This window comes from Gossypium arboreum, chromosome 8, assembly GCF_025698485.1.
Source record: "Gossypium arboreum isolate Shixiya-1 chromosome 8, ASM2569848v2, whole genome shotgun sequence".
In the NCBI taxonomy this organism is placed as follows: domain Eukaryota; kingdom Viridiplantae; phylum Streptophyta; class Magnoliopsida; order Malvales; family Malvaceae; genus Gossypium; species Gossypium arboreum.
Genome location: NC_069077.1, coordinates 74,880,049 through 74,952,137, shown reverse-complemented (window position 1 = coordinate 74,952,137; position 72,089 = coordinate 74,880,049). Strand labels below are relative to the sequence as shown.

The 72,089-nt window shown below is 35.6% G+C and overlaps 1 protein-coding gene across 5 annotated transcripts; it reads right to left on the bottom strand.

The window, feature by feature from the left end:
• Window positions 1-43,913: 43,913 nt before the first annotated feature.
• LOC108462622 (probable protein phosphatase 2C 76) lies at window positions 43,914-50,582 on the bottom strand. Of its 5 annotated transcripts, none has more exons than XM_017762561.2 (10): window positions 50,172-50,582; window positions 50,012-50,046; window positions 48,739-48,949; window positions 47,858-47,985; window positions 46,191-46,289; window positions 45,814-45,972; window positions 45,329-45,415; window positions 45,105-45,196; window positions 44,593-44,667; window positions 43,914-44,270 (listed from the first exon to the last, which is right to left on the bottom strand). In XM_017762561.2, exons 3-10 carry the CDS (start codon window positions 48,837-48,839, stop codon window positions 44,112-44,114), a joined length of 900 nt encoding a protein of 299 aa, XP_017618050.1. In that variant the 5' UTR covers window positions 48,840-48,949; window positions 50,012-50,046; window positions 50,172-50,582; the 3' UTR covers window positions 43,914-44,111. The 5 variants fall into 5 exon arrangements, with proteins under 5 accessions (XP_017618050.1, XP_052874400.1, XP_052874401.1 ...); XM_053018440.1 differs by lacking the exon at window positions 50,012-50,046 and adding an exon at window positions 49,123-49,222; XM_053018441.1 differs by having other exon boundaries at window positions 50,012-50,286; window positions 50,406-50,582.
• Between the last annotated feature and the right edge of the window lie 21,507 nt (window positions 50,583-72,089).

Sequence of the window (72,089 nt, the reverse complement as noted above, 5' to 3'; positions counted from 1 at the left end):
TGTCGAATCTCTGTACAACGGACTCAATATCGATTGTTCATACACCAACCTATAAAAATCAATATTCATAATTAAAGCTGATAATCAACAAGGTAAATAAAAATATCTACTTAGCTACAAAAATTCAAAATATATCAGTATTGTTATTACACTAAAATAAAATAAAATTTAGAATATTATCTAGCTCATTCGTCTTTTGATTAATATTATTTTTATTAATCAATCTAACAAAAATTCGACCGTCGCAATCCTTGGCAACGACGCCAACAACTTGTCCGCATATAAACATGTTATCATTTATAGTATAAATATCACACCAAAAATATATAAAATTAAACCGGTAGCGTCTACAAGCGTACAGGTCAAATTGTAATATAGTAAAGTTTACAACGAAACACTGGTAACCATTCTAAGGATTGTACCAAAGGGATTGTAGATTGGAGAAATTAATGTTGAATCAATTACAAAAAATAATTACTAATCTAATCGAGTCACAAATTAGTAGTATTAATCCAAATAAAAATATTAATTAAATCAATTATATTAGTTAACCTAATGAACATTCTTATTCCTATTGTCGACAATGCGAGCCTCGGCCTATGATCAATTAAATCCCTAACTATCTAATTAAATAATTAATTATCCTAGATTGAATTATTTCTCACACTTAGCTAAGATTACCCTCCCAATTCATCTTCATTAAAGATTACCGCCTAAGTCACCCTTTCAGTCTCTTCCTAGGCATACGAATACTCTTCCGATCTCACCGCTCGACACAAGTTATACACGACAGGATACCCTTGTAACACCTCGTACCCGAGACCGTTGCCGGAGTCAGACACGAGGGGTTCACAGACTTAAATCACTTATTTGCACAGTCCATTTTAAATTTCCAGACGAGCTGGCTAACTGCATCACTGTCACCTTAAAAATCATATCTCGAGTTCCAAAACTCGAAAACCATTTCCGTAAATTTTTCCTGAAACTAGACTCATATGTTCATCAAAAAAATTTTTTCTAGAATTTTTGGTCAAGCCAATTAGTACAGTTTATTAGCTAAAGTCTCCCCTGTTTCAGGGTTCGACTACACTGACCTTTGCACATTACGACTAGGATATCTCCCTGTACAGGGATTCAATACTGATGCCGTTTGTTTCTATAGAAACTAAACTCGAAAAGGAATCTATACATATATAGCATGACTTATAATTATCTCTGGTTAATTTATAATGAATTTCCAAATTCGGAACAGGGAATCCAGAAACCGTTCTGGCTCTGTCTCACGAAAACTTAAATATCTCTTAACATACTGCTCATATGATCGTTTTGTTACTTTCCTATGAAAATAGATTCATCAAGGTTCGATTACATAATTTACTCACCATTTAATTCCATTCCTACTATTTTTAATGATTTTTCACATTCACGTCACTGCTGCTATCAGCATCTATTTTTAAGGTAGACTTTACCTATTACATAGTTTCCATGATTCAACTAGCCCTTTTTCATATATAGCACAAAATATGATCATGATTAACCATTCCAATGGCTAATCGTTCCCAAACATTTCCATACCTCTTAATGAACATCATACAAGACGATTATAATATTAAGCTCAAAGTGTATATATGCCATTTTCGCATGGCTATCCAAATTTATACAAAACCAAAGGGTCCATGACCAACAACAAAAGGGTAGTCCTATACATGCCATTTCAAAGTTCAACCAAAAGTGTACCAAAAGGGCTTTGATAGTGTGGGCGACTTGACTTCAATAATCCCGAGTCCGATAGCTACGAACCAAAATCTATAAACAGAGATTCAAAGAAACGAAGTAAGCATTAAATGCTTAGTAAGTTTTGAGCCATGAAATTAGACACAACTAAAGCGTAGCATTCATATGGCTAAACGGATAATTTCATATGCACAAATTCTCAATATCACACTTACTTCACATTACCAACCCTTATATTCATACACAAAAGATCAACTTAGCCAAAGGCGGTAGCTCATTTATCGATTGGCGAATACTAAGCTGTAAGGATCAACTAAATCAATGCATGTACGAGACATACCTCATTGTTGGGATTTTACGAGCATATTAATTGAAACTATTACAGCAAGGTCGCTCATTCCCAAGCCAAGTACCTTCGGATTTAACCGGATATAGCTACTCGCTCAATGCCTTGGGACATAGCCGGATATAGTAACTCGCACCAATGCCTTGGGACTTAGCCGGATATAGTAGCTTCGCACAAATGCCCTCGGGACTTAGCTCGGATGTAATAACTCGCACAAATGCCTTCGGGACTTAGCCCGGATGTAATAACTCACACAAATGCCTTCGGGACTTAGCCCGGTTATCATCCGAATATTCATGCACATATCAATAAATCATGACACATTTATATCTCATTTTCATAATTAGAGTTCAAACACAAGTCACGTATTAAGCACTCCCATTTTCGGCTCACTAGCCACATACAAACAGCATGGTTTAGTTTGCTTTATGACACGATCTCTATGCACATACGGCTACCCGTCATACGTATAGACTAATTAACTCATCATATAATTCAAGTAGAATCATCATATCACCGTATATTTGTTATGCTCATACATCATGACTTAATCAAATCATAAACTAAGTCTCATTGCTCGAAAACTTACCTCGGATGTTGTCGAACGATTTCGATGGCTATTCGACCACTTTTTCCTTCCCTTTATCGGATTTAGTTCCCTTTGCTCTTGAGCTTAATTTAACAAATAAATTGATTTAATCATTTGAGCATCAAAGAGGAACTCAAGGTACTTAGCCCATATATATACATTAGACATTAAAGTCACATACATGTGAAATCATGCATCAACTCAACATATTAACCCACACTCCCTTTTAGCCGATTGTCTAAACCAAGATAAAGGCATCAATATGCTTGCCTCTAACCGAATACATGCAACACTAATCTTCTCATGTGGCCGAGTATGCATGTATATGTTGAGGCCAATTATATACTTAATACCACCCATAAATGGCATACCAATACATCATGTGCAAACATATATATATATATATATATATATATGTGCAAGAGCCGAATCATAGGGTTGATTATAACCATTTCATATATTTTCATCATATACCCGAATTGTAACACCCCGAACACGAGACCGTCACCGGAGTCGAACACGAGGTGTTAACAGACTTCAAACCACTTATTAAAAATTTCCCAGACAAGCTGCCAATCTGCGTACTAGTCGTTTCAAAAATCATATCTTAAGTTCTGAAACTTGAAATCCAGCTCCGTAAACTTTCCCCGGAACTAGACTCCTATATCTATATGGTAGAATTTTTGTAGAATTTTTGGTTGGGCCAATTGGTACAGTTTATTAGTTAAAGTCACCCCTGTTTCAGGGTTTGACTACTCTGACCTTCATGCATTACGACTTAGATATTTCCCTTTACAGAGCTTCAATGCTTATGTCGATTGTTTCTAATGAAACTAGACTCAAAAGGGAATCTATACATATAAGGCATGACTTCTAATTGTCTCTGATTAATTTATGGTGAATTTCTAAAGTCGGAACAGGGGATCCAGAATTCGCTCTGGCCCTGTTTCACAAGAGTTTAATTATCTCCTAACATACAGCTCATATGGTCGTTTTGTTTCTTCCATATGAAAATAGACTCATCAAGCTTCGATTACATAATTTATTCCTTATTTAATTCCATTCCTACTATTTTTAGTGATTTTTTTCAATCTCACATCACTGCTGCTACCAGCATCTGTTACTAAAGCAAACTATGCCTATTTTGTGATTTTTCCTTAATCTAACTAATAATTCATCATACATATCATGAATTTAACACCGAGAATAATCAGCCATGACAACATTATCAAACCAATTTTACTAAGACTTATGACGAAGTATCATAGGACCAAAATTCAACTTAATATTTATGCCATTTTCGCATGGCTAAAGTTTACATACCAAAGTTCAACAAAACATAATAGCCTATACATGCCGAAATGTTCTCCTAGACCAACTAAGAAGAAGATACCCCAAAAAGTTGCAATCCGTGTGATGACTTAGATGACGGTCCGAGCACGCAAAAAGACGAGTCCAAGGAACCTAAAATAGGTGACAAGCAAACACCGAATGAGTATATAACTCAGTAAGTCATAAGCAATGCACTACCATCCATTAATAACATTATCACAAGAGGAAACAAAATGGAACGAGGCTAATTACTCCATCCAAACCGAACTATACCATAGTTCCTTAGACCTTTCGATTCAATCTCATACCAAGTTACACATTCACATTCCATATACTAATCAATAGGATATTTGAGGCATTTTTATACATCATTTTGTTTTCATTACAATCATAAAACTAAATGACCTTTGACTTATTCCACGATAATTCTTATGTACGTGACTTCAATTAAAATTGTCACATAGGTTCAAAACTTACCAAGCTCAACTCCAAATATAAACATAGCGCCTATTAGCCATGAACTCAAGGTACTTACCCGATCCGCTGTCCGTGATCAATTCAATAATGCCGCACACTCAGTGTCAATAGTGATTCAAAAGCATATAGTGAGTCCGCACACTTAGTGCTATATAATCAACTCGCACACTTAGTGCTATATAATCAAACTCGCACACTTAGTGCTGTACAAATTTTAAACCCACACACTTAGTGCCAATCTCATGATCATAAATGTTTATACCCGCACACTTAGTGCCAAAATCAACAACTCAATACATCTCACCTCTTTTCTTTTCATTCAATACTTTCATCACCACATACATACATGTATATAAATTTATCATTCCTTTCGGCATAATTACATAGACATTATGTCTATTTAAATCAATACAAAATATATGCTTAGTGACCTACCTTGTGTTGGGTAAAATAGTTCCAAGTCGGCTACTCGATGACCTTCGTCTTTCCCTTACTTGATTCTCCTCCTTTAACTCCTTGAGCTTAATCAATAAATCAACTAGTTTAACCATCTTGCTAAACATTCATAATTCAATTACACATGCATATGTATGTTTGTATATTCGGCAACCATCCTCACTAATTACCCATTTAGTCGATTATACACATAATTAAAGGTAACATCACGAACGGGCATACTTATGTATATTTATATATATATATATACACTTCCAAATGGGCATCACAATTAGATTTAACACCACCTTCATACTCAATTAGATGGCTGAATGTATGTATATATATACAATGTCAACTATAACATCTTTTAAACACCTAATTTCATCTCATGAACACTTAATCAAATTTTCCTAATCTAGCATATATTTTCACATCTATTTGTAACATCATGTAAATTCACATATAACTACATTTCTTAAGTTCTACATCTTAATGCCCATTATAGCCACTCCCATGGTCTAAATCTAACAATCGGCAACACCTACCTTTTCACTATGTTAGCCGAATACTCATTCTCTTCTTAGTCCTAAATTCGCACTTCCAACAAATTAGCTTAACAATTCCAACTTTCATGCTAACATCCCAAGCAACTTAACACATCCATATAACTAGCATGCTAATAGCATCAAGGTATCAACCAAAATTTTAGGCTCCTTAGCCAAATTCTAACTCTCCATCAACCCCAAATCCAACCATGAGATAGATAGAATTTAGACTCATCACCCAAAGGTTGTATATACTTCCAAAGATACCCTTGAACATACCTTAATCTAGAGGACCACCTTGGCGAATCTTCCTTCTTCCCTTCCTCTAGTTACGGCAATTGCAAAAGAAAGAAAGCATGAACACTCCTCTTCTTCTCAAGTCACGGCAATGGAGAGAGAGATGAGCATTTTTTTCTTTTTCCTTCTTTACTAACATTATTTTATTTCCAATAACCCAATTTCTTATTATAATATCTAATTAAACATATGTATTGCCCATCAACATTCCATCTTGGCTGGCCACTATAAAGAAATTGGGCAACTTGACATGCAAGTCCACCTTTGTGTTAACATGCACTAATAAGCCATTTAAAATTAGCCTATCATATTTCACTATGTCTCATATTGATCCCTATTTAATAATTTCTCATGCAATTGGCAAAATTAGAGAATGAAACTTCCACATACTCATGTACACACATAATAAGCATAGAATATAGCAATTATTCATTTTTATGACTCTGTTTTGTGGTCTCGAAACCACTTCCCGACTAGGGTCACACTAGGGCTGTCACACGAATGCACAAATACATTATAATAACTTCCAACTCAAATCATGTTACAAATTTATACTTCACAAGGATAAATCATTAACCAAATATAAACATATATCCGAATTCACATGTATATTTTATTTTTACATGAAGCATAGCCGAATCATTTTAACCATGAGTAACATAACAAGCATAAATCATACTTATGGATATACCATGGCGATTGCTTCATGAAGTTGCTAAAACCTACCTTTTCAAACTCTCACACACACTCTATCATCTTCATACCTCACCAACACAACATCAAACATCCACCAAGAAGACAACACCCATGGCGAGTATCATCTCCCTCACATAGCAAAGATTTAAACCATGGGCTAGTTAGAACTCAAGCTAACAACTAAAAACATGCATGAATCTCATGGCACAACATCAAACTTACCTTAACCTAGATACAAGTATGGCCGAACCTCTTCCTAATCCTCTTCCAAGACGAACATGAAGCAAGAGCTCCTTCCTTCTTCCTTAGAACTTTCGGCCAAAAGAAATGAAAAGGATGGACACTTTTTTTCTTTGTTTTCATCATATTCCTTTCATTATTTTATTACCATGCCCTTATTTTATTTTTCCTAACATACATCACTAACATAACATGTTTGTGACATGTTTCCACCCATAGCATGGCCGGCCACTATGCTTTAATTTGGCTAATTTGACATGCAAGGACAAGCACTTTCCCACATATATTAATAGGCCACTTTAACCCTTGCCTAGCATATTTCTAAATTGTCTCACATAAGTCCCTACTAATAAATTTCACATACACTGACCAAATTAAAGTATGGAACTATCACACAAGCATTTACGCACGTCATAAACACAGAATATAACCTTTAATTATTTATAAGACTCAGTTTCGTGGTCCCGAAACCACTTTCCGACTAGGGTCAATTTAGGGCTGTCACAACCCTTCTGATTTCACTTGTCTCAATATTCTATTAGGGGCGTCATGCCCCAATGTACTAAGTACCCTTGAACAAATAATCAATTTCAAATAAATAAACACTTAATGAATAAATTAGTTTATTAATCGAATCACGCGAGATATGAAATAAGCATAATAATCTATTCTAATATTTATGCAATGATTAATTGAAAGACAAATAAAAGAATAGAAGAATAAGAGATAGGAGAAAGATCATAAATATTTTTAAAACACAGTGTCGGAGAAATCTCCACTCGTGATCGTTTTCACATTGGAATAGAAAAGTTTCGACTACACGAACATGAAAATAAAATAAAAATAAATAGTAAAACTATCTTTCTAGGTCTACCCACAATTTCGGTGACCCTAAGGTTGCTTATATAGGCAACAACCTACTTGGTACCACTCAACTCAAGATACACTTAGGTACCAATGAATAAAATATTCTACTAAAATCTAGGGTGCAAATATGGAAATATCCTAAAAATGCCATCCAATAAAATCAACTTCATTTTGGCCCATCATCATTGTGTCGTCGTAATTTGGAAATGCTCCTTGTCACTAAGTCACCTCCATACAAGTCTCCCCATTTTCATCGCATTGTCGTGACGAGAGAAAGTTCCTAGGCACGATGTCAAATGTGTTATGGGCCTTTGGCACCCAATCATTTTTCATTCTATTCTAGGACTTGAATTGGCATCTTACACAACTAAATAGCTCATTAGTCACTCACAAGGCTTAAGTTGGCCTTAGGAGTCATCAAAATAGCAGAAAATGCATAAAAACACTTATTTTATTAACTTTTATTCCTAAGAAACTAATACAAAAATGTAATATTTAATAATAAAATGCCAAGAAAACAAACTCCTTAAGTGTGAAAATGATCTAAAATAACTACTACAAGTGATGTTAGGTCAATATTAGGGGATAAGGGGTCGTTGTTTTGGGAATGTCAATTCAATATAGCTAAGTTTTGCAATCCACAACTCTTGCAACTCCTTTCAAAGAACTTCCAATACACTATTTCATGTTGCTTCTCTTGTTGAAACATGTCAGGGAACATACTTTGTGTCTCTTGTAGCTCGTAGTTTAGATTACGATCATTTTCTTGGCGAATAAAAGAGGCCACTCTTTCTTATCGTTGTGCCTTCTCCTCTCTTGTGAACATTAAATATTATTTCATATTTCATTGCAACATCTCCTATTGTTGTTGATAATATTGCTACTACCTTTGTTGAGATTCTTGGGTCTACTTAAATCGCTCTTCCAAGTTTCAAAATTATTCTTGCAACTCTTGGGATTTTCTGAGAACCAACATTTTGATTCTAGTTTGTGTATGTTTGGTTCAAGTATTGATAGCTAGGATGGGTTTCAAAGTATCTTTGTTCATATGGGTATGGTGAGGCTTGTTGGTTGTAAGGATCATAGTAATTAGTACCTAACACCCGAGACTGTCGCTAGAGTCGAGCACAAGGAGTTACCAGACTTATCTTACTTGTTTAGGGCATAAAAAAAATTATTTAAAAATTAATTCGCTCTCATTCATCCAATGTGCACTTGGAATGGTTTGGGACCAAACCAGGAACATTAAAAATTTTCCAATTACTTACACAAATCAAAACAATTTATTTCACTATTCACTATAAAACTATTCATCTACATAACAGTCACTAAATTAATTATAACTCAATTTACGAAACTTGAAATTTAAATCTGTAAATTTTCCCTAAAGCTAGACTAATATATATTCTTACCATAATTTTTCCAGAATTTTTGGTTTGTCGTACATTTTATTCATTAAATATTCCCCTACTTTGCAGTTCAGCGGACCTGATGTCTCTTCACTAAAAATCAATTATCTCATTATACATAATTTGGTTAATGTTTCCGTTTGTTTCTAATGAAAATAAACTCAATAAGGAATTTAGATATATAAACTATAATGTATAATTATTTTTTTTAAATTTCTAGTGATTTTCCAAATTTGGAACAGGGGATCACGAAGTCACTCTGAACCAGTCTTACAAAAATATAAATATCTCAGAATATAGTCTTCCTTTCTTGATCTGTTTCTTTCCTATGAAAATAGACTCAATAAGCTTTAATTAAATATCTCATTCACCATTTCCATTTCTACAATTTTTAGTGATTTTTCAAATCCAAATCACTACTGATGTTTCCTAACTGTTCCATGGCCAACTCTTCCTCATTTATAATTTCTTTGCATCAAACCTCATTTAGGCATACATAATACCAAAACATGTTCTTATTTAGCTATATCATAAGCTAATCATTACCAAGTATTCACATATCATTCTTTACTCATATCATAAGGACATACACACAAAATAGCCAAGTCCTTATACATGCCATAACTTAAAGTATTTCTAGTCACAAAATACCGAGATAGCTCGTTGATAGTGTGAGGCGATCTCCGACGTCGTTACGATTTTTTGAGTTGGCTTTGCGATACTATAAAAAAGAGAGAAAAGAAAAGGAGTAAGCACAAATCTTAGTAAGTTTACATGTAAATAAATAACAATATTCTAAATGAATTATCAAGATAACCTGAACCTTTCGAACATGGACTTATCTTGCCTTCCCTTTGGTACACTCTTTAAATTTTTTTGTTGAACAACTTGGAATACTAAGGATACACGGTTACCTTTCCTTTTTAAACTTACCATTTCCATGTCTTGACATGGTCTTACATGGTATCCTTGCCTTATGAACTCACCATTGTCATGCCTTGGCATGGTCTTACATGGGATCTTTGCCTTATCGTAGTTTATCAATGTCATGTCTTGACATGCTCTTACATGATTTACTTGCCTTGTAAAACTTACCAATGCCATGTCTTGGCATGGTCTTACTTGGTACCCTTAAACCCTAATGTCATGACATTTGTATCCTACACATTCCTAAAGTTCAACCGGGACTTTTAAGTATTATTTCTCCATCAATTCTTTCTTGAATCATCAAGGAATAAATTTACAAAATAAATATGTAGATGCTGAAAAATAACATCATTAACTATAAAAAATAAAGCATTGCATTTATTTACCGCAAACTTAACTCGATACAAAATACGATCAAATATTTTGATTTAGTCCTCAACCTTTTCTTTCCTCGTTCTAACCCCGAATTTCATTCTTCTTGATCTATAATAGAAAATTTAACTTATTTAATATTCACATTTATCAAAACAATCCTTAACTCTAACTTTGGAAAAAATTACCATTTTGCCCCTAAACTTTTGCATATTTACACTTTTGCCCCAAGGCTCAGAAATGAAACTTTATCCCTAATTCTTATGTTTTATGGCATGCTAATCATTTATTTACCTACAAAAACATCAAATTCCCACTCTAACATGTACTTATGACCATTAGGTATTTTTACCAATTATTTCGTTTTACTCGTTTTCGATTAAAATCGCTTAGCTCAAGTCGTTTAACATAATTTAAAGCTTCATATTCTACCATAAAACATCAAAATAAACACATTTCACCTATGGGTATTTTTCCAAATATGAACCCTAGGTTAAATTATTGCTAGAATAAGCTAAATCAAGTTACTGGGACTTCAAAAACGTAAAGAACAATAAAAACGGCGTTGGAATCACTTACTATGAAGCTTGGAAGCTTGACAAAACCCTAGCTATGCAGAACCCTTGAAATTTTGGCCTAATGAAGAAGATGGGCACATTTTGCCATCTTTTTTCCTTTTTTAATCTTTTAATTACCAAATGACTAAAATACCCTTCATTAAAACTTTAGTTATTTTTATCTATGTATGTCCATTTTTGTCCATGAAAACCTAATTGTCTAATTACCATTTAAGGACCTGTACTTCAATTATACTTTTCAATTTAATCCTTTAGCATCTAAAACTCATATTTATCAACTTTTGCAGTTAAGCCCTAGTAGGTAAATTAAGCATGTTATCTATAAAATTTTCCATCGATACTCTAACACATGCATCTAATCACTCGGTAAATTATAAAAAATTAATCGGAATAAATTTTCTATCTCGAATTCATGGTTTCGCAACCACTGTTCCGTTTAGGCCCTATTTTGGGATGTTACAAAAGTTCTGGTTCATCTAAGTTTGGTTAGTGTTTTCGTATGTCCTGATTTTAGGTGGTGGCAAATAATGTGGCTTCAAAACCCCATTTTTGTAAACTAAGTCCTTAAGAATGAAATAAAAAGATTAAAAAAGTTAATATGAAAATATATTGAAGATCAGTTAAGTAACTTAATCAAGAAAATTGTTAATTAAAGCTTAGAAACTAAATTGTAAAAGTCAAATCGCTATTGAGTTTTAAATTAGAAAATGATTGAGGACCTAGTTATCAATTATTCAAATGGCCTAGATGGTTATTAAACCATTGTTTTTCATATTGATAGTGGAAGATGATGATAGCCATTAAATGGTTATAATTATGATTGATGAATAAATAAATGTTAAATTAAGTTAATTAATATAACTAATTAAGGTTAGTTAAATTTTAATTAAACTTTAATTAAAGTATATATATTAATGGATAGAAAGATGAAACATTTATCATATTCCTTCATTGTTGTCCACCAATAAAAAGAAAGAAGAAAACTTTAAACTATCAACCAAGCATTCAACCATTAATTTTCTTAAGGTAATCAACCTATTTTTTTAAATTTTTATAAATTTATGATCATGGGAATTTGATTTAGCTAGCCCATGTATTAATTGGTTCAATTAGTTTATGTTTAACAAGTTGTCATTAAAATTAATTTGATCATTTTGAGCTTAAATTGAAGACATTGGTAGTTAGTAAGCTTACTTAGAAAAAAAGTTAAACTTTTTAGATAACTTTGTAACAGTAGGGACTAAATTGAATAAATTGAAAGCTATCATGAAATTATGTTATAAATAGAAAGTATATAGTCCCTAGGGAATGAATGTGTTGGGGATAAACCTGGTTTAAGAAATGAACAAGTAAAATAATGAAGAAATTGAAAAGATCGAACACAAATATTTTACATGGAAAAACTCCTTCGAAAAGGATAAAAAAACCACGGGCAAAGATAATTTCACTAAAACAAAGAAAACGAATAGTACAAAAGATAAACATAAAACTAAACCCCAAAACCTGAAATAAGAACCCTCAAAACATAAACACAAAATTCTCTAAAAGCTTATAAAAGCTAATACCTAAATGTGTAATAGATTTTCTTTCTAGGGTAGAAAAAGGGCCTATTTATAGGCTAAATTTGTAGGTCAAATAATATTAAAATAACTTACACTAATCAGAGTTTAAGTAGGAAACCAATATTAAAATAACTACACTAATTAGAGTTTAAGTGGGAAACTAAAAATAGAGTTTAACTGGGAGAAGAAAAACCAAAAACTACAAGGCATAACTCCACAAATCTCCACCTTGACTTTTATTTTAACAACGAATTCTTTTTCAAAGCCTGCCACAAGCTTATCTCGAACTTTGCAAGATATTAAATAAGTCAAAGTTGTGCTTAGAAGCTGAAAGACTTCTAATCTTCAACTTGTGCACTACCAAATCAAAACTGACCTGAGTCTAATTTCCATGAACGTAGTGCCCTATCTTTTCAAAACATGTACCCAAAAGAGAACCTCTTTTATATGAAACGGTCAAACCTCTTTCCCTCTTATGACTAAGTTATCTTCACTTCAAACGAGTCAGCTTTGACTCTAGACGAGGGATGTCCTGTTTCACCGGTCACCGTTGATCTTTTTAGAACATAAAGATTGTCAATCTTTCCACCTTTCATAAAAGAGACAGCCTTATGAGATACCTTAATGCCGCTTGACTAGATGTTAATTTTACAACCCTTCGAGTCCAAATTTCCCAAGGAGATGAGATTTTTCTTTAAGTCGGGCATACGTCTAACATCTGGTAGTGTCTTGATTGTCCCATCATGCATCTTGATCTGAAATGTAACAACACTAGTTACTTTACTGGGTAAGTCATTCCCTAGGCACACAAATTCGCTTTCACCTGAATTGTATGTGGAGAACCAGTCCCTATTGGAACAATGTGGAAAGAAGGTCTAATAGTGTCTTAATTGTCCCATCATGCATCCTGATCTAAACAGTACCAACACCGATTACTTTACTGGGTAAGTCATTCCCTAGGCATACAAATCCACTTTCAAACTGAATTGTATGTGAAGAAACAGTCCCTGTTGGGACACATGTGGAAAGAACACCGTAAATCCAGGATCCACTCAGACATAAGCTCGGAACTTTCACTTTTTGACACTAACAAGAAATTATCACCCTTGTAATTGGCCAAATTAGCACCAGCTAAATCTTCCTCGTTGCTCTCAGTAGCCCTTTTACTTCGCAGATTGTAACAATATGCCTTGATGTGGCCTAACTTATAACACCCTAACCTGTATCCGTTGTCAGAACAGGGTTTCAGAGTATTACCAAAACTTTTAAAACATTTTACAAATAATTTATGTAAATTACGTTTCATTAACCGAGATCATTCAAAACATCCCTTAATTAGACCCTCGAGGCCCAATACGAGCATTAGAATCGAGTCAGGACTTACTCGGGAACTCTAAGAATTTTTCCTGACATTTCAAAAATTTTCCAAGCTACAAGACTCACACGCCTGTGTGGTCCAAGGGACATGCTCGTGTGACCGTGGGACATGCCCGTGCTACAAGCCGTGTTTGACCCGTGTAACTCTCTAACTTGTGCCCACGGCCATGCCACACGCCTGTGTCCTAGACCGTGTGGCTAATTAATTCATTTTGAAATTAGGTGCAGGTTTCACACGGCCCAGACACACGCCCATGTTCTAGGCTGTGTGGTACATACGACTGAGACACACACCCGTGTCTCTGCCCTTTTGTTCAATTCTGAGCATTCTATTTCTCCAAATTTAGGTGCAGGGGACGCACTTTCTAACTACACTCCCATGTGCCCGGCTGTGTGTCACACACGGTCTAGACACACGCCCATGTGTTTGCCCGTGTGGACAAAATAAAGTCATTTCTAGCTTTATTTCTCACCCAAATTCACGCCAATGGCCTGCACTTAAACTCACATCCATAAACCAACCAATTCAAACATTCAAATTTAGCAAATTCTATCATTCATATGGCACATCATTACATGCATACATGTTCACAATATTACCTTAGTTTAGACCCCATGTTGACATAATTTGATCAACTTCTCAACATTTTGAAACTACCATAGTATAACATTACAAGTATATTAAAACATGCCATTACTAGCCATTCCAATGGCTAGATTACAAGCATCATTTACATTTACATGACAATATGGCCAATATATCCTATACATTCCATTACAACCATAATTGATTTACCATATATACCGATATAGGTCGATGGACAGTGTGAGTTATCTCCACCGATCTTCCAATCCAACAAGCTTCCGATTTACTTTAAAACAGGGAAATAAAACTAAGTAAGCATAAAATGCTTAGTAAGTTCGTATAACATGGTACTTAACTTACCATTCATTCTATTTTGAGGTAACTATGTAAGGCATAATCAATCAATTTGACTCAAGCCTTACACACATTCTCATTGCTCTTGTTAGTCATATATTCCATAATATCATCAAACATATATGGGCTCAACAACCATCAAGTTTCCATGCACATATGCTTTTCACAACATGTATTCATTTAACATGTATAAATCATCTCTTTATATTACAAGTATAATTTCATAATAGTTCATTTCAAGTTTAGATCATTTCGTAACAAAACTTTACTCATATTACTCGAAATATCAAGGTCACTATTAGTACACTCAAGGTGTACAAATATTATTATCTCATGTTTTCATATATCATTTGTCAAGTATCATCATTTTCTTGTATTTCAGACAAATACGTGTAATAACTCATTTTATCATTCATATCTTCTCATGTCTGGAATTGTCACCCGTTGAATTTATTCAGAATATCAATAGATATGCAGGTAATACATTCGAGGTGTGCGAATCAAGATCCGTCAATTCATGTTCAATGGTACCCATAGGGTACTGTATCAGAGAGTACACTCTCGAGCCACACATGTATACGACAGGATTACCAGTCCAGGCTAAATTCTTTTTATGACATATGCTCTAAAAAGCTTGATCCGAATTACCCGTCCGGGCTAAATCCAATTCATAGCATATGCTCAAGAGGATTTATATCAGGATTACCCGTCTGGGCTAAATCCTTTCATAAATGAGGTCAATAGGATTACTCGTCTAAGCTAAATCCTATCAGCAACAAATGCAGGACCTCATTTATTTCGAGAAATCACATATCCATTGATATTCATTTATTCAATGAGATTTAACATTTTCAAGAATTCCCAGCATGTAACTATTTCATATATCTATAACATTCATATAATTTAAATGATCACATTCCACATTTGTTCCAAGCATAAAAGTAATATTTTTCTCTTTTATCTTTTATCGGGCATTTTTGTTAATCGGGTTTTGTCAGGTATATTTTCAATATCATATACATATATGATAATTATACAATGCACAAACACAACACTTAATTCAAGCATAAAAACTTTTAAAATTTAGTTACACGAACTTACCTTGACAATTGTTCATGTACGAAAAATCTACTAATATGACTTTTTCCTCTTTTCCTCGTTCTAGCTTCGAATTTGGTCTATCCGATTATATAAGAGTAAATTTAACATTAATTTACCATATTTCACATTCAATTGGACTTAATTTTCATCCTAGGAAAAATTACCATTTTGCCCTAACTTTTCTATAAATTCCAATTTCGTACCTAGGCTCAAAAAATGAAACTTGTGCAATTTAATCCCTATTCCAAGCCTAACTAAAATCTCATTACGAAATTTACAGCACATGTGTTCATGTAAATTCAACATTTTTCTTCAATTTCACAACTTTACATTTTAGTCCCTAAATTATGTTTTCATCAAAAATCACTTTGTAAAAGTTGTTTATCTATCAACAACCTTTCATTTTCTACCATAAATTTCTAATTTTGAGCATATACATCCATGACCCATTTTCCATACTTCGATAACATTTCAAATTAATCCCCCAAATAGATAGTTTAAGCTATCTCGTTTCAAAAATATCAAAATTACTAAAAACAAGACAAGGAAACTTACCCAAATAAGCTTTATAAGTCTTCTTCCTCTCTCCTAGGGTTTCTATAGAAATATTTGGGGAAGATGATATGAAATTGTTTTCTTTTTCATTTAATTAAATTGCCATTTAATAACTTTTCATCTTTCCAGTTTAGTTCTTAGCCTTTTTTATTTTTCCATGGATGAGTCATATAAAAATATCTACATATTTTCTTTAATGGTCTAATTACCATATAAAGACCTTAAGTTTTGAATTTCATAGCTAGTTGATCCTGCTAGCTACTAGAATCAACTTTTGCATTTTATGCGATTTGGTCCTTCCCGTAATTAAACACCTAATCGGTAAAATTTTCTTATCAAAATTTTCACATGAAATGTCTATCATAATACAGACCATATAATAAAATAAAAATAAATTTTATTTTCAACTAGAATTTATGGTCTCGAGACACTGTTCTGATTTCACTGAAATTGGGTTGTTACATAACTTCTTACAATAGAGACATCTCTTATCTCACTTCCTTGATGCTATCAAAACCAAGGCTTGCCTATCTGACTTGCTATTTGAACCAAACTTATTATCGAGTTTGTATTTGCTCAACAAATGACCCTTCACATCCTCAAATGAGAGATTACCGCTGTCGTAATCAAAATCTCCTTGAAAGACTTGTATGAAGGGGGTAAATAGAACAATAATAACTTATCCTTATCTCCATCGTCAATCTAAACCTCAACATTCTTTAAATCACTCAAAAGAGTAATAAATTGACTGATGTGATCTTTAAAGTGCCCACCTTCATTCATGTGGAATGTGTATAATCGTTGTTTCAACACTAATTGGTTAGCCAGAGACTTAGTTACGTAGAGGGTTTCTAACCTTTTCCATAAGGTGAATGACCTTTTCTCCATCAAAATCTTCTACAACACATTATTTTTTAGATATAATTGACTCATGGATAGAGATTTTTTATCTAATCTATCACATTCTGATTTATCCATATTTGTAGGCTTCTTCACTGTAAGGACCTTCTCAAGACCGCCCTAAATCAAAATTTTCCTTATTCGAATTGGCACAGATTGAAATTTGTGATGCTATTGAACTTATCAATATCAAACCTTATTGCTGCCATCGCTGAACGAGTTGATTGCAGAAATAGAGTAGCTCTTGATACCAGTTTGTTGGGGATAAACCCTGTTTAAGCAACGACCAAGTAAAATAACAAAGCAATTGAAAAGATCAAACACAAATATTTTACGTGGAAAAACTCCTCTGAAGAGGATAAAAAACCACGAGCAAAGATAATTTCACTAAAACGAAAAAAAAGAATAGTACAAAAGATGGAGATAAAACTAAACCCCGAAACCTGAAATAAGTACCCTCAAAACATAAACACAAAATTCTTGGAAAACTTATATATCTAAATGTGTAATGGGTTATCTTTCTAGGGTGAAAAAAGGGCCTATTTGTAGGCTGAATTTGTAGGTCAAATAATATTCAAATAACCTACACTAATCAAAGTTTAAGTGTGAAACTAATAATAAAATAACTTACATTAATCAGATTTTAAGTGGGAAACTAAAACCAGAGTTTAATTGGGAGAAGAAAAGCTGGAAAAATACGAGGCATAACTCCAGAAAATGTGAAATCAGATCTTAATCCGATATTAGATACTGAAAAATATGAGTAACCTAAATATAGGGACTAGAATGAATAAAATGAAAAATATGTTTGATTATGTGTTTGAATATAAATTGGATGTGAACTAGTTTTATTTTATAACTGAATTATCGAACATATCTAAAAATGATGTTAGGCCACCTTGAGAAAAGGAAAAGACGAGAATTGTAATCAAATGACGAAAACTCGATTTGTACTTTTATGATTTGAGCTCAATATATATATACATATATATGATTGTTGCATATTCATTATTGAGGTAAGATTATTACTTGTCTTATGAACTGAAATATGTTCGATGGTATTGAATGTCAATAATTGAGTTGTTCTAAGTATAGTAAAAACGAGCATGATATGAATTGCTAAATGATATGTGATACAAATTGATGATGAAAATGGTATAAGATCATGATATTTGAATTGATTTATAAAATGTAATTGGAAAATTTATACCCTATTAACTATTCGTGCAGAGTCAAATATGTTAGGACCGCCGGTATACCCAGTGGCATAGTGAAAAAATTATCCCGACGATCATCAACCACGGATCCATGTACGAGGAACGAATCAGTTTGAAATAGAGTTGAAAATATTCCTTCTTTACTGAAAGCATTGAAAGGATGCTGCTAATTCGATGTCGATTCCTAGCCACAACGAAAACATCTCGGCCTCTGTACGAACAGCCACTTTCTCTTGAATTTTTAGAGAGAATTAAAAAAGGTTGCTAGACTTTTTAAATTATTAAGTTGGTAACCTTAACGTACTAAGGGATTATCATCCTTTTATCCTCTTTGATATCACATATTCAAAGAAAAATCAGGATGATTCCCTTATAAATAGAGAAGGCAAATGGAAAGTTAGAAAAAGGAATTATATTTTGGAAAGAATATTAATTTCCATGTCTTTTATATTTTGACCGAAATTAATTAATATAACTGTTTATGTTAATAAATTTAGTAAAATATATACAATTAATATTTTGTATGAATTAAATTCATATATTAATTATATTCTTTCCAAAAGAATATTAATTTCCATGGCTTTTATATTTTGAGAAATTAATTAAGATAATTGTTTATTTTAATAAATTAGGTAAAATATATACAATTAATATTTTGAATGAATCAAATTCATATATTAATTTTATCTATGTTCTCTATTTTTGTACAACAACTTTGTACATATAATATGTTTAATATTTAACTATTAAATTATTTCAATAATTAATTTAATTCATGTGACAACTAAATACAATACCCAATGTAATTGGATTTTGTTCATTTCAACTATAGGGTGTGACCCTATAGGCTCTTGTAACATTGGTAGTAATAGTAGAATGTTTCTAACATTACAAGCAATGAGTCATATCTAGCAATGCATCATTACCACCAAAGTTAGAAGAAGTCGTGATTCGACATAACTTTTCTATGATAATCTTTTCATGTATTATATCCTTTTATCCTTAATATATAGATTGGACACAAGTCATAGAATAGTCACATTTGTATAGTCCAATACCATATTTCTTGATTTCAAAGCAAACTACAATAAACAAATAAGTGTGATATCTCATATCAGCTTATTCGAGCATGGTCACACATTTCTAATCTCACTCCATCAAAAGGCCTAAGATATTGCTCCCATTATTTAGGAGGGATAAATCCTATCTTGATCAACCATATCTCACTACATAGATTGTGGTTATCCAACACCAGTCTTTATAGTACAACCTGTCACGGTATATGTTTTAACTGCATCAAAATATATGACTCACAATATTAGGACAATGATGATCTCAAGTCAGAAGATCATATACATAGTTATCACTATGAGTAATATTGTGACTATTACATAATAATCAAAGAAACATACTCATAGTGAGTTAGTCCAATATGTTGTTCTCTAACACATACTCATGTAATGATTTTGACATCCTTATGTTAATGTCAACTCTTTGTCATCAATCAACTACACATTAGTCTCAATGCATTATTGTTGTCCAAGCCCACAAGAATACTTGACTAATGACCTTTTAATAATAATCATATTTTTTAGGACTTTATTACAATTAAGTTTATTTATATACACAGAAAAAAGAAACTGAAATAATATGGCAATGTCTTATATTAAAAAATAAGGTAAAACGAGCATGTGATTACAATCATCTCATGCTTGTTCTTTGGGAATATCTAACAAAATATAGTTGGCATGCCATAGGATTAGATTTGTGCGCAGGTTTATACTTTGATTTTACCGATGAGGCGCTGTAACATCCCGAATTAGGGTCTAGTCGAAATAGTGGTTTCGAGACCACAAATTTAAAATAGAAATAATTATTTTATGATTATTTGATAGTCCATGATATGATTTCATGTTTGTGTGAAATTTTCATGAAGAAATTTTATGCTTAAGGTGTCCAATTTGACTTTAGGACTAAATTGAATAAGATGTAAAACTTGTGTTCTAGAAGCTTCAACCATGATATTGCATTGGATCATTAATTAGAGGTCCTTAAATAGAAATTTGACCAAGTTCTAAAATTTTGGACAAAAATGGGCATAAATAGGAAAAATTGGAAAGAAATACCTTAAGGGCATTTTTGTCATTTGGTAAATAAAAGAATAAAAAAGGAAAAAAGAAAGTAAAATTGGTTCATCTTCTCTAAGAAAGTGCCAAAATTTGGGGTTACACTATAGCTAGGGTTTTCTTCATTTTCAAGCTTGATTGTAAGTACCTCCATGCCCCGTTTTTAATGTTCTTTACATTTTTGAAATCCTTGAAGTATGATCTACCCAATTCTAGCCATATTTTGAAGTAGGTTCATTTATGAAATTTGACCCATGTGTGACATGTTTGTATTTTGATAATTAATGGAAGATTATGAAAGTTTGATGTGTGATGAACATCTTTTACTAAGTGATTTTTAGTGAAAACACCTAAAAATGACTTGTTTGTAAAAGGTATAAAAATGAGTAGTAAAAATGTGAAATAAAGGAAAATGTGGGCTGATATGAGTATAGTATAGGTTCGGTTGGGCTTGAGTAACAAGAAAATGCATGCATTTCATTTTACGAGCCTAGGGACTAAAGTGTAAATAAGTGAAAAGTTAAGGGTAAAAAGGTAATTTTACCAAAGTATGTGTTATGGGTCGATTTGAACAATGTGTGTATTGAACAAGTTAAATTTGGCATTATAGATCAAGAAAAACGTGATTCGGGTCTTGATCGGAGGAAAAACAAAGTTTACGAGGATTAGGCTCGTTTCTATCATTTTGTGCCGAGGTAAGTTCATTTGCAAATTATGCAACATGTACCATACTTTAAATGTTTTAATATTGCATGCATGGTAAGTATATATGTCATTAATGTGATGATGTACCATGTGTTAATGCTTAAATTTTATTATGAATTATGCTTTGATTATTCCATGAGTATATGATTGGTGCTATGGATATTAAAATCGACATTACGAGCAAGCTCAATAGAAATGTAGTAACAAATAATCCCATTTGAACATTAGGAATAGTTTAGGATACAAGTGACATGTCACTAGGAATTATGTGATCTGAACTCATGAGTTGTGGTTTGAGTTCATGATATATGTGACACATGTTTTGGCATTCCGGGTACTGGTCTTGTATGTCTACCGATGGCTGGGAAGTCTAGCATGTGTTACGGATACCCTACAGCTTCTGTGAGCAGCCCGTAAAGCTACATCTTGACTGACAGCTCAAGTGAGCAGACCCGTGAGTAGTTCGAAAGCGAGAACCATGTGATATATGTTATGAGGTAGCGATGGCTACATATAGGGCACTTATGTGCGAGTTTTCGATATATTCGATAGTATTCCAAGTGTTCAACGGGTAGTTCAAAGAGAAGATCCATGGGTAATCTTAATGAGCATGTCAAAGACGAGAAAGTAAGTTTTATGTACAAGTTGGTACAAGTATGTACATAAACTCATGATTAAAGATACCGATATGCTATGAACATATGGTAAGAATGCATATGAGAAAGTTGTCCTTATGAGACTTGATGACATTTATGAAACTTTGCCTTATGTTAATTGTATGATTTATGTTGCTTATTATTTGCATGTGAACTTACTAAGCTTTAAAGCTTACCCCCTTTCCTTTCCCTTTCCTTATAGTGTCGCCAAGCTAGCTCAGGGATCAGAGGGCGTCTGAGTTTTCAATCACACTATCAATTGGAAAATTTGGTATAGTTAGATTCAACATTTCAATTTGGCATGTATAGAGACTTGGTTTTTTATTATGTGTCATATTGGTTAGCCAAATGTGTTGGCTCATGATGGTATTGTGATTCATTTTGTATATGGCCATGAGAGGTGGCTCATATTGATTATTTGGGTTAGCCCTAATTAGTTATGCATCCAAACAAATGTGTTTCTGCTTGTTATGGTTGTTTGATGAATGTGGTTATGTTGGATGTGGTTTATATGCTAAAGGTATGTGTTTGATGAGGCTTGTGGTTGTTTATGTTAATGAGAATGATGGGTGGCATGTATATTTAATGTATGAAATATGATTAATGAGTATGACAATAAATGTAGTATAATGATGAATAGATATGAAATTCGTATGGAATACCATATGAAAGCCTAATGGTTTAAGTATGTAATATGTTGACACTACCAAGTTATAAATTAACCATGTATATGAATGCTTGAGTAACTAAAGGTGCCATTGTAACATCCTGATTTTTCGGATTTATTCGCGGTTTTCAATATTTTGAAAAGATTTTAAAATTTTGTATTTGAATGTGGAATTAATATTTTGAGTAAGTAAATGGGTTTGTGGAAGGCCCATGAGTTGGCCAAAACCCTGTTGAATTTTTGAAATTTTGGACTTTGGAGTTAGGGGTTCTGGCTAAGAGGCCTTAAGTTGAGTTGTGGGTAAATTGCATCACAAAAAGAGCCTCTGGTAAAGTGGCTAAGTGACGCCACTAGGCTCCTAGAAAAGTGGCATGTGGAGCTTTGGGAAGGCAAGGGATCGATTCCTGTGTTGGCAAATAGATGCATTTATTTTTAAGTGCGGGAGGGGTAAGTGTTGGAGTTGGTGGATTCGCTAGAGGAGAGTTGGATCGGTTTAAATGCTTGGATTAAGGAGGGATAAGGGAGAGATTTAAGGATTTGGATGAGGCTAGGAGTTGGCGAATTATGGGAATTGAAGAGGAAAAATCGGCGGGGGTATTAGGTTGGTATTTGGCACTTAGGGTATTGAGTGGTGCCGTTTTCTTCGCTTTAACATCTTAGGGTTGTTTTCCTCTCTTTTCCTCTCTAGCCAAAACTACCACCTCCCTATTCTTCTTCTTCTATTTTCTACTTCAAAACTATTCATCATACTGCTATTCATCAATACTTTTGCGAATCTATAAAAGCGAAATCCTGTGATTCTTGCTTGTGCCGATTTCTTCAAAGCCGTGTCCTTCTATGTTCTTTGTTTTATTAATCTACGATTATCTTTTCTTAATCCTAGATACCGATGACAATTCTACTTTAAGGTTATAGCCCACATTATCATCTTCTTCACCCCCAAAAGCGAAAGTACCATTGGGTTAGGGGCTTATTGTCGAAACTTCTTAAACCCCTAGATTCGGGTTTTACCATTGTTCTAAGGATAAACCTGCACTGGATTGCGTGGAAATCAAGTAGGAGTAAGGGTAAGTACTTATCATCTCGGATCTGTTCTTATTTTGCAAAGTTAAGAAAAGCGAAATCCCTAAAATATAGAGAGGCTGTCGAATTGGGCATGTGGCTCTAAAGGTTTTTAACTGACGTTTTCTGTCAATGATTAGTGTCTTCTTAAGTGTTGGATTAAAGGCGTGGGTTGTTGGAGCAATCGGATTCGGAGCTAGCTACCGTTTTTGGCAAAGAAGGTAAGGTTTCAAAGACTTTTAGGGATATGGTTTGAGCATGGGTGAGTAAGTTTTGGAATTTAGTGATTATAGTTTGTAAATAAGAACTGTGCTAGTCAATTGTAGGATATCGAAAGAGATCTCAGTAGCAGTCGTCGCGAATCAGGTGTGTACCGAACACCCTTCCTTAGTTTAATTCGGCAAAAGCCGAAATGCCGAAATTCCGGCATTTCATAGGCTTGTGAGTATGCGAATGCTCTCAAGACATAGAGTAATTGTTAGATCTAGCACCGCAAAGTGGTAAGGAGGTTCGTGTGACATTTTAGCGTATTTCGGAAAAAGGGGTCTCGATGGGCCAAAACTGGGCCCAATGGGCTTACGGCCCAATATGGGCAAGAGGTGGGCAAAGTAGCCTGTCGGTTAGATGGGAGAATCAAATTGCATATGATTGTTAAGAATTCTGGAATAACGTGTGTAGTTGCGTAAATACGAAATTACCCCTAAAGAGCATAATTCTTGAAATACCCTAGGGTTTAAATTGGTTAAACCGCATGATTGATTAATATTGTATTTTACATGATATGCATTTATTAATATCATTGCATGGGATTGGGGTATTGATGGAGGAAATCTGAATGTGGTTCATCCACGTCTTGGAGGCTTTGCCTCAATCGATGATAATTGAGCGGCGTTCTTTAAGCTGTGGAGTGTAGAAATTTGGGTGGGTTGAGATATTCCCCACATGGAGTGTAGGGCTGATGCAGGCGGTGTAGCGGTTGGTGGGTTGAGTAGTCTCCCAGTTAGGCTTGCATTCATTCTTGATATTGTTACATATGTTCTTGAACGGGCCTATGGGCCAAACTGTTATGTTAAAAGGGCTAAGGCCTTGCTCATGATTCGAAAAGGGCTTTGTTCTCTGTGTCTCGTTATCAGTATAGGGCTTAGGCCCAATGGGCTCGAGCTGATTTGGGCTTTGGATGGGTTTCAGATATACTGAGTTTTCCCAAACTCACCCTTCCTCTTCCATCCTTGCGGTGAGCCCTAGTTGGTGGACTTGGAGTCAGGCGGGATTGAGTGGCCATGAAGTTTGATTGCCGATTTTAAATAAGTTTAGCATTTAATTTGGATTATTTTTATTGTGCTTGAAGTTGTAATAAGGCCGCTCTTTTTATTAATTTTATTTTGGGGATTATTAAACTGGTTAGCACTAGGGTTCGTTTTATAAAAACTACTTGTTTTCAAAAGATCACGATGACGCACAAAGTTTCCACAAAGTAAATGTTTTCCAAGAGAATAAATATTTTAAGCAAACGTTTTTCAACCTTAATCATTTTCTTAAGATGGCCATAATCACACGGTTTTCGCAAAAATTATACGAGATGTTAGAGTGTGGCAATGGCGGTGTGCATGTCTAGGATTGGATCCGAAGGAGCTTGGTACTTAAACAGTCAAGCGGACTCACCTCTTCTTCTTCTGGTTTCCTACGGTGCTGACTTTCGTTCACTTTAACCTACTTTTAAAAGTACCTTTACAACACCAACTAAGATTTTCCAACTAAGTGTCTGGAATGTTTTGAACGCTCGATGTGGCGCACGGATCCGATCATAACGTCTAGGCGGGTTTGGGGTGTTACATTTAGTGGTATCGAGCTGGTTGCAACAACTCGGTGTGGATCGGGTCCAAAAATCTTTTAAAAAAAAAATATAAGTTTTTCAAAGATGTTCAAAATTTTTCTATTGAACGAGGTTAAATCAATAGTTTTAAAATGAAAGTGTTTTCAAATGAAATCTTTTATTTTGAGTAAACAAAACATGGGTTTTTATGGATGATAAGGAAGTGGCTGCTGAATCCCGCACCAAGTTTGTAAGTGTTCTTTTACGCTTTAAATATTTATATAGAACTGCATGTAAATAATCTCGTAGATAGTCTTGAACCTTAGGGATAGCGCTATTGATGATGTAGTATTAGGACTACAAGATGGGAACCGTAGCTAAATTGTGATTCTGCGAAATAACTCTGAAACTCTATCTGTTCATAAGACATTCGTAATAAACAAAGTGAAACCAAGACACTAATGTCATAAAATTCGTGTCGGATAAATCGTTATGAGTACAAGGGCTACTCGGGAAGAGGCCATGGTCGAGGCCGAGGTAGCACTCAAGCCGGATCTGCGTCATCGAACACATACCGGTGGCGAGGTACGTCCACCACCGGTTAACGAAAATGGGCCGTATGATCGGGACGCGAGGGATGACGCTTTGTCTCGTGCCATGTTGAGGGTTTTGGAAAGGGTGGCGGAGCTAACGTCGGGCCCATGAATAGGGGTCTATTTCGAACGACTTGAACCAACGGAGTGAGATTTTAAGGCGTGTCTGGAGTGGCCCCAAATGTGGCTAATCTTGGTTGGAAGCCACAGAGCGGATCATGGACGACTGGACCTTTCGATGAGAGTAGAAGTTGAAAGGGCGGTGTCGTTCTTTGCGGGATGAAGCGTATCAATGGTGGATTCTTGTGAGAGAAGGTACCCGGTGAGAGGGTAACATGGGAGCTGTTCAAGCAGACCTTTAAGGCAAAATATGTTGGAGCTAGCTATGTGGATGCACGCAGAAAGGAGTTCTGAATCGACTCGGGAAATAAGACCATTCTTGAATATGAGGCGGAGTTTCTACGATTGAGTCGGTATGCTAATGGCATCGTTTCCACTTGAATCTGGCGCAGCGTTCGTTTTGAGGATGGCCTCAGAGATGAGTTAAGGGTGCTCATAGCTCCGCAGAGAGAGCGAGATTTCGCTGCACTGGTAGAGAAGGCTAAGATAGCCGAGGAAGTGAAGTAAATCGAACGGAGGAATCGTGATAAGGATCGGAATCGGTTCAAGAGGGATGCTGGACCAGCGGGTGCTGCAAATCGAAATGTTAAGAGAGCTAGGATGGAGGAACCGGTTCGAGCAGTTCCAGTGAACACGGGTAGACTGCAAGCTTATGGAGATTGCGGCAGAATGCATCAAGGAGAGTGCTGGAAGCGGTCTGGAGCTTGTCTTCGTTGTGGGTCTAAGGAGCATAGGATTAAGGATTGTCCTAGGAGGGCCACTCAGGCTCAGGTGGCTGAACAAGGGGCTGTGCGACCGGCTCAACCTGTGAGGGATGGACCGCCGCTGCCAAGAGGTCGTGGACAAGGTCGCGGTGGTAATGGCCGTGGACGTGGGGCACCCGGCAAGGGTATTGGTAACGCGGATGCTCGTCGGCCACTTTGGTGTATCTTTGCTCGTCGCCGCGAGGAGGTGACACACCGATTTCATAAGCGTACGTTTTTCTCTATGGTGTACCTTATCTTCGCTCGATTGATGTGGGATCAACCCATTCATATGTGGCATATAACATTTCGGGGTCTTTGGGTGTGCACTTGAGGAGATGTATGTGGGGTGTCTGTGATAAGTCCTTTAGGTCAGTCGGTTAAGGTAGAGAAACTCTTCAAGGAGGTGCCTCTAGAGATTCAAGGCAGGGTTTTCTGTGGGGATTTGATGGAGTTACCGCTTGAAGAATTCGATTTGATACTAGGGATGGATTGGTTGACCAAGCATAAGGCAACTTTAGATTGTGCAGCTAAGAGGATGGTGTTAAGGACTGTCAATGATGAAGAGGTAATGATTATTGGAGAACGAAGGGATTACTTATCCAATGTAGTATCGGCGTTGAGGGCTGAGAAACTGATGCGCAAGGGGTGCGAGGCATATCTGGTTTTGGTAAGCCAAGCTGAAACTGAGGATCTGACTGTGGAGACCATTAGAACTATTAGGGAATTCCGGGATGTTTTTCTGGAGGAGCTTCCTGGATTACCTCCGAATCGGGAAGTTAAGTTTAGAATCGATTTGTTGCCTGGAACGGCTCCAGTATCTATTGCACCCTATAGGATGGCACCGAAGGAGTTGGTGGGCGAAGGCTCAAATTCAAGAGTTGTTAGATAGAGGCTTCATTAGGCCTAGTGTGTCTCCTTGGGGAGCACCGGTCTGTTGTGAAGAAAAGGGCGGAACGATGCACATGTGCATCGATTATCGCCATTGAACAAAGCGGCGATTAAGAATAAGTATCCACTACCAAGAATTGACGATCTGTTTGATCGACTTAGAGGAGCTTCGGTATTCTCCAAAATCGATCTTCGTTCGGATACCATCGCCTAAGGGTAAAGAAGGGATATTCATAAAACAACATTCGAACTCAATATGGACATTATGAGTTTGTGGTCATGCCATTTGGGTGATTTAACGCACTGCAGACTTTTATGGATCGATGAATCGAGTATTCCAACCTTACTTGGATCGGTTCGTAGTCGTCTTTATCGACGATATCTGGTATACTCAAAGCAGGCGAAGCATGATGAGCATCTCCGTATTGTGTTGCAAGTGTTAAGGAAAAGGAGCTCTATGCGAAATTTAGCAAGTGTGAATTCGGTTGAGGGGGTAACCTTCCTAGGGCATGTGGTCTCTAGGGGATTAAGGTGGATCCTCGTAAAATTGAAGCGATTCGGAATGGAAGCCACCTAGGCGATGTCGGAAATTCGGAGTTTCCTAGGGTTGGCAGGTTACTACAGAAGGTTTGTGGAAGGTTTCTCGGTGATGGCGGCACCCTTGACAAAACTCATAAGGAAAGGAGTACCATTTGTCTGGACCGAGAAACAGCAAAAAGCTTTTGATCGGTTGAAAAAGGTATTGACCAAGCGCCGGTGTTGATTCAACCGGTGTGCAGGAAGGACTTTATCTGATGATGCGTCGCATGTGGGGTTAGGTTGTGTACTGATGCAAGAGGGCAAGGTGGTCGCTTATGCATCGCGACAGCTTAAGGCTCACGAGGTGAATTACCCTACGCATGATTTGGAGCTAGCAGCGGTGATTTTTGCGTTAAAAATTTGGAGACATTACTTGTATGGGGAGAAGTGCATCATATACACAGATCATAAGAGCTTAAAGTATTTGTTGACTCAGAAGGAGTTGAATCTTAGGCAACGAAGATGGATGGAGTTGCTTAAAGACTACGACTGTTCGATAGAGTACCACCCAGGAAAGGCTAATGTGGTGGCAGATGCATTGAGTCAAAGGGTTGTTACTGATTTGAGAGCCTTGTTTGCACGATTAAGTTTGTACGACGATGGAAGCGTATTGGCAGAACTACAAGTAAGGCCTACCTGGACTGAGCAGGTTAAGGAAAAACAGTTGAATGACGATTCATTAGCTCATCGGTTCCAGCAAGTTAAGAATGGTGAGAATGAGGATTTTGGGTTGAACACTTGAAGGATTTACGTGCTTTCGTGGAAGGGTTTGTATTCCAAAGGACCACGAATTGAGGCGATTAATTCGAAAGAGGCTCATGGTGGACTCGTGCCATGCATCCTGGAGGGAATAAGTTATATCGAGACTTGCGAGAGATGTCTTGTGGCGGATTAAAACGAGAGGTAACTAAATTTGTTGGGAAATGTCGGCGTGCCGCGGAGTTAAGGTGAGCACCAATTGCCTTCGTGATTATTGCAACTCGTGAAAATTCCGCTATGGAAGTGGGAAAGAGTAACAATGGACTTTGTGAGTGGGTTACCTTTGACACCCACCAAGAAAGATTCGGTGTGGGTAGTTGTGGATAGGTTAACAAAATCGCTCATTTTATACTGTTCGCACCGACTACTCACGCAAAAGTTGGCCAAGTTATATGTGGCGGAGGTAGTGCGATTGCATGGGGTGCCAGTGTCGATAATTTCTGATCAAGACCCTAGGTTTACATCTCGGTTCTGGCAAAAGCTGCAGGAAGCGTTGGGTACACGATTGGATTTCAAAGATCGCTTTTCACCCCACGGATGGACGATCGAAGGGTTATTCGAGTTCGGAGGATATGTTGAGAGGTTGTATCATTAATTTCCGTGGAAGTTGGGAGGACTACTTACCATTGGCGGAGTTTGCTTACAATAACAGCTATCAAGCAAGTATTCAGATGGATCCATATGAAGCACTTTATGGGCGAAGATGTAAATGCGCCGACGTGTTGGACGAGTTGGGTGAACGACGAGTGCTTGGACCGGAATTGGTGGCGGAATCGAAAGCAAGGTTAGGTGATAAGGGATCGGTTAAAGGAGGCATCCGATGAGACGAAGTCGTATGCGGATCTGAAGCGCAAAGAGATTGAGTTCATTGTTGGGGATATGGTTTTCTTGAAGGTTTCCCTTGGAAGAAAATTTTGAGATTTGGTAAGAAGGGTAAGTTAAGCCCACGGTTTATTGGGCCTTACCAATTGTTAAGCGGGTTGGACCGGTGGCTTATCACTAGAGTTACCACGTAAGCGCATCGTATCCACGATGTTTTCATGTATCCATCTTGAGGCGGTATCAATCGACCCAACTCATATCATACTAGTTGCGTAAATCGAGGTGCAGTCGATTTAACTTTCAAGAGGAACGTGCAAATACTTGATCGTGACGTCAAGGTGTTGAGAAGGAAATCAGTTCCACTAGTGAAAGTACTTTGGAGGAACCATGGCAAGGAAGAAGCTACTTGGGAGGCGAGGAGGCTATCGTCAACAGTACCTCAACTGTTCTAATAAGGTAAAATTTCGAGGACGAAATTTCTTTAAGGAGGGTAGAGTTGTAACATCCTGATTTTTCGGATTTATTCGCGGTTTTCAATATTTTGAAAAGATTTTAAAATTTTGTATTTGGATGTGGAATTAATATTTTGAGTAAGTAAATGGGTTTGTGGAAGGCCCATGAGTTGGCCAAAACCCTGTTGAATTTTTGAAATTTTGGACTTTGGAGTTAGGGGTTCTGGCTAAGAGGCCTTAAGTTGAGTTGTGGGTAAATTGCATCACAAAAAGAGCCTCTGGTAAAGTGGCTAAGTGACGCCACTAGGCTCCTAGAAAAGTGGCATGTGGAGCTTTGGGAAGGCAAGGGATCGATTCCCTGTGTTGGCAAATAGATGCATTTATTTTTAAGTGCGGGAGGGTAAGTGTTGGAGTTCGGTGGATTCGCTAGAGGAGAGTTGGATCGGTTTAAATGCTTGGATTAAGGAGGGATAAGGGAGAGATTTAAGGATTTGGATGAGGCTAGGAGTTGGCGAATTATGGGAATTGAAGAGGGAAAAATCGGCGAGGGGTATTAGGTTGGTATTTCAAACACTTAGGGTATTGAGTGGTGCCGTTTTCTTCTGCTTTAACATCTTAGGGTTGTTTTCCTCTCTTTTCCTCTCTAGCAAAACTACCACCTCCCTATTCTTCTTCTTCTATTTTCTACTTCAAAACTATTCATCATACCACTATTCATCAATACTTTTGCCGAATCTATAAAAGCGAAATCTCGTGATCCTTGCTTGTGCCGATTTCTTCAAAGCCAGGTCCTTCTATGTTCTTTGTTTTTATTAATCTACGATTATCTTTTCTTAATCCTAGATACCTGACAGCAATTCTACTTTAAGGTTATAGCCCCACATTATCATCTTCTTCACCCCCCCAAAAGCCGAAAGTACCATTGGGTTAGGGGCTTATTGCCGAAACTTCTTCAAACCCCTGGATTCGGGTTTTACCATTGTTCTAAGGATAAACCTGCACAGGATTGCGTGGAAATCAAGTAGGAGTAAGGGGTAAGTACTTATCATCTCAGATCTGTTCTTATTTTGCAAAGTTAAGAAAAGCCGAAATCCCTAAAATATAGAGAGGCTGTCGAATTGGGCATGTGGCTCTAAAGGTTTTAATCGACATTTTACGTCAATGATTAGTGTCTTCTTAAGTGTTGGATTAAAGGCGTGGGTTGTTGGAGCAATCGGATTCGGAGCTAGCTACCGTTTTTGGCAAAGAAGGTAAGGTTTCAAAGGCTTTTAGGGATATGGTTTGAGCATGGGTGAGTAAGTTTTGGAATTTAGTGATTATAGTTTGTAAATAAGAACTGTGCTAATCAATTGTAGGATATCGAAAGAGATCTCAGTAGCAGTCGTCGCGAATCAGGTGTGTACCGAACACCCTTCCTTAGTTTAATTCGGCAAAAGCTGAAATACCGAAATTCCGGCATTTCATAGGCTTGTGAGTATGCGAATGCTCTCAAGACATAGAGTAATTGTTAGATCTAGCACCGCAAAGTGGTAAGGAGGTTCGTGTGACATTTTAGCGTATTTCGGAAAAAGGGGCCTCGATGGGCCAAAATTGGGCCCAATGGGCTTACGGCCCAATATGGGCAAGAGGTGGGCAAAGTAGCCTGTCAGTTAGATGGGAGAATCAAATTGCATATGATTGTTAAGAATTACTGGAATAACGTGTGTAGTTGCGTAAGTAGAAAATTACCCTAAAGAGCATAATTAGAAATACCCCTAGGGTTTAAATTGGTTAAACCGCATGATTGATTAATCTTGTATTTTACATGATATGCATTTATTAATATCATTGCATGGGATTGGGGTATTGATGGAGGAAGTATCTTGAATGTGGTTCATCCACGTCTTGGAGGCTTTGCCTCAATCGATCGATAATTGAGCGGCGTTCTTTGCAATCTGTGGAGTGTAGAAATTTGGGTGGGTTGAGATATTCCCCACATGGAGTGTAGGGGTGATGCAGGCGATGTAGCGGTTGGTGGGTTGAGTAGTCTCTCAGTTTGGCTTGCATTCATTCTTGATATTGTTACATATGTTCTTGAACGGGCCTATGGGCCATACTGTTATGTTAAAAAGGGCTAAGGCCTTGCTACTGTATTCTGAAAAGGGCTTTGTTCTACTGTGTACTGTTATCTGTATAGGGCTTAGGCCCAATGGGCTCGAGCTGATTTGGGCTTTGGATGGGTTTCTGTATACACTGAGTTTTCCCAAACTCACCCCTTCCTCTTCCATCCTTGCAGGTGAGCCCTAGTTGGTGGACTTGGAGTGGCGGGATTGAGTGGCCATGAAGCTTGATTGCCGATTTTAAATAAGTTTAGCATTTAATTTGGATTATTTTTATTGTGCTTGAAGTTGTAATAAGGCCGCTCTTTTTATTAATTTTATTTTGGGGATTATTAAACTGGTTAGCACTAGGGTTCGTTTTATAAAAACTACTTGTTTTTAAAAGATCACGATGACGCACAAAGTTTCCGCAAAGTAAATGTTTTCCAAGAGAATAAATATTTTAAGCAAACGTTTTTCAACCTTAATCATTTTCTTAAGATGGGCATAATCACACGGTTTTCGCAAAAATTATACGAGATGTTAGAGTGTGGCAATGGCGGTGTGCATGTCTAGGATTGGATCCGAAGGGAGCTTGGTACTTAAACAGTCCGACGGATTCACCTCCTCTTCTTCCTGGTTTCCTACCTGGTGCACAGCTTCCGTTCACTTTAACCTACTTTTAAAAGTACCTTTTACAACACCAACTAAGATTTTCCAACTAAGTAATACGGAATGTTTTGAACGCTTCGATGTGGCGCACCAGATCCGGTCATAACGTCTAGGCCGGGTTTGGGGTGTTACAGCCATGTTGCATGACATGAAGATAATGTAGGTAGGTGAGTGTTCAAGGGTGGAAAATGGCTTGGAAAATAGCTTAGAAATTGTCCACATGGTTAGACACACAGGCGAGTGTCTAGGCCGTGTGTGACACACGGTCCGCCCAATAGGCGAGTGGTCTGGCCGTGTGTCCCCTGTACCCTAATTAATGCAAAATAGAATGCCTAGTAGTAATCACACGGGTAGAGACACGGTCATGTGGAGGACACAGCCTTAGGGCATGGGCGTGTACCTAGGCCGTGTGAAGTCTGCACCTAAATTCGAGAATTTAATTCGCCACATGGTCTAAACACACAAGCGTGTGTTGTGGTCGTATGACCTCATTTTGCTGATGACGTCATAGTTAAAGAGTTACATGGGCTGAGGACACGGGCGTGTGTAACCATACGGACTACCCACACGGGCGTATGACTTTCCAAAACAAGAAAATTTTTTAAGTGTCAAAGAAGGTTTCAAAAGTTTTCGGTTTAGTCCCAAACCGCTCCCGGTATACGTTTTGGGCCTCGTAGGCCCTTTTAAGGGACAACTTGCATGTGACTGAAATGTTTTAAATTTGGATGAAATTTTATGGCTCAGTTTTGTATGTTTGTTTACGTTTAAGTCCGGTAATGCCTCGAACCCTGTCCCAGCGTCAGATATAGGTAAGGGGTGTTACAAGCCCAAAGTGCATTTTACTTCGGACGTCCAATGAGGTGTAGACCACATTTTACTTTGGTTATACCAATGAGGCGTGAAGTGTAATTATTACTTCAAATGTTCTAATGAGGCACTGAGTGCCAAATTGGTGTGATGGTTGGATAATTCATGTATCCTTCTTGAGTCTGTGTTTGATGAATAGGGATTATAAAACATAAACTTAATAAATGATATTTGAAACTGAAATAATTATATGAAATTGTACTATATGTGTATATATATGAGATGTATCAAATGACAACAGCCCTTGGGAGCTGATATGGTAATGAAACGGATCAATAGATTCGAGAAAGAAATGAGATAACAAAATGAATAAGTAGCATATTGATTTGTTTTAAATTGATATGGAAAATTAAGCCCTTTTTACACTTAATGAGCTTATACTTAAGCATTTTATAGTGTCTTTTGTTATATTTCTGCAATTTATGGATTTCATGTTTAATTTTAGTTGTTATCGTATTTTAACTTTTTCTAAATAAAATGGAAAGCATATTCCATTAGGGACTTAATAGTTGAGTTGAACTTGTTGCAGGTACTTGATTGATGCAAAAAATAAAATATGAGCGTTATTTAGAGTAGAGGTCGTGACATTGAGAGGTCAATGTCGCGACACCAATGCCTTTGCCATTGAGTAGGGAATTGAACTTTATCAAAGAGCATGATTGAGTGAACTATTTCCAAGGTGGCAACACTAGTGGTTTAAACATTAGACTAATGGGTATGACAACACCAACCATAACCCCTGTAGATGAAGAAGTCAAGTTGTCTAATGACGATGTCGCAACACCAAAATGAGTGTTGTCACAACATTGAAGCCTAAAAGCATCCTTAGAGTAATCTATTGTTAATGTTGTGACACCAGTATGTGGATGTCGCAACACAAACCCCTAATGAAGAAAATTGCAGAAGGCCATTTTGCTGTTAAACAAGCCTCAAATTAAATACTAAGTGAAGGCATGCTTGTCCTTAATCATTAGACAATTTCTCTTTTCTCTTGTTTTTCTTCTCTAATTATTTTTTAAAAATAGGATTTTCTTTTATTATATTTTATAATAGGTTTTTTTTTTATTTTTTTCTTTATTTCTTCTCAATTGTTGAAGATGTTGCAAAGGATGGACAATCAAATTATTGCGCTTCATGGAAATCGAACAATCCAATGAGCATTTTCTTGAAATTTTTACTTTTATTTTATGCCTACCATGCCTTCAATAAAATACTTGTTTGAAATTAAAGTTTGATTATGTGCTAAATCAGTTTTTCTTGATTAATTAGTTGTTTAATTATATTGAACTATTTAATATGCTAGAATTGACATCTCTAGTAGAATATTTAAATAGACAAAATAGAGAGGAGACTTTATCCTTAATAGTTCAATATAAGTGTACTAGTGTCGCATGTGAATATGGCGTGTGAATTGTGCAAGTGTACACGTCGAATCAAGTGATAAAGTGATGAGTAAGTATAGTTCCCACGAGGATGGGATGAGTGCTCTTTGTCTAAGTTATCACAATTGAACAGAAAAGATAAATGTATGAAATGATGTTTACTGAAATTAAAATGGGATTAACACATTAGAAGTGAAAGTAATGAAGTATACTAGTAGGGATTACCATTGCAACAAATCAAACAAGAGTACTAAGGACTTTAGCAAGGTTGGAATATTGGTCGTGAAGGTTAGGATTACTAAGGGATCTATTCTAACCAGTGAATAATGTCGTGGCAAAACTATGGCTAACTTACTGTTCATTGGGTACTAATGTGGTTTACCTTTGTTGAAAGCAAGACCTAAGGTTACTCACCCCTAAGGCACTCTATGTCTATAGGCTCAAGATTAGCATCTACTACTAAAGCTCAACCCCCTAAATCGTATAAGGTAAGGCTCTATGTCTAGAGTTTACACGAGTATTTCACTCAACACTCACTTATATTACCCAACTTCAGTCCAGGTAACCTAATATTGTCGGTGTTAAGCTACCTTAAGACTTATTGAGTATTCATCAACACTCTCTTAAGCATTTAAACAAAAACAACCATTGGGTGAAGCAGTAATATGAACCATATTAATCCACAAACATTAATCAAAGTTAAAACATCATCCAAAGAAAACCTCAGCTGTATTAAGTTAGCTCAAAGCTGGGCTACACAAATTCAAGTTGTTTTCTTATCATCAATATCCCAAAGTATTAGTTTAGAACAAAAGAATTAAAACAAAATGTAGAGGAAGAAATCTGGGTTTCAAAACTCAATGTAATATCCTGATTTTGGGCCTAATCGGAATAGTGGTTTCGTGACCACAAAATCCGAGATAGAAATAATTATTTTATGATTATTTTAAGGTCTATGATATGATTGCATGATTGTGTGAAAATTTCGTGAAGAAATTTTATGCATAAAGTGCTTAAATTGAAATTAGGGACTAAATCGAATAATTTGCAAAACTTGCATTCTAGAAGTTTCTAGTATGAAATTGTTTTGAAATATTAATTAGGAGGTCTTAAATAGAAATTTTACCAATTTCTAAGTCTATGGACAAAAATTGGACATAGATGGAATTTTGGAAAGTTTAGTAGTAAGGGCATTTTGGTCATTTAGGGGTAAAATGAATTAAAATACAAAATTAAAAGCCAATTTTGCTCATCTTCAACCCCATGGCCGAATATAGCAAGGAGAAACCATGGCTAGGGTTTTTCAAGCTTCCAAGCTCGATTGTAAGTCCGTTCTAGCCTCGTTTTAACGATTTTTACGTTTTGGAGTCCGTAGCTCGATTTAGCTTATGCTAGCAATAATTTAACCTAGGGTTTATATTTGGAAAAATACCCATAGGTGAAATTTGTGTATTTTGGTGTTTTATGATAGAATATGAGGTTTTAAATTATGTTAGACAACTTGTGCTACTCGGTTTTAAGTGAAAACGAGCAAAAGGGCTTAATCGGTAAAAATACCTAATAGTCATAAGTACATGTTAGAGTGAGAATTTGATGTTGCCATAGAAGGGAAAAATGATCAGCATGTCATAAAACATAAGAAAATAGGCTGAAGTTTAATTTACGAGCTTTGGGGAAAAAGTGTAAATATGCAAAAGTTTAGGGGTAAAATTGTAATTTTTCCAAAACATGATTTTGGGTCAATTTGAATAATATGAGTCCTAATTAGACTATATTTTAAATGATAGAGCAAGGAAAACTGAAATTCAGGCTAAAATGGGGAAAATACCAAGTTGTGGACGAAATGGTAAAAGTAGCCATTTTCGCATACGAGGTAAGTTCATGTGTAAATGTAGTAACATGATTGTCATTTTAAGAAATTTAATGTTGTTTATATGATATGATGCTGATTATTATCATGAAATATTATGCTTTGTGGTTATTTTCAAATAAAATGCAAATTATGTGTATTAATTGTTAAATATAAAGTACTACCGAGTATTGGTTTCGGTATTTTACGGAAGATGGCAAGGAGATGTGTTCGAGGAAAATCCCGTTTGAACCTTAGGAATAGATTAGGATACAAGTGACATGTCACTAGGATGGTTGAGCATCCGAACTCGTTGAGTTGAGTCCGAGTTCACTTATGGATGCGAATGTCCGAACTCGTTGAGTTGAGTCCGAGTTCGAAAGATGTAACTAGGCATCCGAGCTTGTTGAGTTGAGTCCGAGTTCACTTATGGATGCGAACGCCCGAGCTCGTTGAGTTGAGTCCGAGTTCGCTTATGGGCGGGTTACATGGTAGCTTGGCTACATATGTGGCACTTATGTGCAAACTTTCCATGTATCCGAATTATATTCCGATGTGTTCAACGGGTAAAGTTCTACTGAAATGGAGGAACACTCAAGATGAAAGGGACGTATTGTTAAGTGTTGTGAAATGGGTACTTTGAACAGGTATGTACTTAACCCTCGGGTTGAAAAATCGATATAACAACAATATGGTAAAATGATAAATGAAAATATGATATGAATGTCTTGGTGATGATTATGCAAATGATGTTTTATGTTTGCTTATATGGTTATGTTACTTGCTATTTGCATGTGAACTTATTAAGCATTTATGCTTACTCCCTCCTTTTCATTCCTTGTAGTTTTGACAAGCCAGCTCGAAAATTGGGAACGGTCGGAGGCTCGCTCACACTATCCGTATACCATCTTGGCATAATGGCTTGTATATTTTGAGTATGGCATGTATAACATTATAATCATTTTGTATATATGGTCTTATAATATGGTTATTGAGTGGTATGGAAATGCTTGGTAATGAGTAGCCATTGGAATGGCTAATCATGATCATATTTGGTGTTATGTATGTCAAATTACTAGCTAATCCATGGAAACCATGAAATAGGTAAAATTTACCATAAAATAGATTCAGACAGCAGTAGTGATGTGAATTTGAAAAATCACTAAAAATAGTATAAATGGAATTAAATAATGAATAAGTTATGGAATCGAAGCTTGATGAGTCTATTTTCATATGGAAGAAGCGAAACTGGTATATGAGCTATATTTTATGAGATGTTTAAATTTTTGTGAAACAGGGCCAGAGCGATTTCTGGATCCCCTATTATGACTTTGGAAATGCACCATAAATTTTACAAAGATAATTAGAAGTCATGCTTTATATGTACAGATTCATTATTGAGTCTAGTTTTATTAGAGACAAACGGAATAGTCATTGAAGCTCTATAAAGGGAGATATCTGATTCGTAATACACAGAGGTCAGAGTAGTTGAACCCTGAAACAGGGGAGTCTTTAACTAATAAACTGTACTAATTGGCCCGACCAAAAATTCTAGAAAAAAATTAGTAGATAGATATATGAGTCTAGTTTCAGGAAAAATTTACGGAATTTGATTTCAAGTTTTGGAACTCGAGATATGATTTTTAAAACGACTATGATGCAGTTAACCAGCTTGTCTGGAAATTTAAAATGAATTGTATGAGCTGTTTAAGTAATGAATTAAGTCCATTAAAACCTCGTGTTCGACTCCGGCAACAGTCTCGGGTACGGGGCGTTACACTCAAATCCCCCCATGACTCAACGTCTTGTTGCTCGTCTTCACCAAAGCTCACAGTCAACTCAACTTGCCCTTCTTGCCACAATGAGACCTTTGTCCAAGCTCAGAAAATTGTCATTTTTTTCCCTTTTTTTTTCTTTTTCGTCTCTCCCCTTTTTATTTCCTTTTATACTTGGGTTGTGTTCTAAGGTAAAAGTCATCAACCAATGATTACTTTTTCCCTAATTTTGAGGTGAATATTCTCCATTACATGTGCATGTAGGGGACCAAATGTTGAGTGCTCTCATTGCTGACTGGTTGTTTGTCATTTTCTTCACCAGCATTGCCATGGCAACCTCTCATAATACCTTGGCAAACCTCCATCCTCTGCTATCCTTCTCCTTTAAACCTACTATTTAGCCACAACAAGATCTTTCCACAAGAAATTAAAAGTAAAGATGTTATAAAGTAATCACCATCTCAAGTTCTTAGATGCATTGCTCAATTGACTAGAAATAATCATGCAATTACCTAAAATGAAGCTAATTTTACTTAAGTACAAGCAATTAATTAAGTCTAAAAGTATGAATTATAACCCTTTTCAAGGGTTATAAACTAGATAGTGAGACCGAGAGGAGAACTACTTGTCTAAGTGAGATCAAGAGGAGAACTTAGTGGGTAATTCTGAATTAGGATGAGACCGAGAGGAGAGTCCTGGCCAGGAGTGGCAAGTGATCTAATAAAGATAGGTTACTGGCTTAGTTAGCAATTGGTTAATCAATTTACCACCCCTTTTTATCATTTGCATAGTGTAAGGCAATATTAAGAAAGTTTATTTTTAAATAGTTTAATTAACAATTTAGAATTAGTCTCGAATATTTTCAAATTTTTGTTTGCACTACTAATTTGTGACTCTATTAGATTAATACTTTCTTTTGAATAATTAATTTAATAACAATATTTACCTACTTTGGAAATCCCTTGAGTTCAATCCTCGGAGTACTCTCGTATTTTATTGCAAATTTTCTATATTACAATTTGACACTATATGCTTGCAGTTAAAAATTGCTCTTAAAATTATTTTAAAAGTAGTTTTTTTTTTTGCACATGCGCATGTAGGTCACATATTACAAAATGAATGAATGGTATGTTATGAAATGAATTTGAATTAGACTTGTTGTTTGAAAGCATGTCATTATATGTTTATATAAATGATTATATGAGATTATGCTTTTATTTTGTATATGAAACATGAATAAATTATATGATTTGATCCAATAATGAACATGATGTGATGATTTTAAACATGATATGTAATATTTATGTGTTGCCAAATGAGATAGTAAATGAGTTTGATACATAAGGAATGATTTGTGAATTGAATTGGTGAGAACTAAATTTGTACATTGATGAAAACTTTATCATGCTATTTCCAATCTAATATCGATTTCAATCATGAAAGTACCATTGAGTTTTATCGCTCAGTGTACAGTTTGTTTACTCTATGCGCAGGTATTAATAGATCTCGAAGACTTAATAAATGATCCAGCATCAAATCTACAACTCTCGACACAACAATGTTTGGATAGTTCTTTACATTGTAAATATATATGGCATGTATCTAAGGTTTGAGTAGGTTTCATAATGTAAATGGTTATTTTTGATCCCTGAATTAGTAAGTATCATTTTAAGTTCAAGTATATGAATTGTTAAAGCATTCATGTAAGTAGTATAAGGTTAAAATGTTTGAGTTATGTAAATGAACATATATGTTGAGTTGAATTGTATTTTATGGTTTATAGACAAATTGAATTTTGCAAATTGGTATGTTGAATCAAATGATGCAACTTCTGAAAGAGTCTACCTTTAATGTCGCAACACCACTCTATTGATGTTGTGACGCGACATCGACCTCCTATTTTCAGTGTTGTGACTCTGCACTATTGATGTTGTAACACCCAACTTCTACCCTTGACGTCGTGACATGATCTTTTCATGGTTGCGACTCAAATCCAAAAATTTTTGAAATTGTTACATTTTAGTCCTCAAATGACCTTGGGTTATCAAAATAGCTTTCATAAGCTCGTTTAAACCCCAAATTCAATTATATAACATATTGCAATTATGTATTGAACAAAATAGCAAGTGTAAAATGTTTAATTGATTTGAAAATGAGATTGTAGTTGCTCCGACAATGAATGTAATATCCCGTAGCTCAGACCCGACGATCAGGTCGGATATGGGGTGTTACAGTCTTGGGCTTAGTTTTGGTCAATGAGGATATTAGCTTCTAGGTTTTCCATCTGAAAGATATCATGGTAGAAGTGAGTTCACACTCGCAATAACAATTGTTAATGGGATAACATGTAAGGTAGAGATGGTGATGAAAATGTGTGGTTCACCTTGTTCTCTATAAGACGGTTACCATTCAAGGTGGTTAGATAGGACGATATGGAGATAAGAAATATTAGGGAGGGATGAAAGGGGAGAGAGAGCTTCCCTTCGACTCTTGACCTAAAGACTTATATGTCCTATGCCCCAACCCTAAGGTGCAAGTGGCCAAGTGGTTTGTCACTATATGCCTAGGTAGGGTGATAACAAGACGTGTTTTCAATCACATGTACATAGTAGTTGGAGTCTAGCAGGGTGGTTGATTAGTAAAACCCTTTTGAGTTCTAGGGTAGAGAGCATTCTAACGGGTGCATTCAGACCACTCGTAAGTTCACTACTCTGTCCCAGCAGCTAGGGTATAACATGATCCATTCTATATGTTCAGTGCTTTGCACTAGGTCTAGATTATCCAAAGTAGTTGGCATATGAGACTTGTTAAGGGACCATACTTGCAAGTATGTTTCCAAGTGGTAGCATACTTGTAAGTATATTTCCTTTATGTATGTTGCCAAGTGTTACCATACTTGTAAGTATATTGTCAAGTGGGTTTAGATGATCCATCCTACGTAGCTCAAGCGGTACCATAATTGCAAGTATGTTGCCTTTTAAGCCTCAGGTTGGCAGTTTAAGTCATCCATGCTCAAGTAGCTCAATTATTATCTCCTCCAATCGAGGTGTCCCCTCCATGAACTATACACGACTCTCCGTGGAAGTTAGGGACAAAACCCCGACACAAGGATAATACCTTCGATCGTTGGGAGATTGGTCAACTATCTGACAACAACACTCTAAATATTCTTCTGAAATAGTCGATCCCCCTCAACAAGACTATCTTTATCTTTGCAAGTTAAGCTTGTTTTGGAATGCATCTCGAGTGTGTGCTACAAATCTATTGACAAAAGAAATTGCTTGTATCAATTGAAATAATTGTTTCAAAAAACTTTCGCATTTCAACAACTCTAAATGCCCTAGATGATGGATGTGAAGTTCTTTACCACACAACCACATTTAAATAGCTCCTAAACCATATTGCTCATATGAAAGGCATGTCCGAAATAGATGATCCACTAATTCCTCAACTTGGCACATTAAACATAACTCATAGCCATTCAAGTTCCTTCTCTTAAGCTCTATTCAATCTGACAAACAATTATTACAAAGTTTCCATAAGAACAAGGTTAGTTGGTACAATATTTTAGTTTCCACAATACTTTGCAATTGAAATTGTTTGTTGAAAGATTAACATCAGGATTATTTTGCTACCAGATTAATTCATAAACACTTTTGATTGAGAACACTCCCTTAGAATTCCACTTCTCCGCAATTTTATCCTCTCCTCCCAAAAATAGAAAAAAAAAACCCTTGATTTTAATCCTTTCATCCCTTCCTCACATAGTTGTTCTTGCATCTATTTAACCCTCCATACTTTACAAGCTAGGTGAATTGGATAGTGCATGCTGAACACAACTATTATTGTTTTGGTTCTCATTAGATGCAAACGTATGGCTAATGAATGATCACTGACATAACATGTGATGTTGAGGGGGCAAATAATTAGTTCAATATGTTTTGAAAATTCTAAAACATCTTAAAAGGCCTATAAGATAAGCTTTATGGGTTCAAGGGTAACCTATCAAGCTCTTAAGATGACCTTGACCAAGTCACATAGTACGATGGCTTGCAAAACAATTAAAATCTAGTTAGCCTATCAAGTTCATAGGACCAACGTAACTACAATAATTAGTGGACTAATTGATCAAATACTTAATGGATCGAGAATAGTTTTAGGGTCCAATTCCCTTTTATTCTACTCATGTAGGATTTAGTGAGAACCATAGATGACTCTTTTTCAGTTAAAGACCATTCTTAGTTATTCGAAATGGTTCCAAATAGACAGGATTGCAGGTTTACCATCTCAAGTCATGGAATAAACAAACAAGCAAAATGTTGTTCCAAATTTCAGGCAAATAAATAGGACGTTCGTAAGGCTCACTAAACAGAGGCTATATTTGTTTTAATTTTTAAGGCTCACAAAATAAAAAAGGTTTTATTAAGGCTCTCAAAGAGAGGCTATATCTGTTTTAGGACTCAAACTAAAAGTTATATTTGGATCGCCAGTTCACAGTGCCAACAGTTGAGAGTTGAATACCATTTATGGATTCAAATTTCAAAATAAGCCTCTATTATTTTAAGACAAGGATTCATATACCAATATAAAGGGCAATGTGTTCGATTATAATTTACAAAGAATGATTCGTGTTCCTTGATTTGAGAATTCAAATACTTTGGTTCAAACTTTCGCAAAGGCAATGCAATTTCAGGTGATGTCATCTCACCAATTAAAGGTTTCCCCAAGGTACCTATTAACTAGAATGGCTTTATTAAACTTCAACTAAACAATGCAATGAACAAATGAAATGACAGGAGCGCATGCGTAAAAGTGTAGTAATAAATAGGACGTTTGGTTCATGTGTTACACACGCATTGGGAAACCGAAAACAAAACAATGAATAAACAAATTGTGTCCTTGATATAATGCACATTGGCCATAAAAGGCACATGCAAATTTCAAAATTAAACCAAATTGCCAATAAATCTACACATGAAAATGCAAACCATATAAGGACCTCTACTCATGCTTGGGATTAACTGGAGCAGCCTTCTCATGGTGGAATCTCACCACAATGCATGTTATATTGTCCGCACTCCCACGTGTGAACGCTGCTTCAGTCAACTTTCTGGCAGCTTTCTCAGGTTCTTCTTCTGCTCCGGCTAGGGAAACAGCATCCTGGAATTGCAATTTTAACTTATAACAAACGAACAAGCACAAAAATCCCCTAAAACTGTTCTAACTCGAGCATTGAAAGAATAAACAATCTAATCTAATCTATTATTGGAACACAGTCAAATCAGTATGCTCCTGAAACCTGGTAGTGTCCCTCTTATTTTTCTTTCCTTTTAGCAAGTTCAAATGTCATTAATAACTAGTACTTCATTCTAAGATGACGCTCAAAAACAGAACCCGGCACATGCCTGATATATGTGGACAGATAAACTACGTGCAACCATGCACATCACCACATTTTAACATGTGTCCAAGAGAGGTTTACCTCATTAGGCACTACATCCCATAACCCATCACTAGCAAGCACAAGCAACTCAAACTCTTCATCGATCTCTTTATCCTGAGAAATAAACGATAAGTGTGAAAATATTTCATTAATATTTTCAAAACCTATCAGCTTGAACTCATGCTATATGAATTGTTGTAGTCAGATCACCGACAGAGATCAAGAGACAAAGTAGGATGGAGCAAGAAAACGTAGAAGTCAAGGTAAAAGTGAAAATGAGACAAAAGTATTTAACATTATAGTCAAACTAAAAAGAATAAAACCATAAGCACATTCAGCATCTCATTCTAACACGTTAGCTTTAGGAAGGATGAAAACAAAAAGTTGAAATTTTCAACATTTTCACATCAGATGATGCGTTTGCCGAATGAGTTGGTACTACTAAACACAAAGCAATACAATGGAGAGAGTAATAGAAAAATTAAATGTAAGAAGAGCAATTAAGATGATTAAAGATTACTAGCTTATTAGCATATGGTTTTGAGGATCACCTGAATTTCTGGTTCTGCAACAACAAATTGCTTCAACATGCGATCACCGAAAGCTCGAGACATAGCTAATACACCTCCTACCCTCCAAGTTCCTGAAAACATGATCAACAAGAAATTTCACTATAAACTTTCAGGAGCCAGAACTTCTGATTCAAGAACCAGATACAAAGAAAAACATTTATTCTGGCTCAATTTAGACCAGCTAGATTTTTAAAATGTCTTACCTGCCCACATAACAACCCCACCAGCATTTTCAATTCTCTTCCGTTCATCAGTTCTATTTGGTTTATGATCCTCTGAGAGAGGGATAGCTTGAAAAAGAAAAAAAGCTGCATTTAGAAGTCCCTACTTATGAATTCAAAATTCTCAACATTCACTATCATGTCTAACAGCAGGTTACACTATATAATATAGTTCATGCTTAGTAGTGATAAATAAGCATACCCACAATGTGCTTTGACATGACTATTTATATACATATATATATATATGATCAAGGGCAAATAAAACTTAAAATGCCTACTGAATATGTGTCCTGGCCTTCTTCACTTTTACTGGGTCCTTTCCTCGTGCAATTTCATTGAACCATTTCACGATATATTCAAGTATAGAATTTAAAGGCAAATTATGTTAATCCATATACTAATACACTTGAAACCAACATATTAATATACAGTTTTTTTTTTTTTTTAAATGAAGCAGCGCATACCTTCTCCAGCCTTTGATATTATAGTCCTTGAGTCTCCAACATTGGCAACATATAGATGGTTACCAACCAATACTGCTGTTGAAGCAGTTGAACCATCATCTCGATAAGTATTTCTTTCAGAATCCAAGAAATCTACATCAGTCTGTGGATATGTTTCACCTGCAGGCAGATCCAGTGAAACCAAAATGAATAAAAGATCATTCAAGTAGGTTGAGAATCATTTTATGTGGAGGCAACCCCATCTCTAGCCTACTCAAAATAAGAAAAAGATGTGAATGCTTGTAAATGCATGGATCCTCCATAGAGGGCTGATAGCAAAGGATATGCAACATTTTAAATGTTCCATAAACAGAGAATATCAGAGTTCTTAAACGCACTTATGGCAAGTTTGGTGTCAGTGATGAACTCTGGATGCTTCATTAGATTCTCAAAAAGGTGTTGTTTCAAATACTCAGCAGCATGAGAACCACCATGCCCTGAAATTGCACATAACAGTTGTTAAATGGTGGGGTAAGAAAAACTGTCATTGCAGATAGCAAAGGCATCTTGCTCTCTGGAAATGTTCCTTATCATCCAAAAATACATGCACCAGCATGGAAGATAGTGTAAATAGGTCGAAACTCAAAGTGTTTGTCAAATTCTACATTTGGGATGTAAAATAAAAGAATGTCAGTCTCATAATGATTTCTACTCAGTTTTAAATGAAATCGAAACAAGACCTGCACATAATTTAAAGGTGTACTTGACCTTTGAACTATGCCACTTTTGTCACTTTGGTAATCAAAGAATAGAAGTTTCCAATTTGGAACCTGAAGTTTTGTTCAGAAAAAAGGCAAATTGTCCCGTACTAGCTTCACTGGTCAAAATAATAACATGATTTACAAGACCAGTAATCATTTTAGACATAAGCACATGTAATACCATCAAACCAACAAGAAAAGTTGAGATTTTTTTTTTTTCTAAATTCCAAAGAATAGAAAAGAAAAAAAATGATGGGAAAATCCCAAAGAACACAGAACCTTTCTTCATCGTCTAAACATTTTTTCTATGGACAAAATCTTTTCATCGATTAAAAAAGCTATGAAATCATGACCAAAAACAAAAACGAATGGCATGTAGCTCTCCATATCAATCCAGGAAAACTCAAGAACAAAGGGGGAAAAAACTGACACTAAAGCAAAGGATTCAAAAACCATGACAAATGACCACAACACAGCAACCAGGATGGAGTAAGCAAGCCATCTGAAGCTTTTCAAGCTCCAACCACTAATCAAATATGACAAGTTGAAGACTGCCAGATACAAAACAAACATTAGGAGAGAGAATTAGAAGTCTGGACACTGGAACACTTACAAGGAGTCAAGACCACATGGTGCCGGCTAGCTCCCTTCCGCTCCCCTCCTCTCTCCCTTTCTCCTCTCTCCCTCTCTTTATATTTTATATTTTAATTTTCTTTGTTTTCCAATTTCAAAAATAAGTACTGTTGTTGAGACCCACAAAGGAGTGGATACCAAATGGTACCAAAGTTACAAATAGTCCTCTTATAGTCATGGGAGGTCCTGGGTTTGAAACTTGGAGAGCACCTTAGCTTTATTCAGAGCAGCTAACAAAACCTTGAGGAGGCCCCCAGCATCCAAAGAGGACAATACCGGTTTGTGTGTGGTAACAATACAGACAGCTCCGAGGTGGGTCTCATCAACAAGTAATAAAAAATTATTGGCAAAGCAAAAGTTGAGGTACCTAATCGTGAATTATTATTATGAAGATACCAATGTGATAGAAGTGGCATATTTCATGTTCAGATGACCCATAAACAGACTACCACATAATTTTATTTCTTTTAACATATTTTGCACTATCAACATTGTGTTAGAGGAAACCTAGATAAGGGGAAAGACCAGTCCCACATTTTAGACTGAGGTCTTCTCCAATCACATCAGATGTTGTGCCTTCAAATATTTGTCCATAATGTGTTATAGCATATACGCAATATTTTAATTTCATATCCTTTCACAAGGTAAGAAATGTTAAGAGAGAATCTAACCATCAAAGATTCCAAACATGCAGACCATCTGCCCATTAATCTTGGAAGTTTTAATATCATAGAAATCTTCCATGGTTGCTCTCTTTCCCCTGAAACTTGAATAGCCATAGCTTAATTTTCCATCTTCACTGCCAAATCAGACAAGAAACCAACCGTGTAAGTGTGATTTTAAATCTAATGTTAGCTAATTGCATCACTTGTACAAAATTACAGATAACAACTAGAAAGTATTTGAATGTCTCTTTAACATCTAAATCAACAAATAAAATGAAATTCATGCATGAAAAATGATGATACATTCAAAATGTATAAATTCAAGTAAGATGCATTGTTTATGTAAGGAACTTGAAGAGGAGAAAACTTGCGACAGTGCTGATTTTGGGAAGTAAAAGAAATTACAAAGAGAATAAAATTAATATTAACAATGATATTACAAGTCTTGCAAAGAAATAAAACAATATTTCCTTCTATTCCCTCATATTAGGGAACCAGGGTATGAAAGTAAAGACAAACTGATGAAAAGGAATTTACTAAAAAACCCATTTTCACTTATTCCATTATGAGACTAAGTGAATTTATGAGAGTACTAATATCAACACATGTAAAATTGACATTGTTAAATTTCTCAGATTGCATAAATAATCAGTAACTGACAGTAGCAACACAATATGTAGCTTTCAATCATTGGGAAACACATTAATTGAACCAAATATGGAAAGAAATTTTCATATCTGACCAAATAATTAAACCAGCATACAGTAAACTGCTAGCAACATTTATTCAGAAAAAAAATCATTTTTAAAAAATGAATCATGAGATTTGTATCTATATGATAAAAAGTAAAAACAACTATTTAAAACAAGTGGAACTCAGATATTTACCTTTTCCACCCTCCAGTAACATATCCGCCATCACCATCTTTCTCGGATATCATATCAACAATGGGACCCTGATTTGTTGATGCACCTGAATCAACCATCATCCTTGCACCCACCCAAAATTCACAGCTTCACGAAAACGTTAATCCAGCACAGGCATATAAACTCCTTCAAAAATCTTATAAAAGCACCCTTTTCGAGGTTAATATTTTTCCTATATGCCCAGTTAGAAGAAGGAAAAATGTTAATCAACGTATAGTGACATTGGATAAGCGATATTTATAGAAAGTTAAATGTAATCAACGATTATTTTCTCTTGAATCCAGTACAAGTAATATATTAAATGCAAAACTACTAAAATGTTAACTAAATAATATTTAACAGAACCTGTAAATAACGGTAAATCTTATCCTTTAAACAATCACACTCCTTGGATAACTGCTGCATACCATCTAAAATTCTCCACTTATGGCCTTAATTGCCAGATCTTCAAACCCACAACAACAAAACAATGCTGGGTAACAAATATCAGTCTGGCTACAAAATCAAAGTGCTTTAAATTGGAATTTTATATTTTGTACAAAATACAATGGTTCCCCGTTCATAAATCAACTAACACAAAATGAACTCTTACAATTTGCATAGGTTAAATAGCTTCCAAGAAAAATTCATTATTACACACTAGATTTGAATATACTAGCAATATATTTATGAACATGTTTATTATTCAAAAGTGACTTGATAACTTTAGACCAAATACATTACACGATTACAGAAAACCTAGGCTGCTCAGACTCTTCATTTTGTTTAAGTACTTGTGTATGTCACCATGTTTAACGCATAATAGGATATGGATATGAAAATATGATCATCCGAAGATCCTCCCAAGTACATACAAAAACTTGGCAAATAACATTTCCGTGTTTGACACATATGGTATCCGACTCTCAACGCCAAGTCCGATTATCATAGCACAATACATTACGATACAGGGGGAAAAAAACACTAGAACGCCACAAAAATAATAGGAATATAATACAAAAATAAAAATGCATTAAAAGTTATATAACACAATAAATTAAGGTATCAAAATTTATATATAAATATATAATATCATCATGAAAAATATAAAAAGACAACACGAGTACATGCATTGCCTATTCTGTCCATAAGTAGCAAGAATTAGCATCAGTAAGCTGAGATTCCATTTACAGATATAAGTTAAATCAGCATAGGTAGAAAGAAAATGAAAATCCGAGAGGAATCAAAATCTTACTTTTACATTTCAAAGCAATAGCCTCATTGTTTGAGCTGATAAATCAAACAACACAGAGGGAATTTTTTTTTTTAAAAAAAGAAAGAGAAAGAAAGAAAGAAAAAGGCAGCATTATCGATTAAATTTAAGCGGGACAACAAAAAAGAAAAGAAAAAGGGACCTCTGGTCGATAACTCCGGATAAAAGAACCGGATGGGATCCAGGTTGGAAGACGTGGAGGATGCCAATCAGAAATGGAGATGAGTAGGGACGGACAGCGTAGCGTGGAGTTTTCTCTGGAACAGGAAAACTGGTATGAGAAGAGAAGAGAATGTAAAAACCCTATAGGGAGAAAAGTGAATAGGAAGGAGAGAGGAGATTTGAAGAAAGCAGTAGAGATATTGTCGGTTGGCACCGAGGAGGAGAAGTGGCAACGTGGCACTCTTCATGCATCCACTTCTATTTTGGGAGCCTGATCTTCTGGTTGCGCTTGCTTGCGCTTAGAATTTGCGCTCTAATTTCTAAATTACTACTACTACAAAATACTAGTGGTATACCGAACCTTGGTATGTGGTTTGGTGATTTACCTTTTTTGTTTGTTTTTAACAGCTAAAATATAAAATAAAATAAGCAAATAATACCATAGAAAAACAATTTGTTCGAATATAAAAGTCAAATTTCAACGATGTTGAAGTGTATAAACGTCATGCATATGTTAAATACATATTTACTTTAATAATAATTTTATATATCAACACTTACCATTTTATATTGATAAAATTTTAATAATTATGTTATGTGTAAAAAAATTATAAAAATATCATTAGTAGAAAATTATAAATGTGTACGTGACAAAAAATTTCATCACTAAAAATAAAAAATTAAACAACTAGGAATAAGTCATTCATCGCTAATATATTAGATAATAATTTTAGTAAAGAACTGTTAAAATTATGGCAAAATAGTCCTAAATTTTGTAGTATTAAATTGAAAAATTCCAATAAATTTATTAGAGGAAAATCTATAATCTATACTAAATAAGATATAGAAGAATTTGATATAAAGATTAAGGAATTATTAGAAAAATGATTAATATAAAAAACTAATAGTCTACATTCATCTAACATTTATGGTTAGAAATCATGCGAAATAAAAAGAGGTAAAATTAGGATGGTCATTAATTATAAAAATTAAGTCAAAATATTATTTTTTATGGTTATTTTATTCAATAAAAGATGTATTAATTAATTAGGAAAACAAGCAAAATACTTAAATAAGTTTGACTATAAATCAAGATTTTGGCAAATCATGCTAACAAAAAATCTAAACCTTTAACAGTTTTTAGTGCACCTAATGGACATTACCAATGGAAAGTAATGCTATTTGGATTATATAATGCACCACAAATATTCCAAAGATGGATGAATTCTTTAATAAATATAAGAAATTATGTGTAGTTTGTATAGATGATTTTTTTATATTTTCATATACTCTAGAATTACATAGAAAGCATTTAAATATTAAAATATGTATGTTATATGAAAAACTAAAAGCGGATAAACCCTTTACTTTATTTAAAGAAAACTCGAAATTATAAAATTTAAAATCAAATCATTGATTCCAAAAGTTCATTCTTAAACAATGAGATAAATTAATTTTGGAAACAAATGAATCACAAAATTATTTGAAATGTATTTTAAAAGCTAAAACCATAAATAATGAAGAATTAATATCTGGATCTAGTTAGGAAAATTTAAACCAAATGAAATTAATTATGTCATATTTGAAAAATAATTATTAGCTATAAAGAAAGGAATGAAAAATTTCTTATATATTTAACACCTGAAAATTTTGTCATAAAAGCGATAATCGAGATAGTTAAATATTTTCTAACTAACAAAAGTTTAGAAACTGAACCAAGAAGAATTAGATGGTATATTAAATTATGTACTTTTAATTTTAAGGTTTTACATTTTAAAGACACACAATATTATTATTGACTATCTTAGCAGGCCTTATAGATAGAAGTAAACAACTCTTAAAAAAGTTGGTGAATAGCCTACAATTAATAAAAAGCCCAACAAAGGGATTACCTTAAAATCAAAATATCCTAATCAAGGATAATAAGACAACCAGTTGCAATTTCAACTGAATTATCAATTACACCACAATCGATAAGTCAACTACCATGGTCCCAAGATCCAAATTCAATATACCAAGCTATTATGTTGAAATTATTCGAGGGGTAGAAAATTTTTGTGTGATAGAAAATTTATTGAAACTACAACAAATACAATAAATAAAATATTTTTATAATCCATGTTTACCCTTAGAATTATATAATCTTATTAATGAAATATTGAAAAGCCCATATTACTAAGCAAAGAGTAAATATTAGAAGAGCTCTTACTATTTAACAATACTTAGTTGAAAAACAACTAAAGAATAAGAAGCTCATGATTTATTGTTAAAATCTATTTTATATTGTTATTGGGAAGAACTAGAAATTAGTTTTTAGATATTAAGAAGATAAATAATCTTTTTATATATCTCAGTATTTTATTAACAAGGAACAACTAATCCTATTATAAATAAAATATTTAAATTATGTTTATATAATAAGCCTAGAATTATCCTACCTACAAAAATATTTTCTAAAATTGATAGAGCTATTTGCAATCAACAAGCTCAGTTTCAAAAAGCCTTTCCTAAACATTTGTCACAAACTTATGTTTTTACAAATTATTTAGACAAAAAAATCCCTACTATAAAATTTAGGCTTGATCATGAACCATTTGATATAAGTCATATTGAATGGGGTTTTGTTCAAGAAAAAATAATTCAAAATTTTTCTATTCATTTATTAAAAGATTTTCCAACATTTATTAAATCTTCGTCATTACGTATGAAATATGAAGATGACTTCTTTTATTATTTTCATCTTGAAATTTGCAGTCTTATTGGTATAGTTAAATGAGAAAATTAAAGAGCACTTGGCAAAATATGTTGACAAATGTTATAATAATCCTATTTATTATCAATTCCAAGAAGGAATTGATCTAATCACCAAAGCCCATAATCTACTTCAACAAAAAACTTATAAATTTTGGACTGATGGTCGAAGAATAATGACATATGATACTGGAAATAATCAAGAAAAGATAAATGAAGAATCCATTCAACTACTAAAAAACATAGCTGAAATGGAGATTGATGATTTCTCATCCCATATAATTGAAGATATTAAAAATACATGGGAAAGCTAGAACTCACCTGAATTGTCAATCGGTTCATTAAATTTAGATGAAATTGAAGAATTGAATCCGGATAATATCCAAGAAACTTGACAAAAAAAATAGAGGATATTGTCCATATTCATTTCTTCAATTTCATCTAAATTTAATGAATCAGTTGACAATTCTGTTCAGTTCCAGAATTCCCATGTATTTTGATGTCTTCAATTAAACTATTAAAACCTTTAGGCAATCACTTTCTACTAGAATTATCCTACCTTCATAAATATTTCCTAAACTTGATGGAACTATTTGTAACCAGTAAACTTATTTTCAAAAAGCCTTTTCCAAATATTTTTAGCAAGCTTATGTTTTTACAAATTATTTAGATGAAAAATTTCCTACAATAAAATTTAATTTTAATCATTAACCATTTGATATAAGTCATATTGAATGGGGTTTGGTTAAAGAAATAATAGTTTAAAATTTTATTTTCATTTATTAAAAGATTTTCTAGCATTTATTAAACCTATGTTATTATGTATGGTATATGAAGATGACTTCTTTTATTATTTTTATCATGAAATTTGTTGTAACAGCCTAATTTTTAGTGGTGACGGAACAGTGATTTCGGGACCACAAATTTCTGTCGTGTCAGCTCATAATTATTATTTTTAGAATATTTTTAGAGTTATTAAAATCATATTAAAATTTGGTTTGAAAATATTAACGTTTAGATAGTTAATTAAAAGAAAATGACTAAATTGAAAATGGTGCAAAAATTTAGTAAATCTTGAATGGCATAGATTTAATAGCTTATTTATGAAATAAAAGAGACTTAAATAATAATTATCCCATATGATTATTAATGGACCATAAATGGTTTTAAATGGTGTTTTAAAAGGTTTTAATTAAGGGATAATTAAGTAATTTAATAAATAAACTAAAATTTAATAAAACAAAATTCAAAATCATCATTTTTTCATCTTCTTGCCGAAAAACCTAGTCTATTTCCACCATTTTTGAATCTTTACATTTGACTAGCATTGGAAGCTTGCATGTAAGTCCGTTTACTTTCGTTTTAATTCCGTTTATTGTAATTTTTATATTTTTGAGATCGTTGCAACTAGGTCCAGCTAGCCCGTATCCCTGTTTTCAATTCTATTAAAATTTTTGTAAGTTTCCATTAATGAATATTGAATGTTCTTGATAAATACCATGTATTGGGAGATTTGGTTTTGTTATTTGATGATTTTGTAAAGTGATTTTTGTTAAAATTTGATTTTAGGATTAAATTATGAAAATGTCAAAATATTAGGGTTTGATATTGAATTTGATATTTATTAGGGGCTGTTGAGGGCCTAGTATATTTGGATAAATATTGAATTGAGAAAAAAAATGGTTAATTTGATGAATTTATGGTTAAACGACTAAATTGTAAAAATTATAAGTTTGAGGTAATTGTGTAATTTTAGAAAATAAAAGGGTATTAATTGTAAAATAGATTGGAAATGAAATATATGCTGATAAATAAAGAATTTTACATTTTAGATCAAGATCCCGTAGATACTCGAGGAAAAGGAAAAATTACAGAATAGTCCCTACACTTCTGCAACTTTTATAATGTAGTCCAGGTAAGTTCGTACGGTTTAGAATTTAATATCAACATAATTTAATAGGTAGTTTAACATGTTACTTATAATCAGTCTTAATTGTTGATGATGAATGATAATTTGAGGTTTAGTATTTAAACTTTATCTTCGGCTTGATTTGAACGCGAGATAGAGTACGGTTGGGATTTGGTGTGATATGGTGGTTTGGAGTGGAGATGGTATTGGAGGGATATATTTGTATATTGCCCTAGTAAACTGAGGTTCAGCATTTGTTGTAAACTCTTATGTTATACTCTCTTTTTGGTGTGCTGGTTGGATTAGCTTTTATGAGCATAGGTGTGATGGTTGGTTTAGCTCTTATGAACATTGGTGTGATGGTTGGATTAGCTCTTATGCGCATTGGTGTGATGGATGTATTGGCTCGAGTGAGCATCTTGTGTGTTTGGTTGGACTGATGATGTACTTCTATCCATAAGTCATTCTTTGAGTTGAAAATCTCGGTAAGTTAATTCGTTGAGTAACTCTATTGAATTTTTCATATATACTTGAAATTTAAATCGATAAGTTATGAATTACCAATTGAGATTATGGATGACAGGAAATGTTTATGGTTATTATATTACTTTTTGATTTGTTGTATTCATTTTGGTAAGATTTATCGATTTAATATGTCAAACTTACTAAGCTTCATTGAGCTTACTTGTGTTAAACATTGGTCTTGTAGTTACTTGGAAGGTTGGACGATAGGATCAACACTCAAGTCACACTATCCAGCTTAATTTGGTAGCTTTTGAAATGTTTATTTCAGATTATATGGCATGTAATAGGTTGAACGATAATACTAATGTTTTGGTCATGTAAATAGTTAAATATGAATTTGGTTGTACAAATTGCTTTGGTTGATTTTCTTTTGGTACTTTTGGTGCCTTATCAGTATGTGTTAATATAGTCATTTGATACTTGTTGAAATGGTTAAGAGAGTATGTGATGAATTGGTTATTTAGTAGCTAAGATATTGTAGCACCCCCAAACTCGGCCCAGACGTTAAGGCCGAATCCGACGTGCCACATTGAAGTCAAAAACTCGTGTTCCCTTTTTAGTGTTTTAAAAGCCGACTTTTGTTAAACTAACCAAGTGAATGGAAGCTGGGCACCAGGTAGGTATCCATAACAGAGGAGGTGAGCCATGAAGGCTGCTTAAGTACCAAGCTCTCCGATTGGATCCAATCCTAGACATGTCCACATCCATTGCCACACTTGGCTATAACAAGTTGAAATTTCTTTGAGTGGTTATCTTTGGTAAATCGAGTATTTGTGACGTCGTGTTATTTAAAAAAAAAACAAGTATCGTTTTGAAATCATGCCCTAAGTCTAGCCCATTTGAATTATTATCCATCAATTTAAAGTTGTTTAAAATAATATAATCCCAGAAAAATCAAAGAAGAAAATAAAGTTAAAATGGCCTTATTACAACCTAAAAATTAAATAGTAATTAAAAATAATTTAAGAAAACCAGTCTCTTTTTCAAACCCAAAAGTATTCACCATGGCCACTCTGAATCCCGTCCGGCTCCAAGTCACCCACATCAAGGCTCACCAGCAAGGTTAAAGAAGGGGTGAGTTTGGGGAAACTCAGTGTGTAAGGAAAACCCATTCAAAGCCCAAGTCAGCTCAAGCCCATTGGGCCTAAGCCCATTCAGTGCAGTGATCTTGGGCGAGCCCTTTTCAGATTACAATAAACTGGGCCTTGCCCCTTATTCAGATAACAGTATGGCCCATAGACCCATTTCAAAATACATGCAACATCAGTAAACATATGCAAGCCCATTTGGGGAGACTACTCAACCCACCAACCACTACACTCCACCCGTACTAGCCATACACTCTATGTGGGGAATAGCTCAACCCACCCATTAACACTCCACAGATTGCGACCTTGCTTGCTCGATTATCGAGAATTGAGGCAAAGCCTCCGAGACGTGAACAAGCCACTTTCAGTACTTCCTCCGTCAATATCCCAGTCCATGCATCAAATAATAACAACATGGCATGCGATAAATAACAACGATCAAACATGCATTTAGGTCAATTTAACCCTAGGGGTATTTGGTAATTTATCTCCTAGGGGTAAAGCGTAAATTTTCCACTTTTAAAGGTATTTCAGTAATTTATCTATTTTAGGGTTTTTCATGCATATTCCTACCTTTCACGTACTAACAAAATCACTAACGAGGGTTCTTACCGAATTGGGCCCTTTGGCCCATCATTCCAATTTTGGCCCATTAAGCCCAAAAATATCGAGGGCACGTAAATCATGCACTTTGCGGTCCAAACATTGCAGCTTACGAAACATTAATCGATTTACCTCACGAGCATTCGACTTTTCATAAATCTACAAAATACCGGTTTTCGGCATTTCGACTTTTCGGCTTTTGCCGATCTAGACTAAGAAAGAGGGTGTTAGTTACACACTGTTTGTGACGATATCTTGTGAGATCCACACACAAACTGCCTACAATTGGATTACTAACACGTTAATCTAACTATTCAAATACAAACTACGTATTAACCCCTTACAATATTCGGCCAACCACACCTACAGATCATAGTAAGCTTATAAGAAATCAATAAGCAACTCATTAACAAATTTTTGCCAATGTTTACCACATAATCATAATCTCACTGCAAGCTGTCTTCCTGAACAACAGTCACTAAATCATTTATAACTGGAGCTACGAAACTCCAAATCAAGTGCTGTTAATTTTCCCTAAAAATAGACTCATATATCTTATATCCATAAAATTTTCATAATTTTTGGTTTGGCCAATCAATACCAGATTTTTCTCAAAGTTTCGCATGTTTCACTGTTTGGCTAATCTGACCACTCTTCATTACAAATCAAATTTCTCATTGTACAGAATTCAAAATATGTTTTCATTTATTTCATTTGAAACTAGACTCAACAAGCTTTAATTACATAATTTATTCAGCTTCTAATTCATCTCCCACAATTTATGGTGATTTTCCAAAGTCACGTTACTGCTGCTGTCCCAAGCAGATTTATTACCAAATTCACTCTTTCACACATAACTTGCATGCATGTTATTTAAACATGTATATCACTAATTAATCATCACATATCTATGATTTTACTTAAGTATAATCTCCATTTCATCATTTTAAAGCACAACATGTTAGCCGATTTTTTCCTTTAGCATCTAAGGCACGTGCATGTTCATTTGTTTGGCTCAACTTCACCTATCTTCCATTTTTCATCAAAAGAACATGAAACAACAACCATTTCCTTCATTTTAATTCATGAGTAAATGCTCACAACAAGCTAAAAACCAGAATATGCTTCAAGAGTTAAGGTAGAATCAAGAAGAACTCATGAACCTCAAAATAAAAGCAAACTACCATGAACTTACCTTCAATTTTTCTTCCCCAAGTGACCGAACATTCAAGAGCTTTCTCCTCTCCTTTTTCTTCTCTAACTTTAGGCTATGATGAACAAAGATGGACAAAACTTTGTTCTTTTCACCCCTTTTTTTTAAATAAAATTTCATATTTCATCCATTTAATTCTTTAATACAAAAGACATGAAATTCTCATCTTGGAACATTTACCTAAACCATTATCATGGAACATTTACCTAACCCATTATCATGGAATATTTACCTAATCCATTATCATGGAACATTTACCTAACCCATTATCAATTTGTACCATGAATTATGGATATCAAGTGCTCATATTGTCTACAACAACATGATGGTTGGCCACTTCATGTAAAATGGGAGGTTTGTCATGCAAATCCTCCTATTTTGCACTCCTATTTTTTTGGCCACTTCAATTTAGCCTATAGCATTTTCAAACATTTTCACATAGGTTCTATTTCATAATTTCACCCCCTTTTTCTTATGGAACAAAAAATTAACTAAAATTTCCGGGTTCTATCTTAAGCTTGGGCCTTCTAGAGGCCCACTAACATAATTAAACCTATGCCAACATTCACAGAATTCTTGAAAATTGGGGCGTTACAGATATGGTATGTTTGAATTGGTGTTGATAGGTGATATCTTGAATGAATTGATAGGTTGAATTGATGTTATGTTTTGATATAAATTTCTGTATACTTGTGATACCAATAAGGGTAAATTGGTTAGACATGGAATTAGGTTGATTTTGGTATATTTTTGGCATGATTAAAGTCAAATTGGATAGGTATTTTGATTGGTAAATGGTTTGCTTAGGTTCCAAGTAAGTTTTAAATGGTAAACTTGTTGATTAAGGTACATTTTAGGTCCACACGGCCTGAGACACGAGTGTGTGTCTCAGCCGTGTGTGACACACGACCATACAACATAGCCGTGTGTCCTCTGTAGGTTCAAGGCATGCCAATCAGGCTGTTACACGGCCTAGCACACGGCCTGGCACACGGGCGTGTGAGGTCATTTCGAGGGGTACACAACCTAGCACACGGGCGTGTGGCTTGTTCGTGTGACCAAAGTCAGTGAGTTACATGGGCATGGACACAAGTTGGGACATGGCTATGTGTCCCTATTTCGAATGTCCACATGGCCTGAGAGACAGGCGTGTAACTCAATCGTGTGATTCACACGGCCTGGGCACATGACTGTGTGACCCCTTCAGTTTAAAATTTTCAACTTTCAATTTAGTCTCGGATTGTTTTCAAAGTATTTTTAGGGCCTCAAAGGCTTGATTAAGGGACATTATGAATGTATTGGAATGTAATTAGATTATGTTTGCATTGATGTATGAATTGAATGGTTTACTATTATGTTAGTCTAGTAATGCTCTGTAACCCTGTTCCGGGGATGGATACGAGTTAAAGGTGTTACATTTGTAGTCTTATTGGTATAGTTGAACGAGAAAAATTTTATCAACCATATCAAAATTTGACTATCTCAAAAATGATCATAGGAATAAACCTATTTGTAGCTTTAAAAGAGAAAGAGCACTTGACAAAATATGTTGACAAGTGTTATAATAATCCTGTTTTTTTTCAAATCCAAGCAGAAATTGATCTAATTGCCAAAGCCAAGAATCTACTGCAACAAAAAACTTATTGATTTTTGACTTATGGTCGAGGAATAATAGTGTATGGTACTTGAAATAATAAGGATGAGATAAATGAAGAGTCCACCACTAAAAAAGATAGCTGAAATGGAGATTGATAATTTTCCATCCCATATAATTAAAGACATAAAAAATACATGGGAAAGCTGGAACTCCATAGAATTGTCAATCGATTCGTTAAACTTATATGAAATTGAACAAATGAATTAGGACAATATTTAAGAAAGTTGAAAAAAAAAGACAGAGTAAGCTACGTGGAAAAACCACTACCAACAAATGATAAAAAAGGAAACTACGTGGAAGCAGCCACAAATGGACAAAAGATGTTATCCTTATCTAAAGAAAAGATGTCATCCTTATCGAAAAACTATGTAGAATTCTAACATTTTTCAAATTTAGTTATGGATCACTCCTATGAAAGGAGGTGTAAGACTTTAAATAAGGCATTCAGGTTTTGATTCAAGTTTTTTCATAAACCTTTAAGTTCTTTTTTTCTCTCTTTTGTAAATATTTCCTTTATAATTAGTTTCCTTCTTGTAAGGTACCAACCGTCCTTTATGTTCTTTCTTTCTCTCTTTTATAAAGCTTTCCTTTACTATTACTTTCATTCTGTAATCTTTCCTTCATCCTTTTGTAATAATTCCCTACAGTCTTTCGATAAGGATGACATCTTTTGTCCATTTGAGTTGCTTCCACGTAACTTTCTTTTTTGTCATTTCTTGGTAGTGATTTTTTCCTACATATTTTCCTCTTTTGTCGTTTCTTGGTAGTGATTTTTTTCACGTAGCTTCCTCTATTTTTTATGTAAGCTTTCTCAGATATTTTCCTTATTCATTTCTTCAATTTCATCTAAATTTAATGAATCAATTGAAAATTCTAGTGAGTTCTAGGTTTCCCATGTATTTTTTCTGTCTTCAGTTAAACTATTAAAACCTTTAAGCAATCACTTCTTGCTAGTATTTGTAACACCCCTAATCCGTTTCTGTTTTCAGATTAGGGTCACGGAGTATTATAATAAAATATTGAACATTTACAAGCTTACAAACATACATTCAAGTATATTTACAATTAATCAAATCACATTCAAATGGGTATTTGAAATACACATACGAGCCTTAAATCAAGTCTACAGGGCTCGAAAAATAGTTTTGAAACACTCCGGGATCAATTTGAATCAAATAAAAAAATAAGAAAAAGTTGAAAACTTTGGAAACAGGGGTCATACAACAATATGACACAGTCTTGGCCGTGTGGACATTCAATGTTGGGTCACATGGCCATGTTGCAGGTCGTGTCCCAAATCGTGTAACAAACTATTTTGGGACACACGGCTGTATACCAGACCGTGTGAAACCTACACCTAAAGACAATAAGATACACGGCTGAGCAGATAGGCCGTGTGTGGCACACGACTGTGTGGCAGTCCGTGTCCAAGGTCATGTGTACCACAATTTGCTTTTAAAAAAAGGCAATTATCACACATATCTTGGTTAACAATTCAAGCCTAATACTATCCTCTAAACATTATCAAATACACTTTAAAACAACTCAAAGCATACCAATTTCATACAACCTAAGTGCCTAACCAATGTGCCCTCATTGACACCACATTTTAATCAAAACATACAAAGGCATTTGACATTAATCAAATCATACATTCATCTTACACAACAATTAAGATTCTTCAACTTTAATTACCATATCATATGTAACAGCCCGATTTAGGGCCTACTCAGAACAGTGGTCTCGAGACCACAAATCTAAAGTTAGAAAATTTATTTTATTATATGGATTCATGGCATGATTATATTAGTGCATGAAAAATTTGGCAAGTCAATTTTAATGTTTGAAAGCCCGATTACGAAAAAAGACTAAATCGCATAAAAGGAAAAAGTTGCATTTTAGTACCAAGATGTGTTAAATAGCTAGAGAACTAAAATTAGGGGCTTTTAAAGAGAAATTAGAACCCTAGAAACAAGATGGCTAGCCATAGGAAGCAAATTTAGTCAAAAGGTCAATGTTAGGTGACTTGATGACATAATCTTGTGATAAAATAATACCTATGAGCTTAGCTATCAATTTCTTTCTTCTCCATCTCTCCTCCCCACCGAAAATATCAGCAAATATGGAGCTTTGAAAGCTGAAAATTTTCAGCAACTTATTCCTCTCATAATGTAAGTGATCTTGATGATTTTCTTGATGATTTTTACATTTTTGGCATGCTTGTATCATGGGCTTTCAAATGAGAGGACTATTTTGAAAACTGGTGAAAAGTGTAGGGTTTATGTTGTTTCCTAAAATTTTATGGAAGAAAATGAATCTTAGAAAAGTTCTAAACAACTTTTGTGAAAGGTGTTAGCATGAAAACACCTAAAGGGACTACTTTGCATAAGTTGCAAAATAGGTGGTAAGTGCATGAAATAATGAGAATTTTGGGTTGCTATAAGAGTAAAAAGGGGTCGGCTAGGCCTAGAATAAGAGGAAATTAGATAAAAATTAATTTTTGAGTATAGGAGCAAAATGGTCATTTTGCCAAGTCTAGGGGCAAAATGGTCATTTTAACTAAGATGTAAATTTTAGATTGCCTAATTGTTTTTAATGACTAAATGAGTGCATTTTGATATTATAGATCAAGATTCACCAAATCCGAACCTAGACAGGGGGAAAGCCAAGCAAATCGACTAAACCGACTAGTCAAGTACATTTTGTAATCCGAGGTAAGTTGCATATAAATAATATAACTACATTGTCAATACATATAATTGCATTGTCATTGAATTGATATAGCATGAATTGCTAAATTTTGAATTAAGAATGCTTAGTAATAATTGAGATAGTAGAAAGACTCCGTTGAAAACCTAGGAAACAAACCGAATATTCATGCCATGACATTTGGGTAATTTGTGTACCAGTGTAAGACCATGTTTGGACATGGCATCGGTATTGAGACGAGTGCTAGTGTAAGACATGTCCAGGACATGCATCGGCCTCGAGACGTAAGCCAGTGTAAGATATGTCTGGGACATGAATCGACTATGAGACATGTCAGTGTAAGACCATGTCTGGGACATGGCATCGACATAGATATGCAAGAGCTAGTGTAAGACCATGTTTGGGACATGACATCAGCATGTAAGTACGAGAGCTAGTGTAAGACCATGTCTGGGACATGACATCAGCATGTAAGTACGAGAGCTAGTGTAAGACCATGTCTGGAACATGGCATCGGCCTCGATGAGGATAGCTAGTGTAAGACCATGTCTGGGATATGGCATCAGCAACTTAACCATGTTTGAGGCTTATAGAATATCCTGTAGTATTCTGAAAGGCTTAAATTTAAAAGTTATGAAAGTGAGTTAGTAAGAAAAGTATAATAATGTTGTGAGTGGTACAAGTACCAATTTGGTATGCATGAGTATGAGCATAAAATATAAAATGTGACTAGAATAGACGGTAATGAGTAAGTCAAGCTTATGCCTATCTTTGTGCTATTAGTATGATGACTAGATGTGAAATCATTGTGGCATATTTATTTATATGCGACTTACTAAGCTTTATGCTTACTCTCTTTCCTTTCCCTTCTTTATTTGCTTAAGGATCCCTTGAAGTCAGAGATATCAATCACACTACCAGCCGTAATACTCAGTATAGTTGGATTTATATTTTTTATTATGGCATGTATAGGGCTAAACCTTATTATTTTGTGTCTTTGAGAATTGATCAAATGTGTTGGTCTAGAATAGATTCTACTCTTTACATTGAGCCTGGAATGAGGGCTTTCATTTTGAGTCTATAAAAGATGCATCTTCACAGTTGAATGAATGTCTATTTTGCTTGTTTTTGTTGGTTGGTATTGACATGAAAATAGGTACACTAGGGTGGCAAAGAGGCTTGGTAGATAGCCTCATATTGTCCACACGGGTAGACACACGGGCATGTGTGTAGGCCGTGTGTGATACACGGTTAGCCCCATGGGCGTGTGAGAAGGCCGTGCATCCCCTGCACCTAGAAATTTTAAGTCAGAATGTATGTAAGGGTCACATGGGCAGAGACATGGCCGTATGTCTCAGCCGTGTGGAGGGCACGGCTTAGTACCTGGGTGAATACCATGGTCGTGTGATGCTAACGTTAGAAACAGAATACCCAAGTTTTTGTACACAGGCTGCGCCACAGGTGTCTTGTGGCCATGTGAAAGGACACAGGTAAAGGACACGGGTGTGTGTCTGGCCGCGTGAAGTCTGCACTTGTTTTATGAAAAATTGTAAAAATTAAATTGGCCACACGGGTGTAGGACATGGGCATGTCCCAAGCACACGGGCGTGTGCCCTATACCCACACGGACTTGTGGAACCTTAAAGCATAAAATTTTTTAAGTTTTTCTTGAGCCCCAGTTTAGTCCCGAACCACCTCGAATGTATGTTTTAGGCCTCGTAAGCGAAATTAAGGGACAGTTTGCATATGAAATGAAAATTTTTAAATTGATCAAAATTTTATGGCCCGATTTTCTATTATTGGTTGAGTTTAAGCTTGGTAGCACCTCAAGCCCTGTCCTCACCTCAAGCCCTATCCTGGCATTGGATACGGGCAAGGGTTATTACATTTAGTGGTATCAGAGCTATGGTTTAGTAAGTTCTGGGACTAACCTAGCTTGAGGACGAGTCTAACCATACATGCCATAAATAAATATTGATAGTGTGAAGATTTCTAACGATTATAAATTATGTTTTTCTTATATGGTAAACTGATCCTGATAGAACCACAGCAGATGATGTGGAAAGTAATGCACCGGCTCCCGCTGAGGGGACCGCGCTAGTAGAGAGCGAGCCCGTGAGTTTGGGCCAAGCCGAAGGGGCTAGAGAAGCCTACCTCCGAATGATGGATGCTTGGTATTCGGAGTTTGTTCGTGCGAACCCAAACACTCCACCTTCCTCACCTCCTCCGATTCCTTAGTATGCCTCGGTAACTGCACAAGGTGTGGACATGTTTAGAAGAGAGAAGCCTCCGGTTGAAAAGATCCAAAAATAAGGGGCTGAGGAATTTCGGGCTAACTTAGATGATGACCCGGAGAAGATAGAGTTTTGGTTAGAAAATACCATAAGGGTGTTCGATGAATTATCATGCACACTTGAGGAGTGCGTGAAGTGTGCAACGTCACTCCTACAGGATTCGGCTTATCAGTGGTGGAATACTCTCGTGTCTGTGGTACCGAGAAAAAGAGTAACTTGAGAATTTTTCCAATAAGAGTTCAGAAAGAAGTACATTAGCCAGAGGTTCATGGACCAGAAAAGGAAGGAATTTTTAGAGTTGAAACAGGGTAATAAGACTATGATGGAATATGAGCGTGAGTTTGTGAAACTTAGCAAGTATGCGCGGGAATGCGTATCCACTGGAGCTACCATGTGTAAGAGGTTTGAGGATGGCCTCAATGAAGATATCCGAGTGTTTGTGGGCATCTTGGAATTAAGAGAATGTGTGGTGCTCGTTGAGAGAGCGTATAAAGTAGAAGAGCTGGTAAAAGAGAGGATGAAAGTGGCCATCGAGCCGCGAGATTCAAAGAAAAGACAGATGGGGAAAGCACATTAGTCCTGATCCAAGACATCAAAAGAATTTACTACCCAATCGAATGCTTCGGTGGGGTATTCGAGGAGAAACAAGAATCAACAGAATATGTCATCTAAAGCCCAGACTAATTTGGTCGCTAGTGTTGGTAGCACTCGGCCAAGTAGGCAAGAGTGTCCATAATGTGGGAGACGTCACTTAGGCGAATGTTGAGTAAACGAGAGGGTTGTTTCAAGTGTGGGTCACTTGACCACTTTATCCGTGATTATACTGAGATGGACGAGAGAGGAAGAAAACAAGATATGAAAGCAAGTAGTGCTCTCTTGAAGAGTAGGCCACAAAAGAACCCCGAGGGTGGGACTAGTGGTAGAGGCGCGTCAAGAGATGCCACGGTGAGATTTGAAGGCAAAGCGCCAGCGAGGACCTATGCTATACATGCCCGGGAGGCCTAATGTGATCACGAGTACCTTTTCTATCTATGATATAATTGTTGTTGCTTTAATTAACCCGGGATCTACCCACTCTTACATTTGTATGGAATTAATACCTCGTATGAATATGATAGTAGAGTCCACCGAGTTTAAAATAAAAATGTCTAACCCATTAAGCAAGCATGTTTTAGTGGACCAAGAATGTAGAAATTGTCCTTTGAGAATTAGAGGCCATTGTTTTCCGGCCAATTTGATGTTGTTGCCATTTAAGCAGTTTGATGTAATCCTCGGATGGATTGGTTGGCCTTTCATGGTGTTGTAGTAGATTGTGGACGAAAAGTAATAGAGTTGAGATGTGAAGATGAGAAAGTTCTTCGAGTTGAACCAGGTGAGTCAGAAAATATACCTATAGTAATATCATCATTGATTGCTAAGAAATATTTGAAAAAGAAGTATAAGGCTTATTTAGCTTTTGTGCTAAATACTTAAGAGACAGAGTTAAGGATTGAATCAGTACCGGTAGTCTGTGAGTTCACGGACGTGTTTCCAAAAAAATTACTTGGATTACCTCCAGTGAGAGAGGTCGAGATTGAAATTGAATTGGTTCCTGGTACGACACCTATCTCGATCACTCCGTATAGGATGGCTCCAACGGAGCTGAAAGAGTTGAAAGCACAGTTGCAAGATTTGACAGACAAGGGCTTTGCGAGACCGAGCTTTTCTCATTGGGGTACTCTGATACTCTTTGTGAAGAAGAAAGATGGGTCGATGAGATTATGCATTGACTATAGGCAACTCAACAAAGTGACAGTGAAGAACAAATACCCTTTACCAAGGATCTACGATTTGTTTGATCAATTGAAGGGAGCTACCATGTTTTCTAAGATTGATCTGAGGACTGGTTATTATCAGTTAAGGGTTAAAGAGCAAGATGTGTCGAAAACTGCGTTTCGGACAAGATATGGGCATTATGAGTTTCTTGTCATGCCCTTTGGTTTGACTAATACCCCGGCGGTATTTATGGATTTGATGAACTGTATATTCAGGCTGTATCTGGATAAGTTTGTTGTCGTCTTTATCGATGACATACTGATCTATTCGCGCAATGAGAGAGAGCATGCAGAGCATCTGAGGGTTATGTTGCAAACCTTGAGAGACAAACGATTATATGCCAAGTTCAACAAGAGTGAATTTTGGCTTAAAGAAGTCGGGTTTCTAGGACATATTGTGTCAGGTGACAGAATCCAAGTTGATCCAAATAAGATCTCCACTATTGTGGAGTGGAAACCACCGAGGAATGTAATAGAGATTCGAAACTTTTTGGGTTTGGCTGGATACTACAGATGGTTTATAAATGGATTCTCTATGTAGCTACCCCGATGACTAGGCTACTACAAAAAGACTTCAAGTTTGAATGTACAGAAAAGTGTCAGCAAAGTTTTGAGAGATTAAAGACTTTGTTAACGGAAGCCCTAGTGTTAGTGCAACCAGAGTCGGGCAAGGAATTTGTGATTTTTAGTGACGCCTCCTTAAATGGTTTGGGGTGTGTGTTATTCAAGAGGCAAGGTTATAGCCTATGCCTCGAGACAGCTAAAACCACACGAGAGAAATTATCTGACCCATGATTTGGAACTAGCAGCTGTGGTGTTCGCACTGAAGATTTAGAGACACCATTTGTATGAAGAGAAATGTCGGGTATTCATCGACCATAAGAGCTTAAAATACTTGATGACTTAAAAGGAGTTGAATTTGAGACAACGCCGATGGTTAGAGCTGTTAAAGGATTATGAATTAATTATTGACTATTATCCGGGAAAGGCGAATGTAGTCGCCAATGCCTTGAGTAGGAAGTCGTTGTTTGCCTTGAGAGCCTTGAACACTCAGTTGACTGTATCTAATGATGGTTCGATCTTAGCAGAGTTGAGAGCCAGACCGACTTTTCTTCATGAAATTCGAGAAGCTCAAAAAGGTGATGAGAAGTTGCAAGCTAGGAGAAATCAGTGTGAGCCAGAAATTGAATCGGATTTTTGTATCGGTACCGATGAATGCATAATATTCAAAGACAGAGTTTGCATACCCAAGGACAATGAACTTATTCAAAAGATTTTGAGTGAGGCACATGGTGGTTGTTTATCTGTTCACCTGGGTGGTGCGAAAATTTACAACAACCTTAAGAAAATGTATTGGTGGTCGGGTATGAAAAGAGATATTTCAGAGTTTGTTTCCAGGTGCCTAGTGTGTCAACAAGTGAAGGCTGAACATCAGGTATCTTCGGGTCTACTTCAACCTATTATGGTTCCCGAGTGGAAATGGGATCATATCACTATGGATTTTGTGACCAGTTTGCCAGTAACCCTGAAAAAGAAAGATGTAGTATGGGTTATTGTCGACAGACTAACTAAGTCAGCATATTTCGTACCAATGCGTACCGATTACTCCCTCGAGAAATTAGCAGACTTATATATTTTCAAGATCATAAGGCTTTATGGAGTGCCATTTTCAATTGTGTCAGATAGAGATCCAAGGTTTACCTCGAGGTTTTGGAAAAAGTTACAAGAGGGTTTGGGAACCAAGTTGAGTTTCAGCACGGCATTTCATCCGCAAACTGACGGACAGTCGGAAAGAGTGATACAGATCTTAGAGGACATGTTGAGATGTTGTGTTCTCAAATTTCAAGGAAGTTGGGAAAAATACTTGCCATTGGTTGAATTTGCCTATAACAACAGCTATCAGTCGAGTTTGAAAATGGTGTCTTATGAGGCCTTGTACGGGCGAAAGTGTCGAACGCCCTTATACTGGATTGGGTTGAGAGAGAATTAGATTCACGGGGTCAATTTGGTCAAAGAGGTGGAGGAGAAAGTTAAAGTGATTTCGTCTCAAATCCTCCACGTAGGATTTGAGACGAAAGGAAATTAAGTTTGAAGTCGGTGATAAAGTATTTTTGAAAGTTTCCCCATAGAGGAAAGTCCTCAGGTTTGGTAACAGGGGCAAGTTGAGTCCTTCTTTCATAGGACCTTATGAGGTTACCGAGAAAGTAGAGCCTGTTGCCTACCATTTAAATTTGCCACCAAAGTTATAAAAGATTCATGATGTGTTTCACATGTCCATGTTACGCCAGAACAGATCAGACCCTTCGCATGTAATTGCACCAACTGAAGTTGAGATTCTTCCGGATATGACTTATGGTGAGGAGCCAGTCAAGATTTTAGCTCGATAGGTCAAACAGTTAAGAAATAAGAATGTATCACTTGTGAAGGTTTTTTGGCATAGACATAGAGTTGAGGAAGCCACATGGGAACCCGAGGAGTCTCTGAGAGAGCAGTATCCGAACTTATTCACTGGTAAGATTTTTGTCCCCGAAAATCTCTAAAGGGGGAGAAATGTAACAGCCCGATTTAAGGCCTAGTCAGAACAGTGGTCTCGGGACCACAAATTTGAAGTTAGAAAATTTATTTTATTACTATTATGGAGTCATGACATGATTATATTAGTGCATGAAAAATTTGGTGAGTCAATTTTAATATTTGAGAGCCCGATTGCGAAAAGGACTAGATAGCATTAAAAGGAAAAAGTTGCATTTTAGCACCAATATGTGTTAACTAGCTAGAGAACTAAAATTAAGGGCTTTTAAAGAGCAATTAGGCCCCTAGAAACAAGGTGGCCGGCTATAGGAAGCAAATTTAGTCAAAAGGTCAATGTTAGGTGACTTGATGACATAATCTTGTAATAAAATAATACCTATGAGCTAGCTATCAATTTCTTTCTTCTCCATATCTTCTTTCCACCGAAAATATCAGAAAATATGGAGGTTTGAAAGCTGAAAATTTTCAGCAACTTATTCCTCTCATAATGTAAGTGATCTTGATGATTTTCTTGATCATTTTTACATTTTTGGCATACCTGTATCATGGGCTTTCAAATGAGAGGATTATTTTGAAAAATGGTGGAAAGTCTAGGGATTTACCATGAGAGAGTTTATGTTGTTTCCTGAAATTTTATGGAAGAAAATGAATCTTAGAAAAGTTCTAAACAACTTTTGTGAAAGGTGTTAGCATGAAAACACCTAAAGGGACTACTTTGTATAAGTTGCAAAATAGGTGGTAAGCGCATGAAATAGTGAGAATTTTGGGTTGCTATAAAAGTAAAAAGGGGTCGGCTAGGCCTAGAATAAGAGGAAATTAGATAAAAATCGATTTTCGAGCATAGGGACAAAATGGTCATTTTGCCAAGGTCTAGGGGAAAAATGGTCATTTTAACTAATATGTAAATTTTAGATTGCCTAATTGTGTTTAATGACTAAATGAGTGCATTTTGCTATTATAGATCAAGATTCACTAAATTCGAACCTAGACCAGGGGAAAGCCAACCAAATCGACTAAACCGACTAGTCAAGTACATTTTGTAATTTGAGGTAAGTTGTATGTAAATAATATAACTACATTGTTAATACATGTATTTGCATTGTCATTGAATTGATATAGCATGAATTGCTAAATTTTGAATTAAGAATGCTTAGTAATAATTGAGATAGTAGAAAGACTCCGTTGAAAACCTAGGAAACAAACCGAATATTCATGCCATGACATCTGGGTAATTTGTGTGCCAGTGTATGACCATGTCTGGGACATGGCATCGACATTGAGACGAGTGCCAGTGTAAGACATGTCTGGGACATGCATCGGCTACGAGACATGTCAATGTAAGACCATGTCTGGGACATGGCATCGACATGGATATGCAAGAGCTAGTGTAAGACCATGTCTGGGACATGTCATCAGCATGTAAGTACGAGAGCTAGTGTAAGACCATGTTTGGGACATGGCATCAGCATGTAAGCACGAGAGCTAGTGTAAGACCATGTCTGGGACATGGCATCGGCCTCGATGAGGATAGCCAGTGTAAGACCATGTCTGGGACATGGCATCGGCAACTTAACCCATGTTTGAGGCTTATAGAATTTCCGGTAGTATTCCGAAGGCTTAACTTTAAAAGTTATGGAAGTGAGTTAGTAAAGAAAGTATAATAATGTTGTGAGTGGTACAGGTACCTATTTGGTATGCATGAGTATGAGCACAAAATAGAAAATGTGACTAGAGTAGACGGTAATGAGTAAGTCAAGCTTATGCCTATCTTTGTGCTATTAGTATGATGACTAGAGGTGAAATCGTTGTGGCATATTTATTTATATGCAACTTACTAAGCTTTATGCTTACTCTCTTTCCTTTCCCTTTTCTTTCAGTACCGATTTATTTGCTCAAGGATCCCTTGAAGTCAGAGATATCGGTCGCACTATCAGCCGTAATACTCAGTATAATTGGATTTATATTTTTGATTATGGCTTGTATAGGGCTAAACCTTATTATTTTGTGTCTTTGAGAATTGATCGAATATGTTGGTCTAAAATAGATTCTACTCTTTACATTGAGCCTTGAATGAGGGCTTTCGTTTTAAGTCTATAAAAGATGCATCTTCGCGGTTGAATGAATGTCTATTATGCTTGTTTTGGTATTGGTTGGTATTGACATGAAAATAGGTACACTAGGGTGGCAAAGAGGCTTGGTAGATGGCCTCATATTGTCCACACGGGTAGACACATGGGCATGTGTCTAGGCCGTGTGCGACACATGGTCAACCCCATGGGCGTGTGAGAAGGTCGTGCATCCCCTACACCTAGAAATTTCAAGTTAGAATGCATGGTAAGGGTCACATGGGCAGAGACACGGCCGTGTGTCTCAGCCGTGTAGAGGGCACGGCCTAGTACACGGGCGTGTACCATGGTCGTGTGATGCTGATGTCAGAAACAGAATACCTAGGTTTTTGCACACGGGCTGCGCCACGGGCATGTTGTGGCTGTGTGAAAGGACCCGGGCATGTGTCCAGGCCCTGTTAAGTCTGCACTTTTTTTATGAAAAATTGTAAAAATTAAATTGGCCACACGGGTGCAGGACATGGGCGTGCGTCAAGTATACAGGTGTGTGCCTTATACCCACACGGGCGTGTGGAACCTTAAAGCACGAAATTTTTTAAGTTTTTCTTGATCCCTGGTTTAGTCCCAAACCACCTCAAATGTATGTTTTGGGCCTCGTAAGCCCAATTAAGGGACACTTTGCACATGAAATGAAAAGTTTTAAATTGATCAAAATTTTATGGCCCAATTTTCTATTA

Coding starts and splice junctions, on each gene's coding strand:
- LOC108462622 (XM_017762561.2), bottom strand. CDS start 48,839: ATGATGGTTGATTCAGGTGCATCAACAAATCAGGGTCCCATTGTTGAT. Junction 46,290..47,857: donor CATGTTTGGAATCTTTGATG/GTTAGATTCTCT, acceptor GTGCAATTTCAG/GGCATGGTGGTTCTCATGCT. Junction 44,668..45,104: donor TTGCAGAACCAGAAATTCAG/GTGATCCTCAAA, acceptor TTTATTTCTCAG/GATAAAGAGATCGATGAAGA.